General features: G+C 53.0%; 8 protein-coding genes and 1 long non-coding RNA gene across 9 annotated transcripts in view; 4 read left to right on the forward strand and 5 right to left on the reverse strand.

The window, feature by feature from the left end:
* Positions 1 to 1150: 1150 nt before the first annotated feature.
* LOC129132330 (protein S100-A8-like) lies at positions 1151 to 2236 on the forward strand. The gene is made up of 2 exons (XM_054651407.2): positions 1151 to 1303; positions 1988 to 2236. The coding sequence occupies exons 1-2, from the start codon at positions 1151 to 1153 to the stop codon at positions 2234 to 2236; spliced, it is 402 nt and encodes a 133-aa protein (XP_054507382.2).
* Positions 2237 to 5448: 3212 nt separating this feature from the next.
* Positions 5449 to 6906, forward strand: LOC129132317 (protein S100-A7-like). The gene is made up of 2 exons (XM_054651378.2): positions 5449 to 5650; positions 6742 to 6906. Exons 1-2 carry the CDS (start codon positions 5459 to 5461, stop codon positions 6904 to 6906), a joined length of 357 nt encoding a protein of 118 aa, XP_054507353.2. The 5' UTR covers positions 5449 to 5458.
* Positions 6907 to 9377: 2471 nt separating this feature from the next.
* LOC129132261 (protein MRP-126-like) lies at positions 9378 to 11211 on the forward strand. Its single transcript, XM_054651301.2, has 3 exons — positions 9378 to 9436; positions 10240 to 10398; positions 10892 to 11211. The coding sequence occupies exons 1-3, from the start codon at positions 9428 to 9430 to the stop codon at positions 11075 to 11077; spliced, it is 354 nt and encodes a 117-aa protein (XP_054507276.1). The 5' UTR covers positions 9378 to 9427; the 3' UTR covers positions 11078 to 11211.
* A 4146-nt stretch (positions 11212 to 15357) lies between these two features.
* LOC143696226 (uncharacterized) lies at positions 15358 to 17941 on the forward strand. The gene is made up of 4 exons (XR_013185655.1): positions 15358 to 15428; positions 16107 to 16268; positions 16852 to 16989; positions 17273 to 17941. It is a non-coding gene; the product is annotated as an uncharacterized LOC143696226 (long non-coding RNA).
* Positions 17942 to 25864: 7923 nt separating this feature from the next.
* LOC129132343 (uncharacterized) lies at positions 25865 to 26785 on the reverse strand. Its single transcript, XM_077191940.1, has 3 exons — positions 26445 to 26785; positions 26152 to 26408; positions 25865 to 26028 (listed from the first exon to the last, which is right to left on the reverse strand). Exons 1-3 carry the CDS (start codon positions 26783 to 26785, stop codon positions 25865 to 25867), a joined length of 762 nt encoding a protein of 253 aa, XP_077048055.1.
* A 2771-nt stretch (positions 26786 to 29556) lies between these two features.
* LOC129132087 (uncharacterized) lies at positions 29557 to 31456 on the reverse strand. Its single transcript, XM_054651085.2, has 2 exons — positions 31074 to 31456; positions 29557 to 30572 (listed from the first exon to the last, which is right to left on the reverse strand). The coding sequence occupies exon 2, from the start codon at positions 30569 to 30571 to the stop codon at positions 30011 to 30013; it is 561 nt and encodes a 186-aa protein (XP_054507060.2). The 5' UTR covers position 30572; positions 31074 to 31456; the 3' UTR covers positions 29557 to 30010.
* A 1422-nt stretch (positions 31457 to 32878) lies between these two features.
* LOC143696224 (uncharacterized) lies at positions 32879 to 34287 on the reverse strand. The gene is made up of 2 exons (XM_077191941.1): positions 33816 to 34287; positions 32879 to 33373 (listed from the first exon to the last, which is right to left on the reverse strand). Exons 1-2 carry the CDS (start codon positions 33980 to 33982, stop codon positions 33136 to 33138), a joined length of 405 nt encoding a protein of 134 aa, XP_077048056.1. The 5' UTR covers positions 33983 to 34287; the 3' UTR covers positions 32879 to 33135.
* A 6843-nt stretch (positions 34288 to 41130) lies between these two features.
* LOC129132342 (uncharacterized) lies at positions 41131 to 43176 on the reverse strand. The gene is given in 3 exon segments (XM_054651421.2): positions 41131 to 42468; positions 43086 to 43145; positions 43147 to 43176. Coding segments are annotated over 3 exon segments (1428 nt in total).
* A 23977-nt stretch (positions 43177 to 67153) lies between these two features.
* LOC129132327 (uncharacterized) overlaps positions 67154 to 67647 on the reverse strand; it is a 1176-nt gene continuing 682 nt past the window's right edge. The window contains exon 1 of the mRNA XM_054651405.2: positions 67154 to 67647. This exon is cut by the window's right edge and continues 682 nt beyond it. Coding sequence (XP_054507380.2) covers positions 67154 to 67647 — 494 coding nt within the window.

Here is a 67647-nt window from a genome sequence, read left to right on the forward strand (position 1 = left end):
CCGTGTCCCTGCCGTGTCACCCGTGTCCCTCTGCCCAGCCCACGCGCGTCCCCTTCCCGTTGAGGACGCGCCCGTCCCCTTCCCAATCCCCGTCCCTTTGTCTCCCTCTTTTGCAATTTTGGGTTTTTCTGGCATCAGTTCCTGGGATGAGGAGCCTGGCGGGAGAGGTTTCACCACCGCTGTCATTGTCACTTCCCAAAATCTTCGTGACCACATGGGGTGGAGGCTCCTCACCACCCCCCTCCAGACACTTGGGGTTCTGCAGCTCATTCTGGGAATACTGGGAATACTGGGAATACTGGGAATACTGGGAATTCTGGGAATACTGGGATGGGCTCCACTGGGAGCAATGGGGAGGTCCCAAACCTGGGGGACAGCTGGGCGTGGATCACCCAGATGATGCCCTGGGTTATCCTTGGGCAATTCCAGCTGCTGGGAAGTGCCACCTCCCAGGACCTGCAGCAGGAATGTCCCCTGGACCCAGGGAAATGTCCCTGGCAGAGTTCCACAGGGCAGGATTGTCCCCTGGATCCAGGGAAATGTCCTCCTGGAGGGGTGGCCACCCCTGGCACCTGTCTGTGAGCTGGCGGAGAATTTTCAAAGCCTGACAAAATGAAATCCAAGTTTTTCAAACGCCTCTCAGTTGCCCCATCTGTGAGTCAGAAAAGGGCTTAATCCAACTCCTGTCCAGCAGCCAAATTCACCAAAAACATCAGTGACAAACCGCCTGGGTAAAACCAGCATCATCCCACTGGAGACCCCCACCCAGAGAAGTTCCTCCTCCATCATCTCCACCAAACACTTGTGGAACGTTCCAGAAAATGCCGCCGCTGACCCCTGATGCAATTTTTGGTGTTTCTTTGTTTTTGCCTGACGAGTTTGGGGCTTCCCCTCCCTGGATAACAGTTCCTGGATGGGGTGAGGAGCCCGAAATCCTCACCTGGGTGTGCTGCGTGCCTTGCACAACTCCTGGAGCTCCTGGCAGCTCCAGGAGGGTATAAAAGCTGCCATCCCCAGCTCGGCACCACCAATCCTCCTGCTCCTCCCTCTGCAGAGCCCAGACCTCCTCCGAGGTGAGCAGATCCTTCCTGGTGAGTCCCCGGGCTCGGGTTCCCTTCCATGTTTTGCCGTTTGTTCCTTTCCCGGCAGGATGAAAACCGACCTGGAGCTGGCGCTGGAATGCGCCGTCAACGTCTACCACCGGTTCGCGGCGCAGCGCCCCGTGGACGACTACCTGAGCCTGGGGGAGTTCTCCAGGCTGCTCAAGGAGACGGCCGAGCCCTTCCTGAAGAACACGGTGCCGGTGAGAGCCCGGGCTGGGATCAGTGGGGTGGGATCGATGGGATCGGGGTCAATGGGATGGGATGGGATCAGTGGGATAGGGTGGGATGGGATCAATGGGATGGGATGGGATGGGTTCAATGGGATGGAATAGGATGGGATGGGATGGGATGGGATGGAATAGGATGGGATGGGATTGATGGGATGGGATGGGATCAGTGGGATGGGATCAATGGGATGGGATCAATGGGATGGGATGGGATGGGTTCAATGGGATGGAATAGGATGGGATGAGATGGGATGGGATCAATGGGATGGGATGGGTGGGAGTGGGCCTGGGAGATCCTCTAATTCCGGGGATGCTGGGCAGGGACACCCCCCACTAGATTGGGGCACTCAGAGCTCATCCTTGGGCACTTCCTTGGGGATGGGGAGGGTTCACAGAATTCCCAGAATCACTGGGTTGGTTGGAGGAGACCTTCAAGATCATCGAGTCCAACCCCAACCCCTCAACTCAACCCTGGCACCCAGTGCCACATCCAGGCTTGTTTAAACCCATCCAGGGACGGTGACTCCACCACCTCCCTGGGCAGAACATTCCAGAACTTTGTCTTGGGACCTTCCCAAAGCGAGGGAGGGATTTTTGGGGTTCAGGCCTTGCTGGCTAAGGGTGAGTGACCCCGAGCTGACTGTGCTCCCCCCACAGCCCAAAACGACCATGGACAGCTACATCAAGCAGCTCTTCACCAAAGCTGACGCCAACCACGACGGCCGCCTCAAGTTCACCGAGTTCCTGACCACTCTGAGCCTCGTGGCCATTGATGCCCACAACAGGTTCCACCAGGGCCCTGGTGGTGACCATGGCCACGACCACGGGCACGGCCACGACCACGGGCACGACCACGGGCATGACCACGGGCATGACCATGGGCATGGGCACAGCCACCGTCACTGAAATGGAGCCATCTCCCGCAGTGGCCAAGCCACGGGACTCTGTGTCCCCCCTTGTCCGGAACCAAATCTTTGTCACCTGCTTCTACTTTGTGGCATTGAAATAAAATCCCTTCCTCTGAGCACCAAACCCATCCGTGTGCCGTGTCCTGGGGTCTGTGGGGAGGGGGTGAGGCCCAGCCTGTGATTAAACCCAGACTGAAGGGAAAAATAATGGGGAGGGGAGAGTGGCATGGGGGGGACCTTGTTCAGGGCAAAGGGGGACTCAGGAAAAGGTTTTGGGGGTCCTCAGTGGGCAGCACAGGGCTCCTGGAGGGTGTCAGATCTGAGGGTGAAGGTCCAGGAAGTGCCAAAAGTGAAACACGGTTGGGGGGGTCCTTCCTCAAGTCTCTGCTAAGACCCAGCCCTGGAACTGCGGGTGCCATATCCTGGGGGTGACACATCCTGAGGGTGACGCATCCCAGAGACACCAAATCCCGAGAGTGCCAGATCCCAAGGGTCTCACATCCCGGTGATGCCAGATCCCAAGGGTGCCACATCCCAGGGGTGCCAGATCCCAAGGGTGCCACATCCCGGTGATGCCAGATCCCAAGGGTGCCAGATCCCAGTGATGCCAGATCCCAAGGGTGCCAGATCCCAAGGGTGCCACATCCCAGGGGTGCTGCATTCCAGAGGCACCACTTCCCAGACGTGTGTGAGATGTTTTTGTGACCCCAGAACAGCCCAGCAGCCCCAGCAGAGCAAAGCACGAGGCCGAGGGGCTCTGGGGGCTCCATCCCGGGAGCTGCCACTCTGCAGAACGAGTCAAAGCTTTCACGCTTTGGGACACATCCCTGAGCAGGGAACCCCTGGGCTGAGGAGGCTCCAATGTCCCCCAAACCAGGGCCTGTCCCGGGTGAAACCAGTGGGGTTTGGGTGGCACCTCGGTGACACACGACAGCTCTGGATTTGGGGTGCCACCCTTGTCCCTCGAGGCAAATGTCACTCACTGCCACCCCCGCGTCACTCGGGCATCGCTGTCCTTGCAGGGCTGGGCATGGCCAGCTGCTCCCCCACGGGTTTGAGGGAAAAAGTGGGAAAATTGGGAAAGGGGCTGAGTGTGGGAGGTGCATGAGAGAACCAGAGGATTTCCCTGCCAGCTGGGGGACCAGGATTCAATTTGGGGTGGGTGACACTCAATTTTGGGGTGGGTGACACTCAAGTTTGGGGTGGGTGGCACTCCAGTTTGGGATCAATGACGTTCGAGTTTGGGATCCCAGTTTGGGATGGGTAACACTCCAATTTGGGATCCCAGTTTGGGGTGGGTGACAGACCAATTTGGGATCTGTGACACTCCAATTTGACATCCCAGTTTGGGATGGGTAACACTCCAGTTTGGGATCTGTGACACTCCAATTTGACATCCCAGTTTGGGATGGGTAACACTCCAATTTGGGATCTGTGACACTCCAATTTGGGATCCCAGTTTGGGGTGGGTGACACTCCAGTTTGGGATCCCAGTTTGGGGTGGGTGACACTCCAGTTTGAGATGGGTGACACTCCAATTTGACATCCCAATTTGGGATGGGTGACACTCCAATTTGACATCCCAGTTCGGGATGGGTGCCAGCCTGCAAAGAGCAGGGCCGGGAAACAAAAGGAACAATGCAGTGAGTCAGGAATACCGGAATAAATCCGTGCAATGCCCCGGGGACACAGGAGCATCCTCAAACAGGAACGGGCACCCCTGGTTTGGCTGGTCCTTCCCTCTTCCTCCTACCCATTGTCTGATTTGAAACCTTCTCATTGTCTGATTTTGAAACCTTCTCATTGTCTGATTTTAAACCTTCTAATTGTCTGATTTTTAAACCTTCTCATGGTCCCAATTTAAATCCTCTAATTGTCTGATTTGAAACCTTCTCATTGTCTGATTTTAAATCTTCTCATGGTCCAAAATTAAATCTCATTGTCCGATTTTAAACCTTCTCATGATCCGAATTTAAATCTTCTCATTGTCCGATTTTAAACCTTCTCATGGTCCAAATTTAAATCTTCTCATTGTCTGATTTTTAAACCTTCTCATTGTCTGATTTTAAATCTGCTCGTCCTTGTCCCTAACATGGGTGACAAAGAGGTGACAATTGCAAAACATGCAGCAGTTCCTGCACCAGCCAGAAAAGACCCCGGCCTTGGGTTTTCTCCTGGTTTTGTGCCCAGTTTCCTCCAGAAAATCTCTGGAATGAGAGCAGAGTACAAGTAGAAAACAATGGAAAATATTCTGGAAAACAAGTTATAAAAAACAGATGCTGCTTTGTCTTGGGCAGCGTCCAACCAGTTGGCGTTGCAGGAAACAGAAATCACATTAAAAACTCACCCAGGGGACAAAGTCATCCCTGTTTCCATGTGCAACAGCCCAGTTTGCTCCTACAGCAGAAGGAAAATGTGCAAATTTTTTTGTCGTGTTGCAAAACTCCCCAAGTTTTGGCAACTTCTGCCCGAAAGGCCTTGCCCTCGATGTGGAGGTGTGACCAAGCCAGGGTTTTTCCCCTCCCTGAGCCCTGTCAGAGGTGATGGAGGGGCCAAGGACAACATCTCCAAAGCCTGGTGGGTGCAACCAGGAACTTGAAGAGGAAGAATGAGGCTGGGAGGGGCTCAGGGTTCCCACCTGGCAATTTCCAGGTGCGGGAAATGTGAACTCAAGCTGATGCTTGTGGCAGGTGTGTCACCAGCTCTGATGAAACAGGACCTCAGACAGGTATAAAAGGGCTGCTCCAGGCTCCTGGGTCAAACTGACGGATCCAAACCCTCCTCGGAGACCAGAGTGAGTAGGACGAGGATGGTCCTTGCAGGGAAAAGGATGAGGGAGAAGCAGTTTGGGATCCATCAGCTCGGGGCGATGGGTTCTCCTCGGGGTAGGGCAGGAGGTTGGTTGGGGTTGGAAAATGAGGACAAATTAATGGGATTTTGGTGGCATCTTTGGTGGAGGCACCACTAATTCTGTGTCCTAAATGCCCCCACTGGCCTGTCCCTACTTCCCTCACCTGAAAAATGTCCCCAGGTGTGTCGGAACAAGCTGCATCCTCGACGAAGCCAAACTGGAGCAATGCCCCCAAATCCCCTCATTTTCTGCTCCACACCAAAGAGTTGTGGGTGCCCCCAGGCTCAGGCGCAGCTCCCACTGATTTTTGTCCCCTCTCACACGTCGAGGTTTGTCCCCAACCCCTGCAGGTCCCTCCAGAGCTCAGCCATGTCCACCAGCACCCACAGCCATGCCGGGAGCCGGCAGCTCCCGGGGAACTGCACCCTGGAGAAGGCCCTGCAGACCGTGGTGGACATGTTCCACCAGTACAGCATCCGCCAGGGTGAGATCGACCTCCTGAGCATGAGCGACTTCACCACGCTGCTGAAGGAGCAGGCGCCGTCCTTCCTGGGGACCTGCGTGAGTGCCCGGGGGACAACCCCGCGGGGATGGGGTTCGGGAGCTCCCGGGGCATGGGGGGGTTTCTGTCACAGCCGGCTTGGGGGCCACCCCTGCTGCTTGTGGTGGTGGGAAGCGAATCAGACAGGCACAGTCCAAACTGCAGTTTGAGATTCTTCTGGTTTTTGCAACGCCTAAATCAAAAGATTCCACGTGCGTGGTGGTGTGAAGTGAACTAAACTCACACCTGAGCAGTCCAGCCATGCAATTTGCAGCTTTTTCTGGTTTTCGTAATGCCCAAAAAAAGATTCTCTTTTCAATTGGCAGATAAATTGTGGAATCTTTGCCGTTGTCAGCAGTTTCGCTCTGGCTGTGATTATGACCCCAAGCTGTTGTTTCTGATGTTGTAAAAATTGGTTTTGGAGATCTGTAGGATAAGAAAATCCATTCGGATCCCTCTTTGAGGTGTCCTATTGAAATCTGAGACCACACAACTGCATTTTTTTCTCCTGACACTGCAAGGAGAAATATCTGTGACATCCATGTGCTTGTCTTTGTTGAAGGACCTCACCAAACTTCTCAAGAGCTTCTTGGGCCTAGGCCGTGAGGATTAGAACTTCTGGGAGTTCTAATGTCACAGTCTCCTCTCAATAAGTTGAAAAGCGGTGCAAGTTCATTGTTGGTGATTCCCAAAACTGGCCTTCTCCAATTGATTTCTCCCAAAATTGGCCTGGTCCAACAGATTTCTCCCAAAATTGGCCTGATCCAATTGATTTCTCCCCAAATTGGCCTGATCCAATTGATTTCTCCCCAAATTGGCCTGATCCAATGGATTTCTCCAAAAATTGGCCTGATCCAATTGATTTCTCCCCAAATTGGCCTGATCCAATGGATTTCTCCCCAAATTGGCCTTCTCCAATGGATTTCTCCTAAAAGCCACTGTGCCCCCAACCACAGGGATTTGGGACAAAATCCTGTCTCCTCTGGGATTTAATCTGGGGCTAAAGTTGAGGTAGAAGAGGGTTGGGACATCCTGCAGCTTCCAAACCCTTGTATCTCTTGGAGTGGAGCTGGGACAGGGGCATGACCCCTCCTCGTGTCCCCAAATTCAGGACAGGAACCGGCCTGGCTACTTGGAGAAGCTCTTCCAGGAGAGCGACCTGAACAAGGACAAGGAGGTGAGCTTCGAGGAGTTCACCATCGTGCTGAGCAAGCTGGCTGATGACGCCCACCGCATCAGCCACGGCTCCGAGCGCTGCGGGCCTGACAAAGACTGAGCCTGGCCGTGGAAAAACGGGAGAGGGAAGCTTGGGGAATCGGGCTCTGGCTGCTCCCTGCCCGCCTGGAGCAGCCCCATGGCACAATAAAGCAGCACTTGAAGTTCTCTGAGCTTTTCCTCATCCGTCGTGGGGGTGGCAGGAGGGACAGAGAGGGGTGGGTGGGGTCACCTGAAGCGATGGTTTTGTCAAAAAATCCTCATGAAGCAAAATGTTCCCAGTGCCCAAAATCCTCTGGTTTGGGATATTGGGATTTCAGGATGTGCTAATGATGATTTTCTGCCGTTCCGGGAGAGACACAGAGTTCAGGCACTTCCATATCTCAAAACTGCAACACCCAAACATCCAAAATCCCAAATCTTGGATCTGAGGCAACACCCAAACACCCAAAATCCCAAGTTCTGTATCTCAGGGACTGGGAACTCTCTGCTTGATGACAATTTGGGATTTGGGAAGTTGGGATGTTGTGGTGTTGGGACCCCAGGGGGACAAAGCTGCTGCTCCCTCTCCCCACACCAGCCACTCTCCTGCCCCTAAAAGTGAGTTTTGAAAGAATTTTGCAACTCTTTGCAACTCAGGGTGTTCCTGTGGGTTCCTGGGCACCTCCCAGCAGGTCCTGGGCTGTTTCTCCTCCGGTTCATGGATCCCTGGCTGAGCCTGGACCTTGGGGACAGCTGGACAGGGAGGTTCTCCTGCAAGGACACCTGCAGAGCCACCAAAGTGGTGCCAGCACCTGTCCCTGTGAGCCCCTTGTCCCTCAGTGCCTCCAGTGACCACTCACACCTGGGGGTCACCCCTGGCTCAGGCCACCTTGGAACACCCTGTCCCCCATCCTTGTCCCCCATCCTTGTCCCCCTGGCACCTCCAGGGTGACCAAAGTGACCCAAGGAGGTTTCCTGAAGTTGCACCAAAATTCTGCAACGCCGCGGCCACCCCCGGACACCCCGTTGTGAAATGTGCCCGATGTCCCCAGATGTCCTGTTCTGCAGCAGAACGTGCCTGTTGTGAAAGCAGAGCACCCCAGCAGCCAGGGCTGGGGGCTGGGGATGGAATCCTGGGGTCCTTTCACTTGGGAAAGGCCTCCAAGATGGAGTCCAACCTGTGACCTGTCCCCACCTGGTCACCCAGACCAATGTCCAACCTGTGACCTGTCCCCACCTGGTCACCAATGTCCAACCTGTGACCTGTCCCCACCTGGTCACCCAGACCAATGTCCAGCCTGTGACCTGTCCCCTCCTGGTCACCAATGTCCAACCTGTGACCTGTCCCCACCTGGTCACCCAGACCAATATCCAGCTCTTCCTTGGACACCTCCAGGGATGGGGACTCCAAGCCTCCATGGCCTGGTTGCCCTTTCCAGGAGGAAATTCCTGTTGAAAGGAGCTCCTGAACTAGGCCTAGGCCTTGTTTTGGCCTCCAAAACCAGGAGGGCAAAGACCAACCTGAGACCAACCATGACGAGACCAGCCTGAGCTGGGCTGGTCAAACCAACCCCAGACAAGCGTGCTGAGTCAGCAGGCAGCTCATTTTGATGAGGAAATGCAGGAAAATCTCGTTTTTCTCCCCAGCTTGGCAGCTCGGAGCTGCCAGGCCCGCGCTGGGCCTCTGCCAGGCCGAGAAACAACAACACAAAAAAAGCCACAAAATCCAGGACAGAGCCCTGGAAAGCGAAATAAATATTCGCCTTTGAGCCACACCTGGGCTCTGCAGCTCAGGGCACACCTGGGGTGGGGACAAACCGCCCTTGGCATGGATGTAACGGAGCTCGTGGAGCTGGGCCAGGCCGGGAACACGCCCGGATCGTCTTTCATGGACGGCTGGTTGCCGCAGGCTGGGGACGTTCCCGGTGCCACCTGTGCCCCGTGTGACACAGCCAGCCCTGCCAGGAGCGGGTGGCACTCGGTGTTCTGCTCTGGTGAAGGGTCAAAGGTCGGGCTTGGTGATTTTGGAGGTTTTTGGCAAGTCCTGGGGCACTGGGATGGACCAAGGGTGGGGACATTTTGGGGATGAGCAGGGCAGGGGGTGACCTTCACACCCTGGCATCAGCAAACAACCCTGGAAAGGAGGAAAATTGAGAAAAATCCCAAAAGTGGAAGAACCCCAAAGGTGGAAAAAATCCCAAATGTGAAAGGACCCCGAATGTGGAAAAATCTCAGATGTAGAAGAATCCCAAAGGTGGAAGAACCCCAAAGGTGGAAGAATCCCAAATGTGGAAAAATCCCAGATGTGGAAGAATCCCGAGGGAAGGGGCTTTTGCCCAGAGCTGCTGGCGAATCCCAGCAGGTGAGGGGACAGGGCCACCCCCACCTGAGCCGGTGACACCCCGAGCTTGCGGGAAAAGCCACAGAGCCCCTTTTGGGGAACTTCCCGGAGCCTTGAGCAATGCCAGGGGCCGTGTGGGGCCAGCCAGGAACGGGATGGGGACATTTCACAACGGGGACGCTTCATGGCTGGGCTATAAGAGACACCGAGGTGGCACCGGCCCTGCACCCGCCCCAGGGGACCTCGCTGCGGTGACAAGATGAGCAAGGCAAGTGCAGGGGGGGTATCTGGGGTGTCCGTGCTCTTTTCCAGGTCATCCCAGGTGTGAGGATCCTCAGGGGGCTTCTCTCCATCTCCACCCGGGGTCCCGGCTGGGCAAAACCATCTCCAGAGCCCGTGAGGACAGAGGTTTCCTCCTGGAAGAGGTTCCCGGTCACCAGAGAGGCTCCTGGACATCAGATCTCCCGCTCTGTGTCCCCACAGAGAGTTCTGGGGTGTTGTTACCTGCTCTGTGTCCCCACTGAGGGTTTAGGGGTGTTGTCACCTTCTCTGTGTCCTTACAGAGAGTTTTGGGGTGTTGTCACCTTCTCTGTGTCCCTACAGAGAGTTTTGGGGTGTTGTCACCTGCTTGATGTCTCTACAGAGGATTTTTAGGGTGTTGTTCACCTGCTTGGTGTCCCCACTGAAGGTTTTTGGGGTGTTATCACCTGCTGTGTGTTTTTGGGGTGTTATCACCTTCTCTGGTTGGTTTATCTGCAGAACCAGCCTCAGACCAGGCCCATTTTGGGGCCAAAATCAGCTCTGAGCTCTCATCTGTAGGTGCACAGGGCCTGCGAGGTCCTTCAGCCTCCTCGGAGAAAACTCCAAGAGCTCCAAAATGGAACAGTTCCTCCCCAGATTTTCTCCTTCAGCCTCCTTGGACAAGGAGGTCCTTCAGCCTCCAACAGCTCCAGAAAGGAATGTTCCTCCCCGGATTCTCCTGGATCCAGCCCATTTATCCCAGATTCTCCTGGATCCAGCCCAGATATCCCAGATTCTCCTGGACATTCCCAATGACCATTTCTCCTGCAGGGCCAGCAGAGCCAGGAGCAGCTGTCGGAGATGGAGAAGGCCATGGACGTCATCATCGACGTCTTCCACCAGTTCTCGCGCCGTGAGGGCGACAGGGACACCCTGACCAAGAAGGAGCTCAAGATGATGATTGACAAGCAGCTGGCCAATTACCTGAAGGTGAGGGGTTGGATTGTCCCCAGGGTTTGGGTTCAGCCCCTTCCTACTCTGCTCTCCTGCCCAACCACCCCATCCCAAACGTCCTCCACGAAGGAACCCTCATCCCCTTCTCTGCAAAAATCAGACCAAAATCTCCTTTTCCACCTGGAAGCCACACCCCAAACCCTTTTTTTTTTTTTGGTTTGGAGCTCACCTTCCTAAAGGCAAAGGAAAATTTTGTCTACCCAGGGGAGAAACTCTTGCTCTGCTCTCCTGCCCAACCACCCCATCCCAAATGTTCTCCATGGAGGAAACCTCACAGCTCTTATCCCTTTCTCTGCAAAAATCAGCCCAAAATCTCCTTTTCCTCCTGGAAGCCACACCACAAACAGCCCCCAAAAAACCCCATTTTTTTGGTTCGGAGCTCACCTTCCTAAAGCCAAAGGAAAATTTTGTCCCCCCAGGGATAAACCAAGATTTTGCCCTCACTTTGTCCCCTCTTTCTCCTTCACAGCACGTGAAGAACAAGGCCACCATCGACCAGATCATGAAGGACCTGGACGTCAACAAGGACGCCCAGATCAGCTTTGGGGAGATGATGCTGCTGGTCACCCGTGTCACCTGTGCCACCCACGAGCACCTGCATGAGGTGGAGGACCACCAGCACCAGCACCAGCACCAGCACCAGCACCACCACTGAGGCAGCGCCTCCGGGCAAAATCCTGGAGTTTGGAGAAGCTTCCAGAGCTGAATCCAGCCTTAAAATCCTCCCTCTCTCCCTCCTCTTCCTCCCAGCGCCGTGGTTTTGCTGCCAAATAAAGATTTCCAAAGCTCTCCGGTGTCTCCGTGGTTTTTTCTGGGTTTTTTCTCTCTTTTCCTCTCCTAAATCCACCTTGGGGACTTTGGGACTTTGGGACCACCAGCACCAGCACCACCACTGAGGCAGCGCCTCTGGACAAAATCCTGGAGCTCGGAGAAGCTTCCAGAGCTGAATCCAGCCTTAAAATCCTCCCTCTCTTCCTCCTCTTCCTCCCAGCACCGTGGTTTTGCTGCCAAATAAAGATTTCCAAAGCTCTCCGGTGTCTCTGTGGGTTTTTCTGGGTTTTTTTTCTCTCCTTTCTCACCTTTGGGACTGGAAATTTGGGATTCACCCCAGCAGCTGCTGGTGGCTCTCAGAGGTTGGGGTTGCACCCAGGATTTGATGAATTTCCAGGCCAAAAACTCCCATTTTTTGGCCTGGAAATTCTGCACAGATGTCCCAAGGCTGAGCTCTGGTGGTGGGCAGGAGCTGGGAGGAGGATGAGCACGAATTTCTGCAGAAAAACCCTTTTTAGGGCATTTTTGCTCCACAGATGGTGGTGGACACTTTAAGTTTTGGGCTTAAAAACTTATTTGTGGACAAGAACATGAAACAACCCCAATCCCTCACCCAGAACACCCCAAAAAGGTGAATTAGTAATAATTAGCTGCTTTTCAGAGGGAGAAGCTGGCTGGGAGCTTCCCAAACCCTTTTTGGGGCAGAAAAGCAGCAGAGCTGATTTCCCAAGGGTGACTCAAAGCCCTGAAACCGCCCAGCTCCGGGAAGGAACCTTCCAGAAACTTCCCCAAAGCAGCAAGAGCTGAAGCAAGACGCAATTAATTAACACAAGGCACAATTAACACAAGACTTCCCCGGGTTTGCTTCACCCCCAGGTTGCTTCAGCTTCCTCTGGAGCTGGTTTTGACACACAAAATGTCAAATTCCTCCTAACGGGGTCAAAGCTGCAGCAGGAGCAGGGAGCCCTCAGCTCTGCACCCCCAAAAAACGAGGTGTTTTAAACATGTTTATTTTTAAGATTTATTTTTAAGATTTATGTTTAAAATTTATTTTTTAAATGTAATAATAAATAATAACAACAAAACCCCCAAATAATAATAATAAATATTATTATTTTATATTATAATACATAATACACTATATTACATATATTATTATATCTTATATATTATATATTATAATATTGTTATATCTTATATATTATATATTATAATAATATATAATAATATTATATATAATAATATCATATATCATAATATTATATATAATATTAATATATAATATTATCTTAATATATAATATGAATGTGTTATCTTAAAGTATAATATAAGATAATATTACTTTAATGTATAATATATAATATAATACTAAATCAATTATAATATAATATATCTATTCTATTATATTATCTTAATATATAATAAAATACAATGTGATATGATATGATATGATATGATATGATATGATATGATATGATATAATATAATATAATATAATATAATATAATATAATATAATATAATATAATATAATATAATATAATATAATATAATATAATATAATATAATACAACAATTATTTATTTATTTATTTCTGTATTTATTTATTTATTTATTTATTATAATAATCCCCTAATAAGATATAATCAGAATAATCCCCTAAAAGACTCCGGGATCCGGAGGCGAGCCCGGGCTCCTGGTGCCACCTGCTGGGATGTGACATCGCCAGGAGGCGACACTTGCAGAGGCCGCCAGGTCCTGCCTGAGCTGCCACCGCCAGGGGAGCGCCGACTTTGTCCCTCATCCATGGAGAAATTTCCTAAACTTCGAGGTAGACTGGAACCCATAAAAGTGTGAAATTACAGAGAGTGAGAAACTGAGGTTTTTGGGATTTTTAGTATGCAAGATGGAGGGCACAGGGTGTTGTCCTGAATTTCCTCTTCATGTTTCTTCTTCCTCCTTCTTCATGGGTTTGGGTGGTATTTTGTAATTGGGTGGGAAAATCAGCATTTTGGGCTCTTTGGGATCAGTTATTGGGTTAAAAGGGAAAATAATCCAGGTGTCAGCTCTTAATTGGATAGTTTAGTGTTACAAGACCTTGGAACAAGAGATTGTTGGGCATTTTGTGCCTCCTGATGAAAAACTGCTGAGCTCACAGTAGTGAGACTGTTTTACTGATAAGAAATAATAAACACAATAATAAACACTTGAGTCCAAACATGAATTTCTGTCTCAAATGCCTTCAATCCAGACCCAGAGAAACCCACAGCTGGCACCCCCACAGTGATGCCCCAAACCCAGCACTGAAGGGAATCCCAAAAAATCCCCCAAAAGCTCCTGGGTTTCCCAAAGAGGGAGAGCAGCCAAGGCCGCTGCAGCTGCCCCAAAAGCAGCCAGGGACGTGCAGGGACTTGCTGCCTCTTGCCTCATCCTGCTGGGGAAGGAAAATTTGGCTCCAGCCCGTGGCTCGATCCCATTTCCAACCCACCAAGGGGCGTGGGTGGCTCTGCAGGCGCTCCTGTCCCAGCCGCGGGGAGATGCTGAGGGAGATCTGCCCCTGTCTGGAGATCTCGGTGCCCGAGAGGGGCACGCCCTGGGCAGGGATGGGATCCTGGCAATCCTGGGCAAAGGGAGGGATCTGGGCAGCCCTGGGCAAGGGGAGGGATCCGGGCAATCCTGGGCAGGGATGGGATCTGGGCAGCCCTGGGCAAAGGGAGGGATCCGGGGCAATCCTGGGCAAGGGGAGGGATCCGGGCAGCCCTGGGCAGGGATGGGATCCGGGCAATCCTGGGCAAAGGGAGGGATCTGGGCAGCCCTGGGCAAGGGGAGGGATCCGGGCAATCCTGGGCAGGGATGGGATCTGGGCAGCCATGGGCAGGGATGGGATCTGGGCAATCCTGGGCAAGGGGAGGGATCCGGGCAGCCATGGGCAGGGATGGGATCCGGGCAATCCTGGGCAGGGATGGGATCCGGGCAATCCTGGGCAAGGGGAGGGATCTGGGCAGCCCTGGGCAGGGATGGGATCCTGGCAATCCTGGGCAGGGATGGGATCCGGGCAGCCCTGGGCAGGGATGGGATCCGGGCAGCCCTGGGCAGGGATGGGATCCGGGCAATCCTGGGCAGGGATGGGATCCGGGCAATCCTGGGCAGGGATGGGATCCGGGCAGCCCTGGGCAGGGATGGGATCCGGGCAGCCCTGGGCAGGGATGGGATCCGGGCAATCCTGGGCAGGGATGGGATCTGGGCAGCCCTGGGCAGGGATGGGATCCGGGCAGCCCCACAGCTCCTCCGGGAGAGAATGAGCTGGGCTGGGAGTGGCTGCAGCCCCCGAGCCTTTCCCGGGTCCTGGGGATGGATCAGAGCCTGATCCCAGATCCATCGGGGCAGGATCAGAACCTGAGCCTGGTTCCATTGGGGCAGGATCAGAACCTGATCCTGGATCCGTCAGGGCAAGATCAGAACCTGATCCTGGTTCCATTGGGGCAGGATCAGAGCCTGAGCCTGGTCCCAGATCCATCAGGGCAGGATCAGAACCTGACCCCAGATCCATCAGGGCAGGATCCCATGGTGATCCCAGATCCATCAGGGCAGGATCCCATGGTGATCCCACATCCATCAGGGCAGGATCCTGTGGTGATCCCCAGGTGTCCTCGCCGTGCCACCACTGCCGAACCCACAAACCCTTTGTGTTCTAGACAGAAAAACCCCATTTTAGGGGATGAGAAATGCAGAATTTTACGTGAGAAGGGGAACCCCTGGCTGGTGTTTTTGGGCACCCAAGGAGGTGCTTTGTCCCTGACCTACATCCACCTTTCCAAGGTGCCTCCAGCCCGTGCCCGGTGACATTTAGGACAGCCTAAAAATGAGATTAACCCCCCTTTTCCTGCAGCAATTCTCCTGGTCTGTGACGTTTTGTGGGTGAACCCACAAACCCCTTGGGTTTTAGAGGAAAAAACCCCATTTAGGGGATGTGAAATGCAGAATTTTATGTGAGAAGGGCGTTTTTGGGCACCCGAGGAGGTGCTTTGTCCCTGACCTACATCCACCTCTCCAGCTGTGCCGTAAACATCCTGGGAGCGCAGGATAATGAGGGAGCCTCCCTGGGAAGAGAACAGGACTGACCGGAAGGAATCTTCTCCTCCTCCTCCTCCTCCTTCTCCTTCTCCTCCTCCTCCCACTCCCGAGCCTGCCCGGGGCTGCTCCGAGCCTCTCCCGCCACTCCCGGTGCGGATCCAGGTGAGGCTCCATCGCTTCTTTTTGTCTTTAAAATGAATTTTTGCGCTCGTGGGGTTGCCCTAGAACCGGTTTTAGCCGGCGGCAGGACGGGATCAGCTCCTTTGGGCACCTGCAGGAGCTGATTCATTCACCCCACAAGTGCCTGGGAGCAGCTTCCCTCTAATTGAGGCAGGGAAAGTGGAAAAAATGAGGGGGATCGAGGGGAAAGTCCTCGGAGAAGCTGGGAAAGGAAAGTTTCTTTTTAGCTCTGGTGAAATTGAATGCAGGAAGGATGAGGTGGGATGTTTGGGGTCTCATTGGAAGGGAAATTTGGGATTTTTGGAAGAGATATTTGGGAATTGTGGATGTTTAGGATCATTGGAAGGGATGTTTGGGATCATTGGAAGGGACATTTGGGATCATTGGAAGGGGGTTTTGGGATTATTGGAAGGGATGTTTGGGAGTTTTGGAAGGTATATTTGGGGTTTTTGGAAGGGAAATTTGGGATTTTCGAAGGGATGTTTGGAATAATTGAAAAGGATATTTGGGATTTTTAGAAGGGGTGTTTGGGCTCATTGGAAGGGATGTTTGGGATTATTGGAAGGGATGTTTGGGATTATTTAAAGGGATGTTTGGGGTTTTTGGGAGGGATGTTCCGGGGGGATTTTCCTGCCGCCCTGACAGCGTCTGCGGCCTCAGGTTCTGCTCCTCCCCAGGACTGGAGCCATGTCCAGGCTCATCAAAGCCATCACTGACATGATGCAGAGCTCCCAGGGCAACGCCAGGAAGGGCAGGAAATCGGAGACCTTCAGCAGGAGCGAGTTCAAGAAGCTGATCCAGCAGGAATTCGTTCCTGTCAAGGTAACAGCAGGGGCCGGAGAGGGGAAAAGAGGCTGGGAAAGGGACCTGGAATTGTTGGAGCGAGTCCAGAAGAGACCGCGAAGGTGATAAAGGGACTGGAGACATTTCCTGATGGATCCAGGCTGGGAATGCTGGGAATGTTGGGAATGTGGAGACCCCAGAGCCCCTCCAGGACCTGCAGGGGCTCCAGGCAAGCTGGAGAGGGATTTATCCTCAGGAACTGCAGGGACAGAGAGGCAGGATGGGCACCCACAGCCGGGCACTCCCCGTGGGCAGTTGGGGCACCCAAAATTCGGGATTTGGGCTCTGGGGGTGCTGCAGCCACCGGGTTCCTGCTGTCACCACATCCCCCTCTGCCCTCTGGGGTATTCTGGGGGGTGAGGGGGGGTCTGCAGCACCCACCCCACATCCAAGGCTGGGCTGGGGTCTCTCCTCCCTTGGGGTTTTCCCTGCGGAGCCCCCTCCCCTTTTCCCGCTCTGCAGCCCTGTTTGGACGGGTTTGGACCCTTCCAGCACCTCGGGCTGAGGGGCCCCGGCCCTTCCCCACCTCGGGAGGGGCTGACAGGGCCGCGTGTCCCCTCAGAGGTCCCCGAGCAGCAAGTCCAGAGCCGTCCCCCGGCCCTCGGAGCCCGACACGGAGCCCATGAACAAGGAGAGGGCTCCGGCCAAGCCCTGCATCTACTGAGGGCCCTGCGCTGCTCCTGGCACGTGGAGGGAGCAGGTGAGGGACACCAGGGTGGCGTCACCCGTGGGACACCTCCCAAGGTGGGGACCCCGTGCCCGGTGTCACCCGCAGGTGATGAGGTGTGGCCATGGTGGCGAGCCCAGCCCGGCGGGGAGGGTGGGATGGGGCAGGAGCTGGGCTCTGCAGGGCGTTTAATCAGCCCTAATTAAACCCGTGCAGTAATTGGGCACCAATCAGAGCGGGCTGGAGGGAGGGACCTCGAGTCCTGCCAGGTTTTGTGGGCGAACCCCCCTTGTGGGTTTCCCTCCCTTTTCCGTAGGATTGCTCCGATGCTGGGATCTCCTTCCAGGCTTTTCCTGCTCCTCCTTCCACGCCAGGAACATCCTGGGACGAGTGAGGACCAAGCCCAGCTCCACCAATTTACCTCCATGAGGCAAAAATATCCCCAGGTCTCCTTTGGTCCCCCTGCTCCAGTGGTGTCTCCTTGGGGTGCTTTAAAAACGCAGCTTTGAGGGCTTGGAGGGGGTGGTTGGGGGCAGATTTTCTCTTTTTTTCCTCATAAAAAGCAAAAAATCTCAACCCTGCTGAAATCTCAGCCCCTTCACCCCAGTTATTAATGGGGAGAAAGTGAAAAAAAAGAAAAAAAATCCCTGGTTAATAGGGCTGGGATGAGCAGGGGAATTATTTGATTATTTGATATCAGCCTGTACAGAAATGACGAGCCCAGAGTGGCAATTCCTGGGGGGAAATTAAAAGTTCATTTTTGTTGGGAGCTCATTTCCAGCTCATTTGGAGTCGGCAGCAGAGTTCCCACGGGTTTTTGAGGGGGTGGACACACCAAAAATGCACCTCAGGGAGGTGGATTTTCAGAGAGATCTTTCTGCACTGTAAATATCCCAAAGGCGATTTATTTCCCCTGCTTATTTTCCCCCTTCTCACACAAACGGTTGTAACACCACAAACACCCAATAAAAACCATCCAACCTGGTGCCTGCCTGGATTTTAGGAGCCTCCCAGCCCCAAAACCCCATCCTGGGCTGGCTCTGGAGAACATCCCAGCCCCAAAACCCCATCCTGGCTCTGGAGAACATCCCAGCCCCAAAACCCCATCCTGGCTCTGGAGAGCATCCCAGCCCTAAAACCCCATCCTGGGCTGTGTCCCTGGCTCTAGAGAACATCTCATCCCTAAAACCTCAACCCAGGCTGGCTCTGGAAAACCTCCCAGCCCTAAATCCCCTCCTTGGGCTGTGTCCCTGGCTCTGGAGAACATCCCGGCCCCAAAACCCCATCCTGGGCTGTGTCCCTGATTCTGGAGAACATCCCAGCCCTAAAACCCCATCCTGGGCTGCCTCTCCCAGCCCCAAAACCCCACCCTGGCTCTGGAGAACCTCCCAGCCCCAAATCCCCATCCTGGGCTGTGTTCCTGATTCTGGAGAACATCCCAGGCCCAAACCCCCATCCTAGGCTGCCTCCCAGGCTCTGGAGTGCAAGGAAACACCAACACCAGCAGGGTTTAGAGGATGTGACTCTTTATTGGGCACAGCCCAGCCCTTGCCAGGCTCCGGAGGGCACCGGGGAGGCTTCGGGACCCCCGGGGAGGTGACAGGGATCCGGTCCCCGTGCGGCCTTTGCTGCCAGAGCTGGGACAAGGCGATGGCCACGCTGTCACTTCATCTTCTGCTGCGGCATCTGCGGCACCTGCTGCTGCTGCTGCTGCTGGACCGGCATCTGCGGCTTCCCGTGGCAGCCGGAGCCACCGGAGCTGTGACAGCCGCCACCGCCCGAGCTGTGACAGCCGCCACCGCCCGAGCTGTGGCAGCCACCACCACCGGAGCTGTGGCAGCCCCCAGAGCTGCCGCCAGAGCTGTGGCAGCCGCCGCCGCCGGAGCTGTGGCAGCCACCGCCACCGGAGCTGTGGCAGCCACCGCTGCTCTGGCGCTGCTGCCGGTGGCACTGGTCCTTGTCCTGGCGGGAGCACATGGCGCTGTGCTGGGTCACCTGTGGGGACACAGCAGCTGGCAGGGCTTTGTCCTTCCTGCTCCTGCCCTTCCAGGCAGCAGGAATCCAGGTTTGGAGTTTGGAGTTCCTTTTCCCAGTCCCAGGCAGATCCCACATTTCTGGATTGCTTTCCCCCCTGGCATTGTCCCACTGAAGGTGTTGGGGACACTCAGGCTGTGCCTGGCATTCCAAAATCAGAGCCAAGACCCCAGACCCTCCCTGGGGGTGTTCCTTTTCCCAGTCCCAGTCAGATCCCACATTTCTGGATCCTTTTCCCCTCTGGCATTGTCCCACCCAGATCCCACATTTCTGGATCCTTTTCCCCTCTGGCATTATCCCACTGAAGGTGTTGGGGACACTCAGGCCATGCCTGGCATTCCAAAATCAGAGCCAAGACCCCAGATGCTCCCTGGGGGTGTTCCTTTTCCCAGTCCCAGTCAGATCCCACATTCCTGGATCCCTTTCCCCCCTGGCATTGTCCCAGTCAGATCCCACATTTCTGGATCCCTTTCCTCCCTGGCATTGTCCCACCAAAGGCGTTGGGTGTTGGATCACACTGCAACAGTTGGGGACACCCAGGCCATGCCCGGCTTTCCAAAACCAGAGCCAAGACCCCAGACCCTCCCTGGCTGGCACTGGGAAAAGGGATCCCAGTGTTCCTTGTCCCAGTCACAGCCAGATCCCACATTTCTGGATCCCTTTCCTCCCTGGCATTGTCCCACTGAAGGCGTTGGGGGCACCCAGGCCATGCCCGGCTTTCCAAAACCAGAGCCAAGACCCCTGACCCTCCCTCCACATCCCCACCTCTGCTCCCTCCGAACCCCTGGACTCCCTCCTCACCCACCCCAGAACAAAACCCAGCTCTGTTCCAGGTGTGGGGATCCCAACTCACCCCACCAATGGTTCTGGAGCCCCCCAGCTCTTACCTGAGCTGCTCGTGCAGGAAGAGATGAAGAAGGATGAGAGGCAATGAGGCTTTTGGGGACAGGAGCACTTTTATATCCTCTCTGCACACCCCACACGGAGAAGCCCCTCCCTGTCCCGTTCATTTAATTCGCTGGTGGCTTTTTAATTTTTTTTTTTTGCCTTCCCATTTCTGGGGCTCCTGGGGTGACTCACCCGATCCAGGCTGGGATTGCCTCTCCTTGTAGGTCGCCTTTCCTGTCCACAGAGCTTTAATTGCCGGCTCTGCCTGTGCAGGGCTGGGCTGGGGGAGCCGTGGGTGGCCCCGGTTTCCCCAGGTCAGGTTTGGTGTTGATCACACCCCGGGAGTGATTCGGGTTCAGGGGGAGATGAGGATGTCTCACCCCCAAACCACAAACCGCAGCTTCCCTCCAGGATGTCCTGAGGTTCTCTAGGCCTGCAACTCCCCTAAAAAACCAAAATGGGCCCTGAAACGACAAAAAACAGTTTTGGGAAAGGAGAAAACTCTGATTTAGCAGGAATTTCCTCTGCACTGGGGATGGTGAGGGGAATGTCCAGTGCTGTATCCAGTTCTGGGCACGCATGGCAAGAGGGGCTGGAGTGGGTCCAGAGAAGGGAATGGAGCTTTTCTCCCAGCCTGGAGAAAAGGGGGCTCAGGGGGAATTTCTGACTCTGCACAACTCCCTGACAGGAGGCTCAGATGGGAATCAGGAGGAATTTTTTTTCCTGGAAAGGGCGTCCAGGCCTTGGAAAAGGGGTTTGGAGTCACCTGGAAGTGTCCAAGGAGGGCCTGGCTGTGACCCTCTGGGTTTGGGCACAGCTTGGATTTGATGGCCTTGGGGGGCTTTTCCAACCTCAGGGATTTTGGGATTTGCCTGGAATCCCCTTTGGCTCGTTCCTCTTAGAACTGGTCAAAACACGGTGGGGCGACGAGGAAACTCCAAGGTTTCCAGCCATTGCCAAGAGCTCAAGCAGCTGGAATTCTTATTTTTGGAAGGAATAAGCCCTGCCCTGGGTAAGGATCCAGGATTAGCAAGGTGCTTAATTATGTGGTTGAGTCTCTCAGCCTGGGAACAAATCCATGGTTTTATTCCAGGTGAGCGGCTCCGGTGCTGCCAAAGGAGGAGGAGGAGGAGGAGGAGGAGGAGGAGGAGGAGGAGGAGCAGGGATCCCACAGGAGCCTTCGGCCACACACAGTTGTGGGCACCTGGCAGACCCCCGGGACTTTCTCCAGAGCTGCAGGAACACCCCTTTTGCATTTCCCCTGATCCCCAATTAGCTCCTAATTGGCCAGCAAATCCCGGATGCTCAGCCCCACACCGTGAGAGGCAATAATTTGGGATACTCCCTGTACCTTTCTGCTGCGTGGGCTGGGAATTCTTTAGGAGCATGGAGCTTGTTTGGCTTTGTCACTGCTTATGGAAGACATTGCAAATCGTTAAACTGGAAGCAAAAACTCCGGGTGGGAAATATTTTCCTTCCTCCCAAGCTCTCCTGTCTTTGATTTGTCTTTGTCCACGTTGATTTTATGGAGATGCAGACTGAGTGGTTCCTTCCACCCAAACCCCATCCACATTTGCTGGTATCCAAAACAGAGGATTTTGGGAAATTTGGGAGGACAGGGCAGGTGAGGGAACCTGGTGAGCAACCTGGAGTTTCTTTTGTGTTGCTAAACTCCTGCCACGATCTAGAACAGTGTCAGGACAAACTGTGCCTGGGTTTGGTCGCTGCTCTCCAATTGCGTTTTGTTCTGGCCTCAGCAGAAACGTGGTCAATAACCTCTGGGGAAAAAAAACACTCGAAGGAATTTTTGGCTCTTGGCATCTCCCTGTGTTCATTTCCTCGTGTTTTAATTGCTCTGAGTTTGTTAACAATGGGCAACCCTACGTTTTGTGGTCGGCCACCCCTTGAGAACGGTTTTTGAATTTGGGGGCTCAAGGCAAACCCCAGATTCGGACAAGGAGCCTTCCCGAGCCATCCCTGCTCCAAAAACAGGGAGTGAGCTGCTGCCTGCACCCTTTTCAGCAATGCCAGAAATTTCTGATCCTCCTGACGCACTCGAGAACAATCTTATCACGGTAACATCCATTTCATGAATGGCAATACCGGAGCAATAAATTACCCAATTCGTTTTAATTACAAGCTGAGAAGAAATTTAGCAGCTCGTTGTGTAACCATCGAGCAACGCCCCTGGCACGACCCAGGGCTCGGGCAGGGCTCGGGCACAGCGTTTCTAGAAAGGCTGGCTGGGGGTTTGCCACCAGCACGCTGAGGTACCTCCCTCGGGGGCGGCATTTTGGGGCCAAATGGCAAAAAAAAAGGTTTTTTTTTTTTTTGTCTATAGGACTCTTTGGCTCAAAACATCTCTGAAATTATGGATTATGGTGGCTCAAATGAAGTCACAGACCGATCCACACACAACCGTGCCAGCTGAGCAAAGCGTTTATTTCAGCACCCACAGACAAACTCAGGACAGGTTACAGGACACACCGGGGAGGGAAGGACACTTTGTCCTTGGAAATTGGAAATTCCTGGGCACATGCAAAGCTTTCAGAACGTGGCACAGGATCCAGGGCACTCCTGTGGATCACCTGCAGCTGGCGGGATGATCACTTCATGTTTGAGGACACTTGGTAGATTTGCTGCTGGCACTCCGGCGGCTTTCCATGGCAGGATCCCCCGCTGCTGCCATGGCAACCAGATCCGCTGCTGCCATGGCAACCAGATCCGCCGCTGCCATGGCAACCAGATCCGCCACTGCTTCCACGGCAACCAGATCCGCCACTGCTTCCACGGCAACCAGAACCGCTGCTGCCATGGCAACCAGATCCACCGCTTCCATGGCAACCAGATCCGCTGCTCCTTTGACAACCAGACCCGCCACTGCTTCCACGGCAACCAGACCCGCCACTGCTACCATGACAACCGGATCCACCACTGCTCCCATGGCAACCAGACCCGCCACTGCTACCATGACAACCAGATCCACCACTGCTCCCATGGCAACCAGATCCGTGGCTGTGGCAGCAGGACCGTTCCTGCTGGTGGCACTGGTCCTTGTCCTGGCGGGAGCACATGGTTGGAGACCTGCTGGGGAAACTCATCTGTGAGTGAAGGCCATGAGCGGGGACACTGGAAGTGTCCGAAGCTGTGGGAGAGGATTTACAGCGATTTCTGTGAGCCAGAGAGAAGTTTGAGAAGAGGATCTGTGTTCAACCCTGAAAGGATTTTCTACTGAGGTTGTTGACACAGAAACCAACAAAGAAACAAGGAGAAATAAGAGAAACCTTCAACTGCCTGTTACAATGAGCACTTTGTTTGTCTGTCATGACCAATAAGTGTAAATTTATGAGTTTTGTAAGAATGTATAAAAATCATGCATCAAAATCAAAATGGTTTGAAGCCTTCTGAAAAAGGGGAGTTGCTTTGCATTGTCTCCGTCTCAACCATGACACGAGGCTGTGTTGGATGGGACTTGGAGCACCCCGGGATGCGCTAGCGGGGGATGTCCCTAAAATCAGTGAGCAGATTTTAAGGTCTCTTCTATCCCGACCCATTCCATGACTCCATAATTCCATGGCTTCACGGTTCTAAGCCAGGTTCTTGAGCAGGAGAAGAGTTATCCCCGTACATCTGCCTGTGGTGGCTCCTTTGGTCATGTACATCAGAGAGAAGTGAAAAGAGCCGGACAAACTCCAGAGCAAGACACGCAGAGCCACCTGAGCCAGGGATTTTTACATTTTCCCACTCGGCAGAAGGACTGAGATGGAGATAGGACGTGGAAGAGAAGTCCCAAAGAGCTCAGGATTGGGGAGAAGCTGGAGAGCGTTAGGAGAGTAAAAATCGGATGGATCTGGACTCACTTGGATCAGAAGGAGCTTGAGAGCGTTAGGAGAGTAAAGATCGGATGGATCTGGACTCACCTGGATCAGAAGGAGCTGGAGAGGCGACGCTGAGGAGCTGAGACGCTGCGGAGAAACGCGGAGCGAGGGCTTTTAAAGGCTGGCTTGGGCTTCTCCTCCGGAAACCAGCTGGGGCCCCACTGGAGGGACCTGATTGCTCAGCACCCCGAGCACTTGGCTAATTGGGAGTTTTTGCTGTGCTGTTTTGACACACGGAGCTGATCGATATCCTGACATCCCTCTCGTTACTCCATAAAAATGTTAATTGCCCACCACGCCTGGCCCGGTGGGGCGCGGGGCTGGGAGAGTTTGGGGTGGTTTTTGTCATCTTGGATTGTGGCATTTACCTGTTCTTTGTGCCCAGATCCTGAACTGAGATGGGACGGGTGTTAGAGGGTGGGAAGGTGGGATTGTGGGATCTGATTGTGGGGTTGTAAAGGAAACCCAAAAATGAAAGAGAAAGGGAACAAAAAGGCTGTAGTGGTGGGTAGTAAATTAAACATAATTGGACAGGGCATCAAAGAAATATCAAAAATTCTGAATAAAGTCAGCAAAGAAGCACTAAAAGCAGTGCTGGGATTTTTCGGGCCAGTCCTTTTTTTACTTTAAGGCTTTCAACCCAAACAGAAGGAATTTAAAGCCCGTAGGATGTAGAGAATGTTCTGGTAGGAGTGGGAGGACATGGGGATCTTTGTCTTACACGCTCTGCTTTGGGGACAAAAGTGTCTTTGTACCCATGGAGAGCTCCAGGCCTAATCTCCTGCAGGACTCTAGAGGCCACTGTGATATTAAAAAAAGCCTGGACTAAATGAAAATAAAATACAGATTCCAGAAGACCCCTTGGTCCCCAGTGGAGCTGAATTGCTGGAACTGATAGATGAGGAAATCCGAACGCGGCTCGGGATATTTCACAAACATCGGGAGAATGGAAATCCTTGTGAAACTCATTATTCACGATTAATTACAGCCCTGATTCCGTGATGGGGATAAACCTGTTCCATCGATGGAGACAAACACCTGAGCAGGGCCCGGGGGCACCTGGGCCCACGGATGGGGCAGGACTGTGCTGACCCCACAGCTGCTCCCTGTATCCCCTGCAAAGCTCCTGGTTCTTGGAGAGGCATCCCTGGATCCACAGACACCATTCTGAGTGGGGAAATGGCTTTTTTTGGGGTCGTTTGTTGCTTTTATGAAGGAATTGCCCATGCAGAAGCTGGCGAGGGAGGCTTTGGGTGGTGTCACTGTCAGTGTCCACCCTAAAACCCCCACCCTGCACCTGCTTTTGCTTTTTTCCCTTCTCCAGCAGGAGGAATCCCCACCCTGGGAGGTGGCTGATGGTGCCATGTGCCACGTCCTGACTCAGGAGGGGATGGAGGCGTTCACCAGGGCTGGGGAGGCGCCGGGAGCTCCGAGCACGCGGTGCTGTGACTCACAGCGGCTCCACATCCCTGCCTGGCCCCAGAAATCCTCCCTGGGGGTCCCTCTCCCAACCCCACCAGAGATTTGTGAGCTTTCAGAGCCATTCCCAAATCCTCTTCCTGCCTTTTTTCCCCAGGGCTTTTTTTTTGGAGGTTTTTGGCGCCAATCCAGCTGCACCCGTTGCCTCATGGTCCCAAACAGACCCTCTGCTTTTCCCCTCTCCGTTAAAAAGTGGATTTTTCTTACACAACTTCATTAATATTTAATTACACCCTTGCATAAACACCCCGTGATGAAAACTGTTACTTTACCAAGCAGGAAATTGCCTGGAGTGGGAACGAGGAGCCGCCAGGTGGAACCACCCTGGAGCCTCCTTGTGAGGCCGCTGCAAACCCAGCTCTGGCCACCAGAAGGACCCGGAGCCACTCAGAGGGATGAGGAGATAGAAACACGAATGCGAGGGGCGTTTGAGACAGCATTTTTTTATTTATTGCCTCCACATCTGCTGTGAAACGAGGTGAAAAGCATTTTAAATTTCACAGCATCAGCGGGTCACAACTTCAGAGCGCGTTACAAGCAGAGCGACAGAGCAGAGATGGGTGACAAAGCAGGACAAGGGAGGGGGGACAGGGACAATTCCCTTTGTTTCCCCTCACTCCTCGGGTCCTTTATTTGATCTTCCGGGCTGGCATTTTGCAGACCTGCTTCTGCTGCTGGCGGGGGATGCCCTTGGCCATGGGGACACAGCCTTGCTGGACTGGAGGGGGACAGGGACAGGGACAGGCCTGGACTGGAGGGGGACAGCTCTGGACTGGAGGGGGACAGCTCTGGACTGGAGGGGGACAGCTCTTCACAGGGATGCTCTTCACGGGAGGGGGACAGGGACAGGGACAGATCTCCACTGGTGGAGGACAGGTCTGGACTGGGATGCTCTTCACGGGAGGGGGACAGGGACGGGGACAGATCTGCACTGGTGGAGGACAGGTCTGGACTGGGATGCTCTGCACTGGCTGGGGACAGCTCTGCACTGGGATGCTCTGCACGGGCGTCCCACAGCACGGCTTCCCCCCTTGGGCCACTGTCCCGTGGCACCTCTCGGAGCACACAGACCTCCCGTAACCCTGGCACCCCCCTGAACCCCCGTAGCTGTACGTGGGTCTCCTGACACAGCTGGACCCCCCTCCATGGCACGAACCCGAGGAGCCCTGGCACCTTTCAGCACACACGGACCTCCCGTAACCCTGGCACCTTTCGGAGCACACGGACCTCCCGTAACCCTGGCACCCCCCTGATGCCCCGTAGCTGTACGTGGGTCTCCTGACACAGCTGTCCCCCGCTCCATGGCACGAGCCGGAGTAGCCGTGGCAGCGCTCGGCGCAGCGGGGCTGCCGGTAGCCGTAGTGCCGGTAGTCGTGGCCCCTCATGCCCTCGACGCCCTCGCCGTGGCAGCCCGAGGAGGAGCCAGAGGAGCAGCAGGTGGAGTAGCCGTAGCGGAAGGGCGTGCGCCGTGTGTCCAGCCAGGAGCCAGAGGGGTCGTACCAGGTGGAGTTCAGGTTGAAGAAGGATTCTCTTCCTGAGGAGTAAATCATGGCGGGGCTCTGGGGGGAAAAGGCCTGGGGAAGAGATGGGTTGGTGTCAGCGTCTCCTCTGGTTCTGTTTGACTTCCCTTGGGGTTTGTCCTGAGGGCTTGGATCCAGTAAACCTGGGGAAGAGATGGGGTTGGTGTCAGCGTCTCCTCTGGTTCTGTTCGATTTCCCTTGGGGTTTGTCCTGAGGGCTTGGATCCAGAGGAAATTCCTGCAGTTGCCCAATGCTGGTGAGATTGTATCCAAATTGCATCCAAACCCTCTTTCTGACCTTCCCTTTCCCATTTTTCACCTCCAAGAGCAAAACCGACCAACATGTGGTGGCACCGCTGTAAATCCCACCCCAGGTCCCTCAAGAGCTTCTCCCGTGTCAGAGCATGGCCTGAAAGTCCAGGTGTTTGACCTCCCAAACCCAGACCCCCATCCAAGAAGAGATGAGCCTCACCAGATCTCAAATGAAGACAGGAAGTGGAGCAGAATGTGAGAGGCCAAGGGGCTGAGGGCTTTTATAGAGCTCTGAGAGTTCCCCTGAACGTGAAACACGCAGCAGGAACGAGGATTAAATTATTTATTGGCAAAACATCTCCTCCATTTGGATGCTGTTCCCGGTGCCTGGCATGTTCTGCTTGACTCACCATTTCTGATAAGCATCTTTTAATTATAACATCGGTCCCCAGCGGGGCACATAAAAGACTTGAGACGGCCTAAGCCCCATTTTGGATGTGTGAGCCAGGTAATAAAGGACTTATTCACCCTCTGCAGGGTGACCTGTGAGTCAGGAGCTCCGGCCCTCCCCTCCTGCTGCCCGTCAGGAGCATTTCCAGGTGAAGCACGAGCAGGTGATGGGAAGAGCCAGCTCAGAGTCACCAAAAGCAAATTGTGCCCGTCGGTTTCCGTGATGCTGGGGTTGGCTCTGGGCATGAGGGAGCCAGGGCAGGCAGGGCCTGACACGGCTTTTCCAGGGAATTTCTGGCTGCCTCATTCCTGGAAGTGTCCAAGGCCAGCTTGGACAGGGCTGGGATGGTGGAAGGTGCCTGTGGGAGTTGCAGTGAGATGATCCCTAAGGTCCCTTCCAACCCAAACCTTTCCACGATTCTGTTTTTTCTCCATTCCAGACTCGCCCCTCCCCTCATCCCCAAGTTGGTTTTTTGAGGTCCCTCCCAACCCAAACCTTCCTGCGATTCTCTTTCCTCCCCATTTCTACATTCCAGATTTGCCCCTTCCCTCACCCCCAAGTTGATTTTTTGAACCCTCCCAACCCAAACCATTCCATGATTCTCTTTCCTCTCTATTTCTACATTCCAGATTTGCCCCTTCCCTCACCCTCAAGTTGGTTTTTTTGAACCCTCCCAACCCAAACCTTTCCACAATTCTGTTTTTTCTGCATTCCAGATTTGCCCCTTCCCTCACCCCCAAGTTGGTTTTTTGAACCCTCCCCACCCAAACCATTCCACAATTCCGTGGTTCTGCCCCAACTTTTGTGAGGTTTTTTGGCAAAGTCTCTCCCCCAGCAGCCTCGGGGTTAAACTGAGGGAGGTTTGGACTGGGTGGATGAAAAGCCTGGGGGTGAAAAAGGGGCTGATTCTGGTGCTGGTGCATTAAAACCGTGGACAATGGGATGGACTTGGAAAATCCTCAAATTGGGGTGAGGAACTGGGATGGGGGAAATGGGATGGATGGGGGAAATGGGATGGGGAACTGGGATGGGGGAAATGGGATGGGGGAACTGGGATGGGGGAAATGGGATGGGGGAAATGGGATGGGGGAAATGGGATGGGGGAACTAGGATGGGGAACTGGGATGGGGAACTGGGATGGGGGAAATGGGATGGGGGAAATGGGATGGGGGAAATGGGATGGGGAACTGGGATGGATGGGGGAACTGGGACAGGGGTACTGGGATGGGAGGGCTGCTGAGAAGCAGCTTGGGAGACAAACTGGACCAAATCAGACCTGGAAGCGAGGGCTGAGCTGGGCCTTGGTCTGTGGGCCCCGAGTCACCGTGTTGGGAACTGGGAAGAAAATCCCTAATAAAAAAAGGACTCTCCCGAGGTAAATCTCACAGGTAAGTGGTGTTTTTATTTGGAATGAGACACGAGAAAAAGGAATTGCTGTGGCGAAGAAAACGAGGATGAATTTCCCTTTTTTGCCCTCCCAGCTCTCTGTGGCGGTTGTTTGAGGACACGCCCGGGCGATGCCGAGGCAACACAAAGAAATTACAAAGAAATTAAATGATTTATTTTCATGCCCTCTGTGGGAGGCTTTTTTGGCAAAGCGAGGAGAAGCAGCAGGTTACCCCTGGGCCTGCACCTTCCTGCAGGAGCGAAAAGGCATCCCCGGCATGCACAGCCACCCCTCCCGTGCCGGGCCACGCGCTTATTATCATAATTAGCATGCAAATGAGGATGTGCACTGCTGCCATTCGGGGGATGAAGGTGCTGGGCGCAGAGCAGATGTTGGTGCCCGGCTCTGCCCATGCCGAGCTCCCGGGGTGGGTGAACCGCGGTGGGGAGGATTTTCCAACCTGGAGAAACCCCCGAGGGCAGAGCTGAAACCCTGACTCCGATTTAAACGTACGAGTTTCCTCGGGAGAGTCTGAATGGCTTTCAACATCTTCTCGTTGCAATGTTGGTGGGCAAGAAACAGAGGAACCGAGGGTTTGCTAAATAATTTTCAACTTTATTTTTGATTTTCCAACCTGGAGAAACCCCTGAGGGCAGAACTGAAACCCTCCCGTGTGAGCCCTGATTTAAATGCACGAGTTCCCTCGGGAGAGCCTGAATCGCTTTCAACATCTTCTCCTTGCAATGTCGGTGGGCAAAAAAGAGAGGAACCGAGGGTTTGCTAAATAATTTTCAACTTTATTCTTGAATACACGGGGAGAGGATAAAGCTGCAGGAGTCTGAGATGCTCCCGCCTTTACAGTGGTTCCTTTTTTCCTTGCAAAGTCCTGGAGCTGCTTCCCAACAGCCTTGGAGGTGAAGCCCGGCAGAGCAGACCCGTGACGGTTCCTCTGTGTCCGAGTGGCCTCAGGCGGGGGAAAACCAAAACCCGGCAGGGGGAGAACGCCCCGAATTTAAAAATTTAAAAAGTGTCGGTGCCGGGGCCAAGCGGGGCATCCCCAGATCGGCAAAAAGCAGCAGCGAGCCCAGAACGGCGCTGGGAGCGTCCCTTGGGCCGGGGGCGAACCCCCCCAAACCCAGCCAGGAGCTGGGGAGGGGTCCCTGGGCTCAGTTCTTCACGCAGAGGGGCACCAGCGTGACCTGCTTCTGCTGCTGGTGGCCGGGATGTGGTGGCAGGGGGACAATGGGGGGACAGCAGCGCCGGGAGGGCCGCGGGCAGCAGGGCACGGGCCGGGGGCGTCGCTGGATGCAGGGGCAGCGGCGCTGCGGGGGCTGCAGGACCACCGGGGGTTCCTCATCCTCCTCGGGACGTTGCTCCACTCGCCTGCGGGGCTTGCCCGGGTCGGGCTCCGGGCACGGCGGGCACGGGCGGTGCTGCTGCAGCGGCCGCCGGTGGATCCTGACGGGCGGGGGGCACACGGGGGGCACCGGGCTCACCTCCACCCGCCGCCGGGGCTTGCAGCTCTGCGGGGCCGGGCAGCAGGAGGGCCGGGGTGGGCACAGATGGCCGGGGTGGCAGCTCTGGGTGGAGCCCTCGGTGTCGTGGCTGAGGCTGCCGGGGTCGGGGCAGGTTTCGGGGGGCTCGGGGCAGTGCCCGGTGCAGCTCGGTGGTGTCCAGCCCTGGTGCTGGCACAGGTCGTGGTCGGCGCCGCCTTTCTGCTGGAGCATCCTGGGGGCAGAGATCACAGAATCGGGGAGTTATTGAGGGTGGAAAAGAATTCCGGGGTCATCCAGTCCAGCCTGAGATGGATCAACACCACCCAGCCGAGAGCCACGTCCAGGAATTCCTCGGGCACTCCAAAGCTCCCTGGGCAGCCCCTGCCAAGCCCTGACCCCTTTCCAGGGGGAAATTCCTCCGACTCCAACCCGAGCCTGCCCTGGCCCAGCTCTCATCCTGTCCCTGTTCCCTGGGAGCAGAGCCCGACCCCCCCCCGCTGTCCCCTCCTGTCAGGGACTTGTGCAGATCCCAAAATTCCCCCCCGAACCTCCTTTTCTCCAAGCTGAGCCCCCCCAGTTCCCTCGGGAGCTGCTTCTCCCATGACTCACAAAATCCTTTGAGGGTGACCAAGCCCTTGGGCATAAACAACCCGGGAAAACGCAAACAAAACACCGACGCCTTTTGTTTGTTTCTTTTTGCTTTTTCCAAGGAATCTGAGAACATCCAACTCACCCTGCGAGCAGAAACGGACGGGCTGAGCAGGGAATCGGAGTCCTGAGCACGGAGAGCCGGGGCTGGAAGCTTTTATATGGGCCGAGCTCTGCAGGGAATGAGGCACGTCCTGGGAATGAATAGCTGAGCACTGAGGCCTCTGCCGTGTGTGTGTGTGCCGTGTGTGTGTTTTGTTCCTGGAGCTCTCTGCCGGCTTAATCAGCCCCAATTAACGCCTGGCCCGGTGTGGGCAGCGCTCTGAAGAGGCTGTGGCCATTATCCCATTAGTCCTGGCCGGGCTCGGATGGGCTCCTGCCCCGCGTTAGTCAGACGGGATCCCGGGATGGGATGCGGATACCTGGGATGCCGGGATGCTGAGTGATGCGCCCAGAAGGGGACTCTGCTGGCGGTGGGAAAACCACAAAAATTGCCCAGGGGTCCTTCCAGAGGAAGGGGAGGGAACCCAGGGTGGCCCCAGCGCCGGGTGCTGCTGCTGTGGGAGATGGGAACCCGGGATTCTTGCGGACACCGGGCACGGGGGGACAGTGGCAGGCTGGGCATGGGATGTTTGGGGGTTTATTCCCTGATCTAAATGGATTAAATTAAATTAATTCGCTCCCAAATGCGGAGCACCTTGGCTACGGCGAGGAAAAGCCTTTTATGTGCGGAAAGTCTGGAATGGGGACACCAGAGGAGCGATGACCTCACACAGAAACAATTCCAGGCCCTGCCAAGGACCGTGTCCACCTTTCTGGCATTTTTGCTTTGTGGAGCTGCTCCAGTTTGCATTTCTGTGGCCGAGACGTGTTTGAAGTACCAGGAAAATTCCTCTCCCAGGAGCCCCGCGGGGCTCCAAAGGCATTTCCATGCGGAGTAAGGGACGCTCGGAGCTCTGTCCGGTGGAATTTGGGTTTGAATCACTGCGAAAAGCATCCGCAGAATTCGGGGGTGTGGCTCCAGGGCTGCGCTGGCACCTGACAGGGCCCTGCTGTAATTTATTCATTTATTCCGTAGCTACAGGAGAAGTGGAATTGCCTGGCAGGAAGCCACGGGATTTGTGTGGAAAGATGAAAAAGACCTCGGGATCTGTTAGGGCCGAGCAGGATTTTAGGTTTAGAACTCATTGCCAGAGCCCCAGGTTGATGCTGGGCTTGGATTTTTTTTTCACATTAAAGGAATTTTGGAGCCACTTCCCAAGGATTTCACAAATCCCCAAGTGTGAATATTTAATTTCTGATCTGGTCTCTTAAAGCTTCCCACATTTTAAGAGAACCCAGAGAAAATGATTCAGTGTTTCTGGACCCTTCAGTCTGGACCTGAATCTGATCAGCCTGGGCCAGTGGGAGGTGACCCTGTCCATGGCAGGGGTGGGAGTGGGTGAGCTTTAAAATCCCTTCCAACCTGAATGACCCTGGTCTGTTTATTAATTTAAAAACCTTTAAAAGCTCAGCAAGAGCTTTTAAATCTGGGAAGATTCCCATTAGGAATAGAAGACCTCCAGCTCTGGCTTTAGGACCACAGAGATGCTTTCGTCTCAAACTGGATCTCAAATGAGCAGGAGAAAAATTAATTAAACTGATTAAACTGATGAATTAAACTGTCACCTCTTGCTGAGGTGACATTTTTCATTTGCAAGTCCCATTTTCCCCCAGGTGAACCCGAAGAGTTCACCAGGTACAGCGAGGCGTTGTCGTCACAGAATGCCAAACATGCAAAATTAATTACATTAATCAATTAGGCAAATGCTAAACACATCCCACACTACTGTTTAAGGGATAAAGAGAAATGAATAAACATAACCCAGGAGTTTGCAGGGTCAGAAGTTACAAATTTTATTGTCTTTCATGGCTAATTGGGGATTAAATAAAGAGAAGGGAGAAGGAAACGGTCCCATCACCAAGAGAGGAAGGAAGAGCAGCGCCAGAAACTCGCTGGGCAGCGGCTTCAGGGCACAGCCAGGGGACTAAAGGCACCAAAAAGAAATTCTAGGTGTCCAAGCACAGCAGGAGAAGCGTTGGGGTTGGGATCCATGTCCAAATCCGTGTCCAAATCCGTGTCTGAGCCGGAGGTGCGCCAGGTGAGCTCAGTTGCCGCAGCAGCCGCCGCAGCAGCCGTTGTTGTTGTTGCTGATGGTGTAGCAGCAGGACGTGGGCATGCAGCAGGACTGCATGGGCATGCAGCAGGGGCTGCAGCACTGCATGGGGCTGCAGCACATGGGGGTCTTGCAGCAGCGGGGGCTGCTGTAGCAGCACACGGAGTAGCTGTTTCCTCCGCCGCAGCACCCGTTGGGCATCTTGGAGGTGGTGGGAGAGGAGGCGGAGCTGGAAGGAGCAGAGAGAGGCTGTGAGGGGGAGCAGCAGGTTTGGAGTTTGGGGGGAACTCAAGGCTCTGGTTATTCAATTCAGCTTTGGGGGTCCAAACCCAGGCGTGTCCTGTTTGGAAATTGTGGCAGCAGCTCTGGGTTTTTCTCATGGTGCAGGTGCCCAATGGCTCATTCTGGTGTCTTAGGAGGAGCAGCCCACTCTGGACCCTTCTGGAATGTTCTCCATGCCGCTCCCCTGCATGGCCCCGTTGGTACTCCCAGAACCTCCCCGAACATTCCCAGCTCATCCCCTTGTGCAGAGTTCGTAAAACCCCAACGTCCAATCCCCATCCCAGATGCCCAAAACTACTTGGATCTGCTATAAATATCAGATATCCAAATTTTAGATATCCAAAATTCCCCTTTAGGAGGTGAGGGAAGGGTTCGAAGTTCTCACTTACCCTGCTGAAGAGTGAGGAGAGCTGAAGGGAGGAGAAGATGAGCGAATGAAGTGAGCTGGGCCCGGAGCCCTTTTATACTCCCGGCCATCCTTCCTCCTGGAAGTGAGACAGCCATTGACCATTCCAGCTTCCCTGTTTATCCATCCAAACCCATATTTTTTAGCCATAGGTGTCGCCTGGAATTTGCATTTCGCCTCATTACTGATGATCACCACGCTCCTTCTGCCTCGTCATGGTTTAGCCTGGAGATAATCAAAGGGCTCCCGTGAATTTGGATGAATTTGTCCTCCCCACAACCTTGTGAGGGAGCTAAAAAATGCGGCCTCGTATCTGCTGGATGGAGATGTTCTGGGACTGACTCAGCAGCAGCTGGTGCTGAATCAGAGCTGGAGCCCAAACCCAGCCCCGGTGTCGTGCCGGTCGTTCCGCGGGGATGGCGTTTGGAGCAAATTGGGAAAACGTCAGGAAAATGGGGATGTTTGTTTGCTCCTGGTCACTGGATGTGCACGTGAGGAGGGAGCCAGGGGTGTTTGGGATGTCTGGGGCTCAGTCACCCGCACGTGACTCCGTGCAAATGCATTCTGGAATGGTTTGGGTTGGAAATGATCTTTGAGATCATCCAATTCTGCCCCTCTGCAGGGGACATGGGCAGGGACATGTCCAGGCTGCTCAGAGTTCCATCCAGCCTGTCCTTGGACACTTCCAGGTTTGGGAAGTTCTCCCTTTATTTATTAATTTTTATTTTTATTGGTATTTTTATTAACATTTCAATTAAAAGGTTAAAGGGCAGCTCTGCCTGTATAAGAGGCAACACGAGGGATGGTGGCTCCAGGATTGGGAGTGGAGCACCCCAAATCAACATTTCCCTCCTGCAGCCTCCCCTGGCATCCAGCTGAATTACAGGAATTCTGGAATCCTGGCCCTGAGCAGGGACGGACGGTTTTGCACTTGGCACAGGACCCTCTGAGGGTGTTGGAAATGGAGGGAGCCCAGAATGAACCAAAAATGAGAAGATTGAGGTGGAAGAGAAGGGCTCAGCACAGAAACTGCTCCTCGCTGGGCTGGTGGAGCTGAGTGGGAGGCAGGGACTCAGGAAGAGACTTTGTTGAGGTGAAACCATTTTCTGTGAGGGACAGAGGAAGGGAGGGACGTCAAGGTAGGGCAGAGCCTTGGGCAGCTGAAGCCTGGCAGGAGCACCGGGCAGGAATTTTGGGAGGGATTTTTTCACGGTCTGAAATTGCAGCTCTCAGTCGAGGACCTCGCCACATTATCCTGAGAGCTGCCTAATGAGAGGATGGAGGATCCTGCCTGGCCAGTTCCCTGCTGCTGTCTGACATCCTCAGGGATCCCAGGGCTGCTGGGGAGAGGGGTCGGCCCAGGTGAGCTGGGACCGGCCCCGAGGACAGTGATGAGGGCCTTGCTTTGCTCTCTGTGCGGTGCAAGGGGGAGCAGATTGAGATCTCAGAGCTGTTTCATCCCTGCAGGAAATGCCAGCAGCTCCTTTCCAGGCTTCCCCGGCATGAGAGCAATTTCTGGAGTGAAACAAGGGAGAAGCAAGGCGGTAATTGTGACTTCTGCGTGAAGCGTAGGAGAACACGCGCGGCATTTCCTTCCTGGTGGGAGAGACAAATGCACCTGGGCAGATCCGTTTATCAATTTGCAGGGAATTAATGGGGCAGAAGCAAAGGGATGAACTCCACTCGTGCCTCCTGAGGGAGGTTTTCCATTGGCAGCTGTGAGAAGGGAGGTGGAGGTGGGCATTTCCCACCCCGGATGGTCGTGTCCAACTCTCGGTGGAACCAGGGTACCCGAATCGTTTTTGGGGAGTGGGGTGTGGATCACAATGCAAACAAGGGACTGAAGCAGCGTGGAAACAGAGTCAGAAAAGGGCATAAAATGCATCAAAAGGATGGCAGTGCAGAACTTTCATGTTTTGGTAGAACTCCAACCGACCCTTGAAGGCAGCAGAGGCTCCTCAGCATTTGTTTTACAAACAAATGCCTGGAAACTCAGTTTGGCAGAGGCAGAACCTCCATGTCCTGAGTGTCAGACTGTCTGAAGGGACTGGCTGTGAGTCCTGAGGCAGATTTCGGCTGTCTGGGATGTGTCTGTGTCAGACTTCCTGAAAACATTCCTGGTTTTTCTGAGTTTATGGATTATTTTCATGGAACCAGAGACCACTTTGGGTTGGAAGGGACCTTAAAAATCCATTTATTCCACCCCTTTCCATGGGCAGGGACCACTTCCACTATCCAAGGTGGCTCCAAGACCTGTCCAACCTGGTCTTGGGCACTTCCTGGGATGGCACAACCAGAAATTCCCTGGAAAACCTGTGCCAGCTCCTCACCGCCCTCACAGGGAATGATTTCTTCCCAATATCCAACCTCAATTTCCCCTCTGTCAGTCTGACCCCACTCCCCCTTGTCCTGTCACTGCAGTTCCTGATGAAAAGTCCCTCTCCAGCTTCCCCGGAGCTGCTCCATATCCTGGAAGCTGCTGTGAGTTCTCCAAACAACAATTTTTTCTCCTATTCTCTTCCTATTTTTCTGCTATTTTATACAGAGAGGGCAAATATCACTCCCAGAGGTGCCAGGAACTCCAATTTGAATTAATTTACATCAGGAATGCCGTGATTTTATTTCAGTGAACACCTTGGAGACAGGACAATCCCAACACTGGGAAAAACCACCAGGAAAAGGTGAAAGGAGCGGCAAAACCCCCTGGATCCACCAGTGAACAAACAGCTCAACACCAGGAGGTTGCAGGGTCACAAACTACAGATTTTATTGTTTGGTTTTTTGTTTTTTTTTTCCAGAAAGATCAAAACGAAACAGTGATGAAAAGAGTGAAACATCCCACACACCAAGAGGAGGACGAAGAGCAGCGCCCAGTGCTCGCGGGAGGAACTTGCTGGGCCGCGGCTTCAGGGCACATCACAAGGATGAGGTGAAGGAAGGCAGGAGAAGAAGAGGAGGAGTTCTACAGCTTCTAAGCACAGGAGGAGGAGCATTCGGGGTGTTATCCATATCCAAATCCGTATCCAAGAGGGGACGAGCCGGGTGGGTTTAGTTGCCGCCGCAGCAGCCGCCGCCGTTGCTCCCGCCACAGCAGCCGCCGTTGTTGTTGCTGGTGATGGTGTAGCAGCAGGGCATGGACATGCAGCAGGACTGCATGGGCATGCAGCAGGGGGTGCAGCAGGGGGTGCAGCAGGGGCTGCAGCACTGCATGGGGCTGCAGCACATCGGCCTCTTGCAGGTCTTGGGGCTGCTGTAGCAGCACATGGTGTAGCTACTTCCGCCACCGCAGCATCCGTTGGGCATCTTGGTGATGGGAGTGGAGGCGAGGCTGGAAGGGAAAGAGAGAGTTTGTCTTTTTCTCTGCTTGAATCTCCCAGAGGCTGAGGCAGCTTAAAGCTTTCTTATCCCCAAATCCATCCCAAACTGGCCAGGAAGGTGCCTGGTGTCCTGAATCCCAGGACTGACTCCTGTGCTTCAGGCGTTTTGTCCAGCACTGGTTCTGCCAGAGAGAATCCACCTGGGCGCAGCCCAAAACCGATCTCTGGTCCCCAAAACCAATCTGTGATCCCAAAATCTTCTTCGGTGTCCAGTCCCAAACCAGACAGCCCAGAAAACCCTGGAGAAACCCAGGGAAACAGAGAATCCCAAAGTAAAGACAAGTAACAAAGTCCAACTTACCCTGCTGAGCAGTGGAGAGAGGAGAGGAGAAGTGGAGATGATCGAATGAAGACCCCTGGGCTGGGGGGAGCCTTTTATACTCTCCAAAGCTTCCTCCCCTGGAAATGAGGCATCCCTTGGCAATTCCGACCCTGTGGATCACCCGGGGTACCCCCTCACGTGTCTTCCTCCCCCGGTGTTTAATCTCTGCCTCTTTCTGTTTGCTCACCACCTCAATTGTGCCCCATAATTACTCCTCCAGAGGAAACAACAGATGCAAATTTTCTAATGGATTTGCGTTAATGGCACCGGAGGGAGGGAGCTCTGAGGTATTCCCACCCCTTCCCAAGGAATGACCTTGGGACACAGGGACGCTTAACAATGTGCCTGGGGGGAGTCAGGTGCTGAAGCAGTGGGGCAACCATGCCTGGAACTTGGAGTTGTCATTGCTCATGTGTCCCCTCTGCCCTTGGCTGGGATCTCTGGGGGCCGGTGGAAATTTTTGGTCAACGGGAATAATTTATTTTTTTTTTCCTGCCTCTGTGGTCAAAATTTAGGCTGAAATTTGCCCTTTCTCAGTCTTGCTCTTGGGCCTCCCTTCAGGGTGCTGGGTCCTCACACTCCCTGTTCTGTAATTTTTGTTGTATTAAGATTTGTTTTCATTTTCATCCATGGAATGGATGGGCTGAGTCTAAACGAAGCAGCTTTCAAAAGCAGCAGTGCGTGTGTGAGGGTTTTTCCCTGTGTTGGTTCCACACATTCCCATTTTCTGAGATTATCCCAAAGGTTTCCGGGACTAAGGAGACTTGTGGTGATCACATTTGAGTGTTCACGTGAGGAACTGCGGCCACACGCCGAGCAGGGACAGCTCCACGCCAGAAGATGTTGGTGGGGCTTCCATGTGATGAGAGGGGCCTCCGGTAAAAGATGGGAATTCCAGGATGCTGAGGCAGCACCAATTCATGGCAAAAAGAGGCTGCCATCACGTCCAGGAGACTCTGACTGTGAGGCTGACGTGGTGGCAGGTGATCCCCGGTGACTGGGACAGGATCTGCCTTTCCAGGATGTGACCATGACCTCTTGTGACGTTGGGTGTCCCCTCTGGAATTGTCCCCAGGGGAGGACATTGTTTTGGTCACTCAATGACAACCAGGAGTTGCCTGCAGGAAAGCAACGTCCTCCCTGTGTAAACCCTCAAACATCTCCCTTGAATCAATCATTCATCGCATTTTTATCGGGCTTTATTGCTGTCCTGTTGGCCAAGATGATCCTGGTATTGTAGTCATAGAAATATGGAATTATTTGGGGTTGGAAGAAACCCCAAAATCATCCAGTCCAACCCTCCTGGATGGGCAGGGACAACTTCCACTATCCCAGGTTGCTTCAAGCCCCATCCATCCTGGTCTTGGACACATCCAGGGATGGGACACCCATGGAATATCCTGTGCCAGGGATTACCACCCTCGCTGGGAAGGATTTCTTCCCAATATCCCATCCGAACCTGCCTCTTCTCCAGGCTGAGCCACCCCACCACTGTCAGCATTTAGAGCATTTTCCCTGCCGTTCAACGCCATTTAACCTGCTCTTGGGTCAGAAATAACATCCACTCAAAGTTCCTTTTATAGGCCACGCCCCATCCTGCGATGTTTTTGGAAACTTCCACGGTGGTCCTGGGAGTTTGAGATTTTTGGGAATCTGCTCCTGCAGCTTTTCCAGTGTGGGGTAAGGCCACGTTGGATGGAGCTCTGGCCTAGCTGCAGGTGTCCCTGTCCATGGCAGGGGTGTTGGAACGAGGTAGTTTTTGACATCCCTTCCGACCCAACCCATCCTGTGATTCTGTGATTCAAAGACGGAATGAATATTCACAAGATTCCTTAAAGAGAAAGCTCTTTATTGAATGTTTTGATCTGGGATATCCTCCTGCCTGATTTACAATACATAAAAAACCTCCTGAAGACCCAAGAATGTTTTTAGAGAAGTCAAACACGTAGGGAAGATGATTTTAATGCAGATGTCGCGCGTGAAGGTTGGAGGAAGCAAATCAAGCCAGAGCTCCGGGCATTTTCTCCAGACCTGCAATTCCGATCTGAGTCCTGAATTTTAATAGCAAAGAAAGTCCCAGCCAGGGAGGGAAGGTATCGTTGACTCATGGGTTTGCTATTTTAGGAATGAGGCTTTTAGGTTGGATGCCAACCCCGGGTTTCATTCCCGGCTCGGAACGCGCTGGGGAAACGCTCTGCTCCCATAACAATTCAACGATTTCTGGGGGTTTCTAAGCTTTTATTTTTGGAAGATGGTGGCGGGAAGAAGATGCTGCCTGCTGTCCAGTGAGTAGTGAATTCCTCCTGGTATTCCTGTTGGAATGTCCCTTCTGAGGCCAGGGGTGAGCTCCTGTGCATCTCAGAGCTGTCCACAGCTTCCTCCCGAGGGGCAGCTCCCATCTCTGCTCCGGGACCAGGGGCAGGACTGAGGGAATGGCTGGAGCTGTGCCAGGGAAGCTCTAGGTTGGATATTTCTGGAAAGTTCTTCCCCCAGAGGGCGGTGGGGCCCTCAGAAGGCTCCCCAAGGAATGGGCTCTGCCCCAAGGCTGCCGGAGCTCCAGGAGCATTTGGATAACGCTCTCAGGGACAGGGTGGGATTTTGGGGTGTCTCTGGAGGGGCAGGAATTGGGCTCCATGATCCTGGTGGATCCCTTCCAAGTCAGGATATCTGAGGGGTCTCTGATTTATGGAGTGCTGTGTTTTCAGATGGTGCAGTTACGCCTCCTTGCTCAGTCCTCGCCCTTTGAGTTTTAATTACTTCAGCTTTCCGTTCTGTAGTAAAATCTGAGTGAGGTGAGTGCTCAGGAAGGGCAAGGAGGAATCAAGGAATGGTTTGGGCTGGAAAGGACTTTAAAGCTCATCCTGTTCCTCCCCTTGCCATGAGACACCTCCCACTGCCCCAGGCTGTTCCAAACCCTCCAGTCTGGCCTTGGACAATTCCAGGGATCCAGGGGCACCCACAGCTCCTCTGGGCACCCATTCCAGAGGATTGGGAATGCTCTGCTTGCTTCAGACACGACTTCATGTGTGCCAAGAGCCTGGAGAGTTCTTTGTGTCCCAAATGTGTGGACTTTGGCCAAAGGCACAGATGGTGCCAGAATGAGGACAAACTCTGGGCAAGGTGACAAATCCTGGGCAAGATGGAAAATTCTGGGCAAGGTGGAAAATTCTGGGCAAAGTGGCAAATCCTGGGCAAAGTGACAAATTAAGGGCAAAGCCAAGTAAGAACGACCAAAAGACCAAATGTTGTGTTTTGCTTAATGCCAAGTTTTATTGTCTACAAGTCAAGAGAGGAAATGAGGAGCCGTCACAGTGACACCAAAGGTTTCCCAAACACCAAGAGGAGAATTAACACCCTACTAATATCTAATGCCTTATACAATGGGAGATAAATTCAGGCCTACTCAAGACAGTCAATAATTAATTAAAGACAGTCAATAACTAAAGACAACTGATAAATAAGGGACAGAAAGAAGCAGCAGCTTAAGCTTGGAAAGAAGAAGAAAACTGCTACGAATTGTCTCCATCACCATGAGAACCAGAGGCAAATGAGGAGCTTTTCACCTCCTTGTGCCCATTCTCAGAGCCACCTGGGGCAGTTTAGCAGGTCTTCCTGAGGCTGGCACAGCACTGCTGGATGGGGATGCAGGGGGTGCAGTACTTCCTCACGGGGGTGCAGCAAACCACCACGGGCTTCTTCACCACGCAGCAGGGAGAGCAGCAGGGCCGTGGGACACAGCACACGGACTTGTTGCACACCTTGGTGCAGCACACGGACTGGCACGGGTCACAGCAGGACTGGCACGGGTCACAGCAGGACTGGCACGGGTCACAGCAAGGCTTCTGGCATGGATCACAACAGGTCTGGCACGGGTCACAGCAAGGCTTCTGGCACGGGTCACAGCAGCTCTGGCACGGGTCACAGCAGGACTGGCACGGGTCACAGCAAGGCTTCTGGCACGGGTCACAACAGGTCTGGCATGGATCACAGCAGGGCTTCTGGCATGGATCACAACAGGTCTGGCATGGATCACAGCAGGGCTTCTGGCATGGATCACAACAGGTCTGGCATGGATCACAACAGGGCTTCTGGCACGGGTCACAGCAGCTCTGGCACGGGTCACAGCAAGGCTTCTGGCATGGATCACAGCAGCTCTGGCACGGGTCACAGCAAGGCTTCTGGCACGGGTCACAACAGGTCTGGCAAGGGTCACAGCAAGGCTTCTGGCATGGATCACAGCAGGTCTGGCACGGGTCACAGCAGACAGTCTTGCATGGCTCACAGCAGGGCTTCTGGCACGGGTCACAGCAGCTCTGGCACGGGTCACAGCAGGACTGGCACGGGTCACAGCAAGGCTTCTGGCACGGGTCACAGCAGGTCTGGCATGGATCACAACAGGGCTTCTGGCACGGGTCACAGCAGCTCTGGCACGGGTCACAGCAAGGCTTCTGGCACGGGTCACAGCAGACAGTCTTGCATGGCTCGCAACAGGGCTTCTGGCATGGGTCACAGCAAGACTGGCATGGGTCACAGCAGGACTGGCACGGGTCACAGCAGGGCTTCTGGCATGGATCACAGCAGGACTGGCACGGGTCACAGCAGGACTGGCACGGGTCACAGCAAGGCTTCTGGCATGGGTCACAGCAAGACTGGCACGGGTCACAGCAGCAGGACTGCTGGCACGGGGAGCAGCACACGGTCTTGCAGGGACTGCAGCACACGGTCTTGCATGGGCTGCAGCACACAGTCTTGCATGGGCTGCAGCACACAGTCTTGCATGGGCTGCAGCACACGGTCTTGCATGGGCTGCAGCACACAGTCTTGCAGGGGGTGCAGCACACGGTCTTGCTCTTCACGACAGAGCAGCATCCCGTGGAACAGCATCCAGTGGAGCACATGGTGTTGGGAGAGGAGTGAAGGGTGGCTGGGGCGAGGACCTGGAACACAAAGGACTTTGAGATTCAACCCATCTTTCCACCCTGCCCAGGCCCTCATCCTACCCCTTTTCCTAATTTTTTTTGTCTTGAGTTGGAAACCCAAGATCCTTGCAGGAATCGAAGCGACTCTTGCAGTGTCCCAGAGATATTTGAACTCTCCTGGGAGCTGCCCATTCTGTGCTCCTCCCTGAATTTCCACCCCAAGCGGCTCATTTTCCACTGTGCTCTGTCCGTCTTTTCCAAGAGGCAACAGATCAACAGTCTCAGAAAAATCTGGATTTCAGGGAGAGCTGTAGATCACGGAACCCTGTAACGCTAAAACCATGGAATCGCAAAACCCACGGAACCGCAAAGCCATGGAACCTTAAACCCATGGATCCATAAACCCTTGGAATCAAAAAGCCTTGGAACCATAAATCCACGGAATCACAAAGCCATGGAACCAAAAACCCATGGAACCACAAAGCCAAAGAACATTTTGGGTCCGAAGACACCTTTGAAGGTTCATCCATCCCACCACCCTGCAGAGATCACACACAGCGACCCGGCCTCAGTCCACCTCTTGCCCAAAGCCAAAGAACCAAGAGAACCAAGGATCTCTGGTAGGAAGCACTCACCGTTCTTGTTCTTGCTGAGAGCTGAAGCTGTGTGAGGAGCAGAGGCACCTGGAGACCTTTTTATTGAGGTCGGAGTTGTCCTGCCGGACATGAGGTACCCCCCAGCAATCCGTGATTTACGCACTAAGCCTGTACTTATTCACCCAATGGGCCTTCATGTGTTTAGTCTTTGCCTCGTGGCTTTTGACCAACCCCTCAATTTTGGGTTATTATCAATTTGTTGTGTGAATTTTTTACAATTTTTTAATGTCGAGTTAATTCTTGTGGGACGCTCGGAGGCGTTGTTTCTGCCCGCTTTGCATATGGTAAGGCTGCTGCGTGGAGATGATTAATTGACATAAAAATCCTAATTAAGATTGAGGTGCAGTGGATTCCAGAGGCGTGCAGAAGCTTCTGGACGTCAGTTGCTCCTTGATATGATTTTTAAAATAGAATTCCAGGAAGTGCAGTTCCATGGTCCCGTGCTTTGCGTCTGAATGCAGAAATGGTGGAGCCCAAAGTCCTTCTCTGGGGTCACCAGAAGGGCAAACCCAGAAAGTTCTTGATGTTCCTTCCCTTGCATCCCATCCGTGCATGGGAAAACACCTGGGAATAGAATCATGGAATACCCCAGGCTGGAAGGGACCCACAGGCACCATCCAGACCAACCCCTGGCCCTGCACAGCCCCAAAGACCCACCCTGTGCCTGAGGTCGTTGTCCAAACTCTCCTTGAGCTCTCTCAGGCTCAAGGCCTTGCCAATATCAAACATTTTCACTTGCAAATTCATTGTGGAAATTTGGGATTGGTTTTGGGTCAAATCGGAGATTGCGTTTTTCCAATTCCTCTTTGGCGCATTTAAATAAAAACAAAATGCAAAATGGCTCTGGAAGTTTTGCATCTTGTTTATGCTCGGCATGACTTGATCTGCAGAATTCCTATTCAATTCTTTTCAGATTCCAAGATGCCCTGGAGTAATGGAAGAGCCACCCACGGATGCTAATTCTGGAAAAACTCCTTGCTCAGCTCCCAGTCACCCGCTGGCAGCGATTAGCGCCGATGCTAATGATCACGTTGTGATCAGCCATTAATGATGGATGTTAATATCTGTTTTGCATAAAAGCCTCCATGTGATGTGTCCTGAGCATCTCGAGGATCTCAAATTAAACCACGACTTTATTGAAAAATGATCTCTGTCCCGTCAAGGGAAATGTTTGGTGTCTGAGGTCACCCCTGGGGTGGAAATGGGCGCTGAGCACCGAAGGACCCCCTGCATCCCTGAGACCCCTCACTTCTGCTGGGTGAGGGAGGGGAGATTTAGGCTGTTTTCTCATCCAGTTCTGGATGTTGAGGACACTTTGGGCCACCAGAACCTTCAGTCTGGCTCCTGGTGACACAAATCCTCTGTTTCCCCTCAGTTCCGCTCTTGATGTTGGGCCACGTCACAATTGGAGGAGCTGCTCCTCCTTCTAGGAATTCACAGGACTGTGAAGTCACCACTTCTCCGGGCAAGGCCATCCCAAGGTCAACGTTCCAGTTCCCTCGGAGCTTAATTTCCTATTGGCTTCAGCTACGTTAATGACCTTGAGCCGGGTGCCGCCCATTATCTCCTAATTAGTGATTGACATTTGCAGCGGCGGAGCCCCCGCGGCTCGAGGTGATTCCGGAGACTCCAGAGAAATTCCAGCATCAGAAATGTGGGATATCCTGAGCAGGGAGGTGATGGAAGAGGGTTTGGCCAAAATTAGGCCGTTCTATGTTGACTTTGTATGGGTTTGGTGCATGGTTTCATCCAGTGAGCCAAAAAATTCCCATTGTCCCAGTTGGATGTGAACACCAGAGGAGTTTAAAGCTCTGCAAGGTGGATTCGTAGATCCAACAGTGATTTTACAGAGGAAAATATTCAAATTAGGGCCATAAAAATGTCTCAATCATCTTTTGCTTTGAGTGAAAGCACTGTGCAGGCTCTGAAAGGTGCCCAGAGGAGCAGAGCTCCATTTGTTTGGATTGAAGATACAGGAAAGCAATCCTGAGGCAAATTCCTCCCCATTAATCCCTGGGGGTTTCCTCACGGTTTGTCCGGGTTGTGGAATCCACGGTGTCGTCATTTGAATTTAATTTTTAATTTGTTTTACTTTTTAAATTTGTTTACACTGAAGTGTAAACAACAGAAATTAATAAGCCTGAAGTTATTTGATGTGTCCTTAGCAGAGCAGAAATGTCCCTTCAGGCCACCTGGAAAAGAGGATTTCTCTTGCCAAACATTTATGGTTCTTTGAGTCCTTTCCACCCTCACAGGGAACAATTCCTTCATTTTATCCCACCTAAAACTCCTCTCCATCACTCTGAAATAATTTCCTGTGTCCTGTTCCTGCAGTTCCTGAGGAAAAGTCCCTCTCCAGCTTCCCTGGCGTCCCTGCAGATCCTGGGAGAGGCCCTGAGGTCTCCACAGGCTCAACATTCCCAACATTCCCAGCCTGGATCCATGGGGAAAAGGCTCCTTATCAACTTTATGGCTTTCCTGGATTTGGAAAATGAAATAAAACGTGCCATGGTCAGTGAGGGAGGAGGGAATTGGAAGCTGGGGCAGCACAGGGAAGTGAAAGTCTCTGCTTGAAGACCAAACCACCGCTGTGGTGAAACCTCATAAACTCAATTCCCACCTGCAGGGAGGGCAGGAATGAGTAAGAAAATTGGTTTTTTTCAGGCTCCTATGAGGCTGAGCCACCTCTTGGCAAGGGCAGGAACCTCCAGGCAGGTGAATCATTCATTGCTCTCTGCCCCGACCTCAACTTTTCCTTTTTAACCCATTCCTCTCTAATGAACATTTTCTCCAGAACCTATAAATAACTAATTCCAATTGCTTATTGACCAAGTGGTCATTTAGTGGCTATTGCAGCACCCAGCTCATTCCAGGCTGTTTCCCACGGCCAGGGATGGGTGATGAGGGATGAGTCACGCTGGGGAAACCTTCACTCATTTTACACTGCAGAAACTGGTTAATTGAGGCTGTTCCATGCTCAAAACCCTGCAGGGTTTGATTTTATTTCAGTTCCAAAAATAGCAGAACTGAAAGCAGAAGCATGAACACGCAGGTCAGGTGGAAACCTGAACCCCCAACATCTGCTGAGCCCAGGGCAAGGATTTGTTTCGCCCCACGTGCTCCTCCCACCTCTTGCAGGCGTTTTCCATGGATTTCACGTTTCCTTGGCATTCCTCCGGCTCCAGGGATTAAATCGTGATTCCAAACCCACAGGAAAACAGAGATGGCACCCAGACCAGCGTGGAATCCCAGAGAAAAGAGGTCCCAAGACCACCAAATCCAACCTATGCCCGATGCCCAGCTTCTCACCCAGCCCAGGGCACTGAGTGCCACCTCCAGGCCTTCCTCGGACACCTCCAGGGATGGTGGCTCCAAACCGCCCTGGGCAGCCCTTTCCAAGGCCTGACCGCCCTTTCCATGGGGAAATTCCTCCTGACGTCCCTCCTGAGCCTCCTTTTCTCCCAGCTGAGCCCCCCCAGCTCCCCCAGACCCTTTTCCTGCTGCCCCAGCCCCTTCCCCAGTTCTGTTCCTTTCTCTGCCACTCTCCAACCCCTCAATGCCCCTCTTGCCCACCGACCCAGCCCATTTAATGCAGCAGTGACTGAAAACATCCAGGACTGCTCATTTGGCTTGAAACACCACTTTTATTGTCTTGCTGGAGAACGAAGCAGCAAAGCAAGAAGGGAACCATTCCCAGCGTTGGCAGAGGAAAAATAAACATCTCAGAGCTCCTCAAACCGAGAGGTTTCATCCTAAAACTGCATCACCTCCGGCGGTTTTAGAAGCTTTTTCTTGGAGAGAAGTGGCAAAGCTGCGGAGCCACGAGCACTGGGACAAGCCGGAAGCTGTGGACGAGGGGCAAACCGATGCATCCAGGGGCTGGATCCTGCCCTCAGTACTTGGGGTAGGAGGGTGGCAGCTTGCAGATGTTCTTGGTGACCTGGGGGCAGACTGGGGGGCAGTAACGCTGCATTGGGGGGCAGTAACGCTGCACGGGGGGGCAGTAACGCTGCACAGGGGGGTAGCAGGGCTGCACCGGGGGGCAGCAGGGTGTCACGTAGCTGAACTTCTGCACGGGCTGCCTCTGGATGGTGTAGTGGCACGAGGGCCCCGAGTCGTGGCAGGAGGAGCGGGATCCGTGGCAGGAGGAGGAGCGGGATCCGTGGCAGGAGGACTCGTAGTCGTGGCAGGAGCCGCGGGAACACATTGTGCTGGAGTTGTGGCCGAGCTGTTTGGAGCAAGGGATCGATGTGGTGAGAGGAGGCCCTGATTCTTTTCTTATATTCCCCCCGCTTTTCTTTTTAATAATATTTTTTCTTATGTCTCCTGTGAACTGTTTCTCTCCTTTTTTCACCTGCCAAATCCGGACCCAAAACCCCCTCGATCCTGCTGGGTCTGCTGGAAATGCTCTGGGAATTGGGGTGTGAAATGAGGTCCCTGTGAGTCAATTGGAGCCTCAGGAGCCCACCTGCCAAGCCCCAGCTCCAGCAGAATTTGTGCCACCCGAGGATCCCTCTGGGGGCTGCACCTTTTCCACGATTCCCATGAATCCTTGTCCTCCATCCGCCATTCCCCACCCCTCCCTCCCTCAGCACAAACAGGAGGCACTTCCCTAAATCCCAACTCCCACAAAACCCGTAAAAACCCCTTGTGGAGGTTTTAAGAACAGAAATGGCCAAGTTGGTCTTACCCTGTTCAGCTGTAGCGAGAAGATTCTGGAAGCGAAGGCGAGCGACTGTGGAGGACGGGGCTGAGGGGCCTTTTATCCTCTCCTGAGGTTATTTGGGGTGTGAGGCACCTCGTCACGATGACACCTTAATTAATTCCGTGCTCAATCCCGCAGATGTTTGCACATCCCCTGATTTTAGGTGTTCCCTCCTTGACGCCCCGTCCCGCCGGTGATTCCTACAGCAGGGATTTTGGAAGGGCAGCCCTCTCCCATTTCCTGGAGGCTGACGGGTGTTAATTAGGGATGAGGGACACCTGGGATTGCATCAGGCACAGAAAGGCCTCAGAAACGCTGACTCCTGGGGTTGGTGCCTCGTTGGGTGCAGGTGACAGCTCAGGGTTTTAATTCCCCTGTTGTTGAGTGCCAAGAGGAAATGGGATTAGCGCCTGCAATTCCCGGGGATGGCACAACGCCGGAAAATCCGGCGGGATCTCCTCGGCTCCCTGGGATGGCAAGAAATAAAATGTTCCTGGTTCTTCACGTGTCCCTCAACTTGGCAGATGACTGGGATGATCCCATCAGGTTGTTCCACGTGAATCACAGGTCATTAAAGAGAAAAACACCTGACCCTGAGCTCTGTATGAGGTTTGAGGATATTACATTTTCCCGTTCCTTGGTTTCTGTCTCCTTCCGTGATCCCTCACATTTTTTTTCACCTGACCTCACCTAAGGATTCAGAGAAGAGGAGCTGAAGTTTTGGGCAAGTGTTGGGTTTTGTCACTCCTGGTTTGGGCACTAAAACTGGATTTATGGACCTGTTTGACTCAGAGTTTGAAGCGTAAGAAAATGAAACTCCTCAACCCGGGAAAATGTTGCCCATTAGAACAATTCACTGACTGGGAAGGGAAGATCTCCCAAACTAGGGGTGTCCTGTTCCCCAGGGCAAAGGCAGCCGGTTCCTCGTGGGGAGTTTTGTGGAGCAAGGGAGGATGGCAGGAATTCCTCAGGGACATTTGGTGGCTCAGGTGAGGGTCCCTCAGCAGCCACCCAGGTGACAAAGTGGCAGCTTTGTGTGACAGTTCTCCTTTTGCCCACATTCATGCTCCCCAAAATCTTTCTGCCTCCTCAAGAGCCTTCCAAAAACACCCAAAAAACCATCTCCGAACCTTTCAAATTCAGGGCCTGCTCAAGAAAACGGGATGTCAGAAGAGTTCCCATCCTCCTTTGCTCACAGTTCTTTCGCAGGAATTTGGGCCTTCTGTTTTCAGAGGCTCAAAGGCTTTCAAATATTTGAAAATTTATATCCAAGGTCTGAAATGGAGCTCGGAGAAAGTTATTACATGTTGAGAAGTTGCAATGTGACCTTCTTATTCCCCTTCCATTTCCTGGAATCACTGAGGTGGGAAAACCCCTCTGAGATCATGGAGCCCAATCTTTTACCATCTCCCCCTTTCCTTCACTGACTTCCATCCATTCCCAAATGAACGTGGGAATTATTTGCCACCAAATTTTGGGATACTTTGGAAATACAAAGAAATTTGAATTGGAAACCTCTGAAAAAATTACTAAAAAAATCAAGGAAAACGAGAATAAAAGAATTCAAAGGCAACGAGGGTCTCATGAATCAGATTTATTATTTCCCACACCCAGATGAGTCTGAACCAGAAGCGCAAGACAGAGAAAGATTCCCAACAAATAATTACACCCTGAAGAATTAGAAAAGGACATTTCCAGAATAATTAGCAAGAATGACACCATCAATGTTAATTAGGGGGGAGCATTTCCCCCCCGCACCGTGGAGATCCGGGGGTTTCAGCGTGGACGAGCCGAGCCGAGGTCGGGGTGCCCAAGGGAGGAGCCGGCGGCTCCGGCTCCCAGGGCTGGATCCTGTTCAGTACTTGGGGCACGCTGGTGGAAGGCTCCAGATGTTCTTGGTGTACTGGTGGCAGTAGGGCACCTGGGGACAGCAGGGGACAGCGGGGGGACAGTAGCGCTGCACGGGGGGACAGCAGGGGACAGCGGGGGGACAGTAGCGCTGCACGGGGGGACAGCAGGGCGTCACGTAGGTGCATTTCTGCACCGGCTGCCTCTGGACGTAGCGGCAGGAGGGCTCGGGCTCGTGGCAGGAGGAGCGGGATCTGTGGCAGGAGAACCAGGACCTGAGGCAGGAGGAGCGGGACCCGTGGCAGGAGGACTCGTAGTCGTGGCAGGAGCTGCGGGAGCACATCGTGCTGGAGTTGTGGCAGAGCTGGAGGGAAGAGAGAGATGGTCAGGCTGGGACAGCTGCCCCCTCCTTGGCTCTTCTTCAGGACTGGGATGGGAAATGTTGTTTCCCTCTGTTTTGGGATGTACAGCACATGGTGGCCCTGCCTTTTGGAAGACGCTCCATGGTGGTGCGGCTCTGATGGGAATTTCCCTCCCAAGATGCTCCTGTTGGCTTTTCAGGGTAGAATTTCCCTCTAAAACTGCTCTGAATTGTCCAAGCTCTCTCTGCCTCCATCACCTGGGAGTGAATTCCTTGCTGGCTCCCAAAGGCTCCCACATCTGCTCCTGCTTTTCTGCCATCCCACCCGCGAGCAAACCTTGTGCCTGTTCAAACACCCAGCCATCAAAAATAACGAATTTCTAAGACAAAGGCAAAGTCCAAACACAGAACTCTGCGAACAACTGCTGCTCAAGAGTAGATAAATCAACATAATCCAACTCACCCTTGGCTGGAGCAAGAGGAAGAGCTCGTGGAGCTGGTGCTGAGTGAAGGATGGACAGGGGATGCCGGACTTTTATATCTCCCAAATGGTTGTTGTGGGAATTAGACACCTCTTGGCAATGCTGACACAAACCCTCATATTCATATTTATCTCCTGTGTCTCGTTTTTAGCATTTCCGACTTGACGCAGTAAGGGAAAAAAACCCAACGATGGCTTTTTCCTCAGCACTTTAATAAGTAAGGAATTTCCCAATCTGCTTAGAAGGGAATTTTTGAGGCAGTTGCATATTCCCGTGGCAAAAATGAACCTATCCCTGGAGTTATTAAGTGATTTGTCGTTGGGCAACCGGGATTGCATCAACTCCGGAGGGTTGACTCCTTCCCCGCGTGCTGCCCCTGGTTCTCCGTGGCAGAGTCACTTTTTTGATTGATAGGTTTTTTTCCCCTGACACAAGGGGCTGTAATTAAGAGGAGCCACAACTCCCAGGGACTTCATTAGAGGGAGGTCCTGGTGACTACCTGGGACCCGACGCCTCGACTCCGGAGGTGACGCCAGAACGACATCCCCAATCCCAATTTTTTCCGTTCCGTTTGCCAACCATCAGCTGTTTTTTTGTTTTGTGCCACGGTATTTTCCTCCTGGATGGAGGGAGCTTCAAATCCTCAGCAGGAAGGGTTTGTCTGAGGGTTTTGCCTCTTGCCAACCCCTTGTTTCTGCGGGGTCTCATTTAATTTAAGCAGTTTTAAAATTTTTTATTCTTTCCCGCGTTTCGCTCTTTGGTCCCAAGTTTCTCTCAGAGCAGCCCAAGGTTTTAGGAGAATAAATTGGGCAATTGTCCCTTTCCTGTGACTTTTATATAGGTGAGAGCCACAGGAACAACTCAGGGGTCAGGGAATGAGGTGATCTTCAGGGTCACTCCCCACCCAAACTATTTTACGATTCTATGAATCTTTTTATTCATTTGTCAGACCGTGGTTCAGAAACCAAACAGCTTTTAGGAAAATCTTTTAGAGCTTAGGAAAATCTGAAGCCTTCTGGAAGCTGCTGTGACATAGAAACGCTTCATGTGGGTGGACAAAACTCATTTTTGGGGTAGGCCCTTGAGTCAATCCTCCGTCAGGCGGGAGGAATCCACGGAATCAGGGAATCGTGGAGTGACTTGGGTTGGAAGGGACATTAAAGATCGTCTCACCCAACTCCCAGGGTTATTAACTCCAGCTGAGTCTGGCTGCTGAGCTCTTGGGGAAGCTGATGCAGCCACAGAGCCTGTTCTGGAACTGGTGGCTCAGCTGGACTGGGAGATAAGGAAAGTCTGAGGTTGTCAAAAGCCCAGAGAGATTTCACACGTATTTTAAGTGCCTGCAATGGTCGCTGAAAACAGTAATTTGGAGCTCAGTGAAAGAAGGAGGGCTAGGAAAAGCCACCAGGTACTTATTTGCGTTTATCAGACACCTCAAAATGTTTGTGACTCTGAGTCAAAGGGACGAACGAGGTGTGAGGAGCTGCTGAGGAGGGGACTCAGTTCCCATGGTCTGGATGGGGAGGGACCTTAAAGATCTCCAGTGCCACCCCTGCCATGGGCAGGGACCCCTCCCACTGTCCCAGGGTGCTCCAAAATCCATCCAGCCTGGCCTTGGAAACTTCCAGGTATCCATGGAATCACCTGTGCCACCCTCCTGTGAGCAATTCCTTCTGCATATAAATGAATAAATACCTATTCTGTGCATCAATATGTGAATAAAAAAGGGTGCAGGTGAGCTCCCTGAGCCTTCAGCTGCTCCAGGAATGCCTCTGGAATTGCTGGCTTTTATTATTTTGAAATTTCAGGGGCATTTTGTGATCAGCTTGAGGAGAAAAGTGGTGACTAAGAAGTCAAAGGTAACAATCATTTGGAATAAAAAAGGTCAAAGAATGAACAGACCATTAACTTCTCTTACTTTTGGAAATCAAATTTTATTGTTTTGGAGGCTGTCAGATGGGTGGAAAGCAGCAGGAATCATTCCCAGCCTCATGGGAAGCAACCTGAGCTGGGTCTTGCGTGCTGAGCAAATTAAACCAAATTAGAGCAAAACCAGGAACCCAATTCTAATCGCAGACGAGGAATTCAAGGATCAAATTAAAAATGGGAATAAGGAACCATTGGCTGAAGCTTCAGGCATGGAGAGCACCCAAAGCAGGAGCCATCCAGGGTGCCCTCAGTACTTAAACCAAATTAGAGCAAAACCAGGAACCCAATTCTAATCGCAGACGAGGAATTCAAGGATCAAATTAAAAATGGGAATAAGGAACCATTGGCTGAAGCTTCAGGCATGGAGAGCACCCAAAGCAGGAGCCATCCAGGGTGCCCTCAGTACTTGGGGTAGGACGGGGGCAGCTTGCAGATGTTCTTGGTGACCTGGGGGCAGACTGGGGGGCAGTAACGCTGCACTGGGGGGCAGCAGGGCTGCACCGGGGGGCAGTAACGCTGCACGGGGGGGCAGTAACGCTGCATTGGGGGGCAGCAGGGCTGCACCGGCGGGCAGCAGGGCGTCACGTAGCTGAACTTCTGCACGGGCTGCCTCTGGATGGTGTAGTGGCACGAGGCCCCCGAGTCGTGGCAGGACGAGGAGCGGGACTCATGGCAGGAGGTCTCGTGGCTGTGGCAGGAGCCGCGGGAGCACATCGCGCTGGAGAGGTGGCGGAGCTGGAGGGGAGAGAGGAACGGTCACAGCCAGCAAGGAGCTTATAGATATTTGTTCTGGGATTCCCCATTTTTCTTCCTAATTTCCAGTTCTTCGGGGGTGAGAAAGCGGGGGTCAGTGTTGTTGGGAGATGCTTTAATGCCTCGCTAAACCCTCGGAAACTTTTATGGGTGGGACTTGATTTCCAGAGAAAAATTGGTCCAAACATCAATTTCCCATGAGCAAAATTGGTCCAAACATCAATTTCCCAAGAGCAGCTCCAGACCCTCTGGTTCCTCCTGCTTGGAAACCTCCAAGCCCCTTTTCCACAAACCCCTCTGTCTTTATTTTCTGCCCTTTCTGTTATTTTGGTTTGCCTTGAGCCTCTGCTCAAAGCCTTTATTTTAATTTGTTTTAATTGTTTGCTCTTGTGGGTAACAAGAACTTGGTCTCCAGCATGATCCAGATCCAGAGGTGAGGAGGGAGTGTCCCACTCTCCAATTCTACCCAAACTCATGGAAAAACTTCCAGTTTCCTTAAAGAAACTCCGGGGGAAGAGAAAAAATCGGACTCACCCTTCCAGTAGTGGGGATGGAGCTGTTTTGGAGCAGAGCAGTGAGTGAAGGAAACTGGGATGGGAAACCTTTTATACTTTTCCACGGGTTTATCTGGGACATGAGGCATCCCTAATTACAGATCCCATTTCTATCCGCTGTGTTCAGCTTCCCGTATTTTCCCTTTGATGCTCTGTGCTTTTGGCACTGTAATTATTAATAGCTCATTAATTCCTTCACCTCCCTATGAACGAGATTGGAAGGAATTTTCACGGGAAGTGACCAATGGATCTGCTCATGGACAACGTGGATCAGGCAGAAGAGGTGTTTGTAATCCCAGATTCCTCAGGGTCACCTGGACCAGGAGTGCTCCACGTGCTCGACCTCCATGTGAAAAAATAATTATTGATGTTAATCCCTGGGGATTAGGTTTAGGGCAGGAATTCTGCAGGGGAATTGCACAATGGGGCCGGATATCTCGATGAGAGGTTTGTGTTAGCCCAAATCTGTCCTTCAGTGATCATTCCAACCTGCCTGTGGCCCAGCAAGGATTTCTCCTCCAGGTGTCCACCAGGGTGGGTTCCTGTCCATGGGGCCCACGGGTTCTGCCACCAAACCTGCCCCAGAGTGGGTTCCTGTCCATGGCCCCACAGGTTCTGCCCCAGAGTGGGTTCCTGTCCATAGCCCCACAGGTTCTGCCCCAGAGTGGGTTCCTGTCCATGGTCCACAGGTTCTGCCACCAAACCTACCCCAGGGTGGGTTCCTGCCCATGGTCCACAGGTTCTGCCACCTCTGTGGATCCCCATCCACCAAAACCTGGCCGAGCAAACCCAGCCTGAGGCTTCAGGTGCTGTTTCAGTCTGGTTTTGCACCCCAGCGTGGTGTTGGGGGCAGTGGTATCAAATGCCAGGACAGGATGGTTTGGGGTGAACAGAATCCCAGTTTTCCGGAATCACTGATGTTGGAAAAGATCTCCAAGACCACTGAGCCCAACATTTGACCAACCCCCACCTGGTCAAGCACTGAGAGCACTCAGTGCCATGTCCAGGAGTTCCTTGGGCACCTCCAGGATGGCCCAAACCCTCCCAGAGTGGTTTTGGTAATTTTTGGTTATTTTGGTTATTTTATTTTATATTTGGTTATTTTATTTTATATTATTTTATATTTGGTTATTTTCTCTTCTGATTTTTACCCAGAATTTTTTTGTTTTATCCAGGACAGAGTGCTGCTGTTGCTGCCCTGCTTCCAACACTTCTGGAATGATCTCAGGGATGATGAGACAGGGATGGAGACACAAACACAACAATGCGATGCAGGAGACACTTCAGAACCTGGATTTTCCCGTGAATCACGGGTGAACTTTGGTCTCCCATGCCTGGGTCCAAGTCATGCCCATCCGACCCATCAATTACGTCTTCTTGTCCCATAAAAGGCAGGAATGTGTCAACACTGGGATGGCACTGGGGATTAGGAGCGAGGCACGAGGGATTTGGGGTGATGCTGTGCTGACTCACTGGGATCCCTCAGACTGGAGCGCTCGTGGCTGAGCTGTGTTTCCCTGGTGCACAGAACCGACCCATGACTCCTCCCTGAGAGGTTTGGGTCAGGCTGTGGTCAGGAAGAACTTCTGGGATTTTTGGGCACGTGTGGGAGGAGATTTGCTGTCACCTGGGAGAGGTGAGGAGGGAAAAACGGGAAAAAAAAAAAGGGTGACAGATGTAAGTATCAGGAAGTGGGGCAGGAAACAGAAATGACTGAGGTCATGAGATGGCAAAGGCCTCATTCTCCAGGGGTGGCTCACTGTGGAAGCTTCCAGGTCTATGAGGTGTGGGATGAGCTCTATGAGGTATGGGATGAGCTCCATGAGGTGTGGGATGAGCTCCAGGAGGTGTGGGATGAACTCCATGAGCTCTGGGATGAGCTCCATGAGGTGTGGGATGAGCTCCAAGAGGTGTCGGATGAGCTCCATGAGGTGTGGGATGAGCTCCAAGAGGTGCAGGATGAGCTCCAAGAGGTGTGGGATGAACTCCATGAGGTGTGGGATGAGCTCCATGAGGTCTGGGATGAGCTCCGTGAGCTCTGGGATGAGCTCCAAGAGGTGTGGGATGAGCTCTATGCGGTGGGATGAGGTCCATGAGGTCTGGGATGAGCTCCGTGAGCTCTGGGATGAGCTCCAAGAGGTGTGGGATGAGCTCTATGCGGTGGGATGAACTCCATGAGCTCTGGGATGAGCTCCATGAGGTTTGGGATGAGCTCCATGAGGTGTGGGATGAGCGCTGCCACTCCCTGTGGTTGACTGAGGAGGTTTCACCAACGGCCTGGACCATTTACAGGGAATTTTCCGTGTTTGCGCACCTGACTTGGCTCTGCCTGCACCCACCTGTGCTTGCTGCAAACACTGCAAGGTGGAGAGGCCTTTTTTTTATCCCTGGGGAATTTCTCCACAGGGGTTGGTTCAGCACCTTCGCTGCTGCGGGAGGAGAAGGTGGGGACAATTTCCTGCTGGATTCCTGCAGCTTTTCCTGCTTCCCTCCACAGATGTGTGTGGAGATAACACCACTCCAGCTCTCCAGGGAGAGATTCCCTGTCTCTGCTCCTCAGGCCCTTCCCAAATCTTTCCTTCCATGGAGTGGCACAGCCTGGATGGCTCCGGCTCAGCCGGGAGCGTAGGTGAAACCTTGGATTGCTTGGAAAGGATTCACCCAGGAGATTTTTATCTGCCCTTCCCACAAAGGCAGACCCAAACCCAGCCTGGAGCCGCTGGTCTGGCTGGGTTGGCACAGGCTGGGTGAGGGGGAACAGGGATTGGCATCCCTGGATGTCCCCAAGCCAGGCTGGAGCCTGTTCCCGACCCCGACGTTCATTCCCTGCCCCTGCAATCACACCTGGCATTGAGGCTCCTTGTTATTTTAATTAAGAGCAGTAATAAAACAACCGCTAATAGCACCTTTCTAGTTCCTTTCAAAGGTTCATCACGAACCCTTGGCTAATTAAATGTCTTGTGCATTACACACAGTGCTGCTCTCATCCCACAGAGCCCCAAACCCCACAGAAATCAGCCTGGTGCAGTGAGAAATCCAACTGCAGATCTAAAAATCCTTTTTTCCCCTATCACACCTACAAGGGGGGCTCAGAACTTTAATGGTTTAAGTCAGTTTAAACCTCTGGAGGAAACGGGAATGTTTTCTTCTCACTCATGAGGGGCATTGAGGGGTTGGAGTGTGGCAGAGAAGGGAACAGAGCTGGGGAAGGGGCTGGGGCAGCAGGAGAAGGGGCTGGAGAACTCCCAGGGGGGCTCAGCTGGGAGAAAAGGAGGCTCAGGGGGGACATCGGGAGGAATTTCCCCATGGAAAGGGTGGTCAGGCCTTGGAAAGGGCTGCCCAGGGAGGTTTGGAGCCACCATCCCTGGAGGTGTCCAGGGAAAGCCTGGAGGTGGCACTCAGTGCCCTGGGCTGGGTAAGAAGGTGGGCATCAGGCAGAGGTTGGACTCAAAGGTCTCGGAGAGGTTTTCCACCCTCAGTTCCTCTGGGATTCTGGGATTTCCTCCAGGCAACACAGATTTTCAAAGCAGGGAGAGTTCCCTCGCAGAAAAGACCAATCTAACCCGAAATTCTCCGTTTTATAGGGGTCAGAAGGGACACTGAGCATGACATGGTCCTTCCTCTGCTCGTGTCCTCCTCTTTAGGGAGATCAGGGATTTCCAGATTTCCTGGACAGAGCTCTGTGCTCACCGGCCACGAACAAACTGCAAACCCTTCACAACGTGCCCGTGAGGGTCTGAGGCTCCGAGCCAAGGGCCGGGGTTGCAGAGACGCTGATCTGCACCTTCAGCCCCAGACAGCTTTTGAAATCAGCCTGGCAGGCGCCCAAAGTGTGGGGACTGCAGGGCTGAGCCTCTGGAATGCCACGGGAAAAGGGAGGGAGCTGTGGAAAGCAGCTCCCCTCAGCCCAGACAGGCTGGGCAACGATGCCAAAGATAAAGGAAAAGCAGTGGAAAAACACCAGGACGCCAGCAGGTTGGATGAGCTTTTAGGCTTTAATTCAACATCAGACCTTTGCTACTGGAGACAGGAGCAGGGAACGAAGAACAAATCCCAATTCCACCGCACTAATGCCACTCGGGGGTTCTCAGGAGGAGGGGAAAGGGCTGCAGGGATGAGGCAGGGCCTGCCCAAGCTCAGGGGCAGGGAGCAGCTCTGAGCTTTTTCACTTCTGCTGCTGCTGCGGCGGCCACTGCACCGGCTGCTTGATCTGCTGCTGCTGCTGCTGGCACGGGACCTGGGCCAGGGGCACCTGCCCGGTGCCCGCCGGGCACTGCGGGGTCAGCACCACCACGGGGGTGACGTCGGGCACCGGGGTCACCTCGTGGCACACCAGCCCCTCGGAGCCGTGGCAGGAGCGGTCGCTGTCGTGGCAGGAGGAGCTGCCGCCGTGGCAGAAGGAGCTCTCGGAGCTGTGGCAGCCTCTGTTCTCACGGGAGCACATCTTTAGGGTGGCGGAGAGGAGGTCTGGGAGCTGGGAAGGAGAGGAGGTTGGTGTTAGGGGCAGGGAGGGCACGGTTTGCATCGATCTCAGATGCCCCAGCAGGATTTGACTTTCTGCCCACCCAGTTCCCCCGGTTTGGGGGTTCGTTCCCACAGTGCTGGATCAGACTTGACCACCTGAACAGCCCCACGAGACCCCACAGCAGCCCTCATGGCTCTGCTGGGCCTCATGAGCCATTTCCCTCTTCTTCCTTGAGCCATTTCCCTCCTATTTTTGTACCATTTCCCTGCTATTTCTTGAACCATTTTCCTGTTCTTTCTCGAGCCATTTCCCTGCTCTACCTTGAGCCATTTCCTTGCTCTCCTTGAGCCATTTCCGTCCTATTTTTGAGCCATTTCCCTGCTATTTTTTGAGCCATTTCCCTCTTCTTCCTTGAGCCATTTCCCTTTCCTCCCTTGAGCTGTTTCCCTGTTATTCTTTGAGCCATTTCCATGCTATTTTTAAAGCCATTTCCCTGTTCTTCTTGAGCCATTTCCCTGCTATTTTTCCAACCATTTCCTTGCTATTTTTGGGCCATTTCCCTGTTTTCCCTTGAGCCATTCCCCTGTTATTCTTTGAGCCATTTCCCTGCTATTTTTAAACCATTTCCCTGCTTTTTTTCAGCCATTTCCCTGCTCTCCCTTGAGCCATTTCCCTGCTATTTTTTCAACCATTCCCCTGCTATTTCTTGAGCCATTTCCCTGCTCTTCCTTGGCTGCATCCCAGGATGCTCCTGGAGGAGCATTTGCTCTGTGTGATGCTGGGATGTCCCACACCAGCAAGAGGCATCTTGGCAAGAATCCCAAAAATTTTGTAGCCTTGAGGGGCCCTGGCACAGCCAGGACTGGTGGCAAAGCCCTGGAAAAATCCACTTCCAAAGGCAGGTGCCCAAAATAAAGACAATTTCCTCTGCTTTCCTCCCCCTCCTCGTGTCCTCTGGTCTCTCCAGGCCCAATTTCCTGAGCATGAGGAAAATCCTCTGTGCACATCCCAAATCCTGCCGAGGATTGCTGGGATTTTAGGGAGGCAAAAAGCATCCAGGATGCTGAGCTGGAAGAGGATCCTGCTGCTCCTTCCTCTCACAGTTTAAATCCTCCTTCTCTGTCCTTTCCTAAATTTCTTCAAGGAAGAAATTTCAGTACTTCAAGGAAGAAGTTTTAATACTTTCATCTCCTGAAAGTTTTCCAAAGGAGCTTATTAAAGGAGTCAGGCTTATAAAAGCAATTAAAATTCCCAGCTTAACCCCGAATTTTCTTATGAAAGATCAGCCTGCTGCCTCCCATTCATCACTGAATCCCATTCTTTGCTTTTATTAATTTCCAGTTTGTCCTTTGGATGCTGGAAAGCACCAGAGTAATCCAAACGTAACTACAGGTAATAAATTTTGCTTCTCAGCACAGGCAGTCCTAATTTTTGGGAGCACAAAACAGCCCCAGCCACAGGGCCGAGGATTTGGCTCTCAGTAACCCCAGGAAATGCCCCCAGAGCCAAGCTCAGCTCAGTGCAGGGAATCCTCCTTGGAATTAAAGGTTAGCAGGCACTCACCTGGGCTGTGAAGGCTCTGGAAGAGGAGTGGAGCTGAGTGAATGAGTTGCTCTCCCCTCCAAGGACTTTTATACAGTTCCCAAGTCCCTTCCTGAAAATGCAATAACCCCCTGAGGGGAAAAATGACCAAGGTATTTACAAAACAGCCCCACCCCTAATTACCCATCACCTTCAAAAGCTCCTTCCACCCGATTTCTTTGATTGACTTGTCAGGCTCTGGATTGTCTTCCTCGTCTTACACAGCTTTAATTGCGCCCTGCCCCTGGCGGGCTCGGAGTGAAAACCGTGTGGGCGGCCAGGCTGGCTCACCCTCACGGCACGATGAATTTTAGGTTGCAAAATGGGCGGCAAAGGCGGCGAGTTTTGGGGTTCCTGTCCTCCCAAAACCTCTCACCTGGAGTCTGGCAGGAAGGAGAGGTCCCGGTGCCCCGTCCTCCCGGACTGGTCTCAGCAGGAGCAAAACCTTGGGGCTCTTGTCGAGAAAAACCCACCATTCTCAGGTTGCCCCCACGAGAAATGGTGAATTCTTAGAAAGTCTTGGTTGGAGGCGCTTGGAAAACATCTTTAAAGTAATTTTCACCCTGTGAGGCACCTGCAGGTACCAGAAGTGAGCCGAGGGTCCCCTCTCTGGAAGGGTCAGTTCCCAAAGGAACAGAACCAGGATGGTGAAGTCTGTGGCCACTGTGGGAGGCTCTGGCTGGGAGGTGACCTGGCAAACCCATCTGGTGGCACAGGCCAACTATTGGAAGCGTTGGCTTCTACCTGTGAACTCCCCAAAAATGTAACGAGGTTTCCTCAACACGAGGGAGAACTTCTCTCCGTGGAGGAGCCCCGGGACAGCTGGAGTGTCTGGGGTCGTTCCAGACCCTCCTGGACGTGTCCTTGTGTCACCTTCTCCAGGTGACCCCGCTCCCCTGCTGTTCTGGGGTTCTGTGATTGTGAGGTCAGGATTCTGAGCTTCTGTGGTTCCACGGTTCTGTGATTCCCCACCTGTGTCCATCGGCCTGGACATCTACTCCTGGAGTTTCTATCCCACCTGACTTTACGGCCATTCCACCATCACTGACATGGTCATCACCAATTTTCTTTGCTGACATTTTTCCTGGCCAGTCCCAAGATGCCCCACACAGAATTTATCTGAAAATTTCAATTTTTTTCTCAAATTTTACTCAGTTTTATTTGCTGGGCTCTGGAGCAACGATGGGAAACCGGCGCCGACGGAAGCCGCTTGTGCAAACCTTGCACCCGTGAGTAAGCTGTGAGTAAAATGCTGGGTCAGAGACCACACATCCGAGCTCCCCACGCATCCTGAGCTCCACCAGCTCTTCCCTGGGGCAGGACGGGAGCACCTGGGTGCAGAGCACTGGGGTGGTGCAATCCTGGATGCAACCATGGCTTCGCAACATCCCTGACTTCTCATTTCCCCTCCCGACCCTGGAATTCCAGCAGGACTCCTGATGTGTTCTCACTCACTTCCCACCTGAAATCCCTCATGGAGCCACGAGGTTTGGCTGGGCAGAGAGGCCCCGAGGCCGAGGGGTGGCAGGTTTTGTTGGGCAGAGATGCCCTGAAGATGAGAGGTGGCTCTGTTTGCTATCACTGAAACAATTCCTGGAGTTTCTCTCCAGAGGCGCCAGTTGGAGACTTTCATCCAGAAGCCAGAGTTGTGTTTACTGCTCAGCCTGCTTACCAACAGCTGCAGGAGAGGGGCCTTGGTTTGACAAGCACAGACAAGCTCAGGATGAGTCCTGGCTTATCAGAGTTTGGGATGAGGTGTTATCAGGCTTTGGGATGACTCCTGTGTTATCAGAGTTCCTCACAGGATGACTGTCCCTGCCCTGTTGTGCAAGGAGAGGGGAGGAAACCTCACTGTGCAAAAGGATAAAACCCAGCCTGGGACTCCTCCCAGCCTCAGGCTGGAGCTGAGCTCTGGGGAGGGAGGATCAGCTCCGGCTCCTCGCGTCCAGCCTTGGGTGCAAACCTGTCTGCCCTGGGTTTATTAAATATTGAACCATCCAATCTTGGGGAGTGGCCTTGGATAGGAGACTCCAGAACCAGGGAGTAAAAAAATGGGATTTTCAAGTGTTTTCTCTCTTTTGGGATGGACTGAAATTTTGAGGTGGTTTTCGGTCACTTGGGTAAACTTAAATATTTGAAGGCTCTGGGCTTGCTTTTGTGGAATTCTCTGGGAATTTGTTTGAGCTTTCAGAGTTTTTTTGCTTCCCTTAATGAAGGAAGGAAACCCACAGAACTATCAATAATGGAGTGGTAGATTTCAGAAATAGAAATAAAAGCGAATAAATGATAACGCTGCCTAATTTTAGAATGGAATTTAATAGGGTTTTTTTGCTTCCCTTAATGAAAGAAGGAAACCCACAGAAATATCAATAATGGAGTGGTAGATTTCAGAAATAGAAATAAAAGCAAATAAATGATAACGCTGCCTAATTTTAGAATGGAATTTAATAGGGCTGGTGGCAAAATCTTGCATAATGTCCCCACATGATGATCTTATGACACTTTACACGTGAAGGATCCTGTGGCATCAAACACAGGTTTAGAGCTCAGAGGATTTGGGTCTTTGGTGTTCCAGGGCAAAGTTTTCCGTATTTTTATTGAGTTGAAAAAGTCAAAATCCCCCCAGGTAGGTGAAAGCAGAAAGGTAAAAAATAAACAATGTGATTTCATGTCTAACTTTTAAATGGACCCAAATCTACGTGTGGTTTTGTTTTTTTCCCCCCTTCCTAATAAGTATTTGGATGAGTCAAACAAGAGAAGATTAAAAGTTGGGCAAACCCCACGTCCCAACCAGCACTGGAACCGTCCTCTCCCCGTGCCTAATTTAGGGCCTGATCCTATCAAAACAAAAAATGCCATGAGCAGGTTATGGGGAGGAAGCCAAGGAGCTCCTCGGAGTTGCCTCATGCACGAGGTTCTACGTGCTCGGGGTTTCGCCATCGGGGCAGGAGCCGGGTAAACAACCTTTCACTGCCAGGTCACGCTGTAAATAATAATCAGTCGGAAATTCCCCGGGAGATTGGCAAATCTCCCCAATGAGGCTCCTGGGGGCTCCATGGGGTGGGAAGAGCAGCTCCAGAAAGAGCCGGCATCCCAGAATTAAGAACAGAATGCCAAAATTCTGGAGTAGTTGGGGTTGGGAGGGAGATCTCCTGGGGAAGCAGGAGATCTCTCCTGAGATCTTCCAGGTGGGATTGGAATGTCTCTGGAAGGGGACACCCCACTCTTTCCTCTGCCTTCTCCGTGGAAATAAATTCTCCCTCATACTGAGGTGGAATTGGGGTTTGGTTTATCCTTGTCCTGTCATTGGGCACCACTGGGAAGAGTCTGGCACAACCTGAACTTCTCTGGCAGTTGAAAGTGATGTATTTTAATTGTACTAACATAAAATTTACATTTAAATTGGGTGTAAAATACACATGGAAAAGGTCCTTTTTGTTGTGGAGATTCCTCGAGGATCTATTTGCGTTTTGAGTGAAGGAGTGAAATGGTAATGAAAGAAATCATCCCAATATTGAAATTACCCACAGACTGTGAAATTTTATTTTCCGACCCATGATCCAGAGGAGATGGAGAAAAGAACCTTTTCCCATCACCACAGCACAAACCCCTTTTTCCAGCAGCTCCTGGGGCACTGCTGTCAGCACAGCCCCACGTGAGGAACGCAGAGCTCTGTGATGTAATGATGTCGAGAGGGAAAATTCCGCTGCTGCGCATCCAGGGGCACTTTTGGCACGTGGGAGAGGCTGCTGGGCCCCTCACTTCTTCTGGACGGGTGGCCAGTGGGTGCTCTGCTTGCACTGCTGGCTCTTGATGGTGGGGATGACCACGGGGCATTTCTGCTGCACCACCTGGGCGCACCCCCCGCCCACAGGGCCGAGCTCTGGCCCGGGCAACACCCCAGTTCCATACGTTCCATACGTCCCATATCCATACCCTCCTCCGTAGTACCCCAATCCCTCAGAGACCCTCCCCGTGCTTAGGGTGTCACTCAGGGGTGCAGAATATCCATACCCAGCCCCTGCTCCCTCCACCACTCCTGAATTCCCTCCGTGGTAAACAGATCCTCCCGCGCTGCTGATGGCCGACCCCACATCCTCACCACCGTACTCCATCCCCATTCCAGAGCCATAAACAGGGACCGTCCTCACCACCGGGTCCCAAGCAGACGTGACCCCACAGTCCCCACTGCTGACCACGAGGGACCCGTCGGTGTCACACGAGAACCTCCCTGAGATGCTGTAGGGGGCCGGCGCTGGCAGGGGCGGGCAGGACGAGGGTCTCCGGCTGTAGGTGACGGAACTGTCCCCGCCACACGAGAAGGAGGCGCGGCCGTGGCGGTTGGTGAAGGCGCCCGAGCAGAAGCCGCGGTGGCTCAGGGAGATCTCGCGGCTGTAGCCCCGGTTCTGCCGCGACCATTTGCGCCGCAGACAGTGGTAGAGCTGGAAGAGGAAAGGAAAACATCCCTGGTGGTAAAATTGGAAGAGGAAAGGAAAACTCTCCCAGTGGTAGAGCTGGAAGAGGAAAGGAAAACATCCCTGGTTGTAAAATTGGAAGAGGAAAGAAAAACATCCCCTGGTGTAAAATTGGAAGAGGAAAGGAAAACATCCCCTGGTGTAAAATTGGAAGAGGAAAGGAAAACATCCCTGGTGGTAAAATTGGAAGAGGAAAGGAAAACATCCCCTGGTGGTAAAATTGGAAGAGGAAAGAAAACACTCCCAGTGGTAGAGATGGAAGAGGAAAGGGAAACATCCCCAAACTTGCACTGTTTCACTTCGTGCTGGTGCCAGGCAATGTGACAGTTCCAGGCTTTGAAACCGAGCTGTTAGAGGATCACGGAATTGTGGGGTGGTTTGGGTTGGAAAAGACCTTAAAGCTCATCCAATGCCACCCCCTACCATGGACAGGGACGCCTTCTGCTAGACCAGGTTGCTCCAAGCCCCACTTCTTCAAATCCAAGGAAATCTGGGGTCTTCCTGGGATAGCTTTCCTCTTTCTACCTCTAATTCCACAGAATCCAAAAGCTAAAATATGTTCTGAATCCAAAAGCTGAAATATAAAACCTGAAATGTATTATTTTCCCCTCTGAGAACTGCCGTGTTTTGCCTCACTCATTTTCGTGTCCACAGAGCTGCAAAATTACTGAGGATCATCTTCATTTCTCTTCCTCAGTTGTTGCAAGAGCAATGGATAAAAGTTTCCACCCTGGCTCTGTTACTGCAGCCCCAAAATTCTTTTATAGAAGGTGATTGGCTCAGCCACAGAGGCTCGTGGCCAGTCTGAGGTCCAGCTGTTATTAAATAATATAAAAATGTGCCCTGCACATTCAAACCCACAGAGGCTGTGCAGTCCCCACCTGCCGACCCATCTGGGTTTTTACCCTGCTCATCCCTCTGCATCCCACCCTGGTGCCTTGAGGGACTGGACCCAGGGATTGGACCCAGAACGGAGCTGGAGCCCTCCCAAATCCCGAGGATTTGGCTCAGGCAAAGGGGTCCTGCTGCCACCACGAGCCAAGGTATCAGATCAGCCTCATCCCATGACTAGGAAAGGATAAAATCCCAGAAAAAAAAGAGACTTACCCTCTTCAGCCATCGGAAACACATTTAGAAGGTAAAAGTCGACTGAATGAGGAGCTTAAACAGCCTCGGGAACATTTATATGGCGTTTAACATGTAAGGGAAGTGAGACACCCTCGGGAATGAGAAGGATTTATTTACCAAACTGCGACTTCAGTGTTTGCTTTGACTCCCGATCCGTATCTCCCTTCAGACCGCTCATTTCGCTGCCGTAATTGTCACTTCTGAGTAATGAGCCCGTTCCTGCGCCCCTGCCCTGGGCTACGCAGGAATCCTCCGGCCCCTAACCCCGGGAGAGGTGGGTGGGGATGTGGGTGTAGCAGGGACCGTGGGGAGGAACAGCTCCCAAAGCTCTGGTGACAACCTGATCCCTCCCCGGTGGCTCCAGGGGGAACTTTTTTTTTTCCGAGGAAAACATTTGCACATGAGCCAGAAGTTCCTTCAAAGTGATTGATGCCCGAAGTGGGAATTTTGCAAGGGTGCTCAAAGAGAGCTTAGAAAAGGCAGAATTTGCGGAGGTGGGAATGTCCCCATGCTTAAACCCAGCCTGGCTGGATTACGCTTTAATGAAGGATTATGCCTCCACATCCCTCCCTTCCTTCTTTTTCATCTCCTTCCCCCAGTTTGGAACAAGCAGCGGGGCCGCAGAGCAGCTCCTGGAGGCTGGACTAGCTCGGGAAAGTTCTGCTGTGGTGACAAAAAGTCCCAGTTTTGGCCAAAACCCCATCCCTGGGCAGAAATCCGTGCGTGGGGCTGTGGGGCTGCCAGGACAGGGTGCAAAGCCTGGGGAGAGGGGGATTTTTGAGACTGGGAGGGAGATTTGGAGCAGCCTGAGGGATTTGATGCTGGTTTTATTCCCTCCGGCCTGACCTCGGGCTGGGTTGGCTGGTTCGAAGGTGAGGCTTCCCTCTGGGTACAGATCATGGAATTCCAGAATCCCTGAGGTTGGAAAAGCCCTCCCAGACCATCGAGTCCTGCCTGTCCCTGCTTTGTCAGCCAGCCCAGGGCACTGAGTGCCTCTTCTCGTCCTTTCTTGGACACCTCCAGGGATGAGGACTCCAAACCTCCCTGGGCAGCCCCATCCAAGGCCTGACCATCCTTCCATGAGGAAATTCCTCCTGGTTCCACCCTGAGCCTCCCCTGGCACAGCCTGAGGGTGTTCCCTCAGCTTGCTGCAGGAAAGGGGAGGATGGCAAAGCTGTGGATGCTGTCACGGATGTTTTATTGCCCACCTGCTGCAGTTGGGTCATCCCCAATCCCTGCTCTTCCTGACTGAGCCTGATGGGCCTGGTCACATCTCCCATCAGGTCCACGGAAGTGGCATTGAGTGCTGGCACCTCAGAGGACACAGAGGCCCTGCACCGTGCACCAAAGGGTGTTGGTGCTGTTGTTCCTTTTGGGGTCTTCTGTTCCTCCCTCACAGAGCCCAGGTGGAAAACGAAAGTGAAAAACCTCTGGGACAATTAACCAGGTGGCTTTGGAGTGAAACATCTCATCAGAGACATTTCCACATCCCAAGACCACGAAGTGTGGGTTGGTAGTGCAAGAGAGAAATGAACTCCCAAAAAAAGTGCAGGTTTGAGCAGTTGTAACATTTATTGGGTGTAAAAAGTGGCAGAACACTATCAAAGGCACCCCAACACCAGGAGCAGGGTACAGCAGGGCAATCCTGGAGATCTCACATGAGGGTCCAGGGAACAGAGGCAGGACAGGACACGCTGGGAAGGACCAGGCAGCAGAGCCAGGCTGGAGGCAAGGAGGAGACTCAGAACTGGAGCTGGCCAGGGCTTTCACTTCTGCTGGCCATAGGGCCAATAGGAGCTCTGCTTGGTCTGGTGGGACACCACGCTGGGGATGACAATGGGACATTTCTGCTGTGAGGAGCCTCCACCGCCACCTCCAGAGCTGATGATGATGGTCTGGCCTGAGGAGCCACCGCTGTATGCTCCTCCCATGCCATAGCTGTATCCTCCACCGCAGCATCCGGAGGATCCACCGCTGCCTCCACCTCCAATGATGGTCTTTGATCCTGAAGAGCCACCACCGTACCCTCCTCCCATGCCGTAGCCTGAAGATCCTCCACCACAGTATCCAGAGGAACCTCCACTACCTCCACCTACAATGATGCTCTTTGATCCTGAAGATCCACCACCATATCCTCCACCCATTCCGTAGCTGGATCCTCCACTGCAGCACCCAGAGGAACCTCCACTGCTTCCCTCTCCCATTATGATCTTGGTTCCTGAAGACACACCGCCACATTCTCCACCCATGCCATAGCCTG

The sequence above is a fragment of the Agelaius phoeniceus genome, chromosome 31 (assembly GCF_051311805.1).
Source record: "Agelaius phoeniceus isolate bAgePho1 chromosome 31, bAgePho1.hap1, whole genome shotgun sequence".
In the NCBI taxonomy this organism is placed as follows: Eukaryota; Metazoa; Chordata; class Aves; order Passeriformes; family Icteridae; genus Agelaius; species Agelaius phoeniceus.

What these genes read in the sequence shown, in the direction of transcription:
- LOC129132343 (XM_077191940.1), bottom strand. Translation starts at nt 26,785, where the DNA reads ATGATTTACTCCTCAGGAAGAGAATCCTTCTTCAACCTGAACTCCACC. An exon ending in AGGTCCGTGTGCTCCGAAAG is followed by an intron (nt 26,409 to 26,444) that starts GTGCCAGGGTTA and finishes GTGTGCTGAAAG; the next exon opens with GTGCCAGGGCTCCTCGGGTT. An exon ending in ACCAGTGCAGATCTGTCCCC is followed by an intron (nt 26,029 to 26,151) that starts GTCCCTGTCCCC and finishes GTCCCCCTCCAG; the next exon opens with TCCAGAGCTGTCCCCCTCCA.
- LOC129132330 (XM_054651407.2), top strand. Translation starts at nt 1,151, where the DNA reads ATGAAAACCGACCTGGAGCTGGCGCTGGAATGCGCCGTCAACGTCTAC. An exon ending in TCCTGAAGAACACGGTGCCG is followed by an intron (nt 1,304 to 1,987) that starts GTGAGAGCCCGG and finishes CTCCCCCCACAG; the next exon opens with CCCAAAACGACCATGGACAG.
- LOC129132087 (XM_054651085.2), bottom strand. Translation starts at nt 30,571, where the DNA reads ATGCTCCAGCAGAAAGGCGGCGCCGACCACGACCTGTGCCAGCACCAG.
- LOC129132261 (XM_054651301.2), top strand. An exon ending in AGCTGGCCAATTACCTGAAG is followed by an intron (nt 10,399 to 10,891) that starts GTGAGGGGTTGG and finishes TCTCCTTCACAG; the next exon opens with CACGTGAAGAACAAGGCCAC.
- LOC129132317 (XM_054651378.2), top strand. Translation starts at nt 5,459, where the DNA reads ATGTCCACCAGCACCCACAGCCATGCCGGGAGCCGGCAGCTCCCGGGG. An exon ending in CGTCCTTCCTGGGGACCTGC is followed by an intron (nt 5,651 to 6,741) that starts GTGAGTGCCCGG and finishes CCCCAAATTCAG; the next exon opens with GACAGGAACCGGCCTGGCTA.
- LOC143696224 (XM_077191941.1), bottom strand. Translation starts at nt 33,982, where the DNA reads ATGGCTAAAAAATATGGGTTTGGATGGATAAACAGGGAAGCTGGAATG. An exon ending in TCTCCTCACTCTTCAGCAGG is followed by an intron (nt 33,374 to 33,815) that starts GTAAGTGAGAAC and finishes TGCTCCTTCCAG; the next exon opens with CTCCGCCTCCTCTCCCACCA.